At 41.7% G+C, this 60948-nt stretch overlaps 1 protein-coding gene across 3 annotated transcripts; it reads left to right on the top strand.

Annotated features, from left to right (window-relative positions):
- The first annotated feature begins 35514 nt into the window (after positions 1 to 35514).
- map3k7 (mitogen-activated protein kinase kinase kinase 7) lies at positions 35515 to 53403 on the top strand. Of its 3 annotated transcripts, none has more exons than XM_069705839.1 (18): positions 35515 to 35686; positions 36171 to 36284; positions 36403 to 36513; positions 37777 to 37842; positions 37939 to 37984; positions 39880 to 40018; positions 42145 to 42273; positions 43782 to 43906; positions 44278 to 44408; positions 45191 to 45272; positions 45515 to 45645; positions 46003 to 46150; positions 46582 to 46662; positions 49939 to 50006; positions 50685 to 50784; positions 50968 to 51029; positions 51576 to 51691; positions 51799 to 53403. In XM_069705839.1, the coding sequence occupies exons 2-18, from the start codon at positions 36198 to 36200 to the stop codon at positions 51977 to 51979; spliced, it is 1803 nt and encodes a 600-aa protein (XP_069561940.1). In that variant the 5' UTR covers positions 35515 to 35686; positions 36171 to 36197; the 3' UTR covers positions 51980 to 53403. The 3 variants fall into 3 exon arrangements, with proteins under 3 accessions (XP_069561940.1, XP_069561939.1, XP_069561941.1); XM_069705838.1 differs by having other exon boundaries at positions 36174 to 36284; XM_069705840.1 differs by lacking the exon at positions 46582 to 46662 and having other exon boundaries at positions 36174 to 36284.
- The last annotated feature ends 7545 nt before the right edge of the window (positions 53404 to 60948 follow it).

Genomic DNA, 60948 nt, shown 5'->3' on the forward strand with positions numbered 1-60948 from the left:
ACACGTGAGCGTAGCCAGACGTGGATAATTAGACCTCATTTTACAATTTCACATCTTTTACAAATTGAAATATCCATAAAATACATCTTTACTGTCATGAACACATTTAGGGAAATGCACTAGTTCCATATGCATTGGAACAGGAACCGGTTGAAAATCGTCGGGTTATTTAACGTAACCCCTGGTTCTCTGATAACAGAGCGAGGTGTTTCACTGTGGGAATCGCTGTCTGTCACAGACAGACGTGGTGTCATTGGAGCTTCCGTAGTTGATCACACCGAGGTGATTCTACCACAAATGGTTTATTGGGGGCCAAAGGTTACAATAATTTGACTTGTGTTTTTTTTGGGGGGAGACATTTGTATTTCTTTTAAGATCAACATTCTGTTTTAAAAATTCGCTTAAATATTATTAATCCATCTTTCACTGCTTACCAAGGCTTTGTCTTTTAGTTGACAGTCTATATTATTGAGAATCATTATTAATTAATCTAATCTGGGTTCTAATGCTTCCCGTAGATTTATACAAGACAGAATCACTCTTCGAAAAACAAAATACGCTAAATGCAATAAATCGGACAATGACAAACCGAGTGAAACAAGTTCCGATGAATAGAGTGTGCTTCTTTATGTTCATCTTTAATGGAAGTGTCAGTTTTAGGCGTCGGTCACAAATGTGTTAATTGTCATGAGCAGCAGCTGAGCTCGGAGGCCTGTGAGATGAACACAGCCGCACTTTAGGCCTCTTAAACCATGTTTCCTTTTTGCTGATGTCTGCAGCAGTTCAACAGGTTCTTTCCAGCCTGTGATGAGTGACTGTTTCATTCCTAGCAGGCAGCGAGAATAAATCTCCCCAACTCCGCAGGTGGGGAGAGAAAAAGTGTTTTCTTTAATTTCACTGCAAAAGCTTAACACGTGACATTTAGTCTTGTTTTACTAAAGCTGAGTGTTGTTAATCACTCGCTCTGTGCAAAGGAAACATTCCTATTATATCCTCAACTTGCCTGTTAAAACTTAACTGCCATCGGTGACGATTTCACAAGTCACCTTCAGTGTGTTGTCTCAAAACAAAATATTTCAGATGATAACAGATGGCTGTTTTTGAAAAGTTGGGCTGACGTCTCTTTTCCAGCATTAATCAGTGGAGGGAAACCTGCAAAGGAGAATACCAAATAATGTTGCCATCAACCTGAAAGAGCAGTTAGTTGTGTTGTGATCTCTGATGCATCTTCTGTTGGAGCACATTACGGTCCATATATAAAGGTATGTGAGACATGCGGGGTGCTTATGGCACCTTTATTGGAGGCAACTCCTTAATGGCTGCCTGTTTCTAACAAGAATCTGAAAACTCTCCCAGTCATCAGGTGATGCCTTCCCCCCAACATATCAGGCCTCCAAAGAATGAATAAGCTCCGTAGCCAGACAGAAGCCATCCTTTATGCAGGGAAATGGAAAACGAAGTGCCAGTACTTCCTTTATTCACACGATGACGTGTGAATTATCTGGTGTCAGCAAAAGTATTTCATTCTGACTTTCTACAGTCAATAAAAGGTACAAGGGAATATTGCTGATGTTAATAACATGGATTTTATTTATTCAAGGGGAAAACATTTCACTTATAAGAGAAACAAGACAAGGCCATAACAGAAGTACCAAGCTGAAGCATGTAGGAAATGCCAGAGGGCTTTTAATTTGAAACAGATACAGGAAGTTGCAGCATTCGGCCATCCAGTATAGCTGCTATGATTGGTTTGAAAGTGTACTCTGATGTGATTGGTCCATTACCCCATCACGAACCTTAATCCTCCCACAGCAACAACAACCAACCACAGACAGAGCCTCCTTCCCGTTGACCCAGTCTAACAGAGAACTGGCAGCTTGTGAAAAGTTCTGGTAGAAAAAGCCAAAGTACTCTAAAGAGTCAAATGTAAAAGCACTGGTACTGCATACTGTTAAGTACCAGCCTATTTCAAGCCCTTCCAATACAGATGTAAAGAGTTGTAATAAAACATAGTTAAATGATAACAACACAGCAGCAAAAACACAATCATCAAATTAAAGAGTTTGTAAAGTTTTACAGTTGTGCTGAAGTTTCCTGAGGGGGCTGTTCAATAACCTCTCAACAAACACAGTGAGAAACAATGATTATCTAACACTGCACTGCAAATAGGTAAAACACTGCACAGCGGAATCTGGGTCACTCTTGATTTAATGACACACTCAGCTTACTATATATAGTCAAAAGTTTTAGTTTCAGGTGAGACCGAAGTGGGAAAAGAAAGAGCAGAGTAAATAATAATTGGTTGGATAATGGTTCATCTTCAGGTCAGAGGCGGGGTGACACTCATCATATTTAACAGTACAAAAACTTACTGTGACAATAAAATAAAAACATACGTTAAAAGACAACTATTTAGTGTGTATTGCCTTTCCGTGTTTTCCAGCAGAGGGCAGCATAAATCTAATATCAGCTGGTGCCAGTGCTGCCTTCCAGCTGTGACTGGCTTGTGATGTGTTTTAATTTAGGCATTGACAAGACTTAAGGCTCTCGTTTCAATAAAACGGTAAAAGCTCCCTCACACTTTTTAAATGGATGATTTGACTGTGCTTTGGATTCAGCACCTGCAGGTCTACGCTGCTCTCTGCTGGAGGTTGAACTATAACGCACCTCTTCACTTTGTTTTCGGTTATTTTAATAGGTTGTGGAAGTATAATGGAATTTCAAATCTCCCGTAGAATTAACATATGACTTTTTTTTTATTACTTACAAACCACAATTTTCTCCAACTTTAACCACATCATGAGCAAGAATTGGACTTTAAATTCCTTTTAAGGAGTGCAAGTGCGCAGACGTAGCAGTAGCAGTAGCAGTAGCTGTTTGAATCACAGCACGTACTGAATACATTGGAAACAAACGTCTTGTAACAGATGTTATTTCCAATCTAATTTTTTTTTTTTTTTTGGTACATAACTTTTGTATTATTATTATTTCAAAGCAAAACAACACAACAATTTTTTCCAAAAACTTAGCACATAACTCTTAAACAGCCTGCAACTACGTCTCCTTTCTTCTGTCTTACAGCTCTGCATATTTTTCACAGTTCCTTTATGACCAGAATCAGTCTAAATTATACCTGGTTGACAGGAACGACTTTTCCTTCTGTTTGTCGAACTACAGCTCTAATAAATGAGTGAGCCTCTGAGCAGAGTGTTAACATCGATGATGGCAAACCAAAAACAGTCTCATGGATGTTTTTCAGTTCTCTACGCAGCAGTGATGCTGCATGTGATGTATTTGGGAGGACTGTGAGGTACCGTGGCAACACCATAAACCTCGTTAAGCGTCTGATAAGTAATAATGTTACAGAATTTGATGAGTTTATGCAGCGGCAGTCTGAAGAGGACAGGAAAAGGGCTGCAAGGAGGAGACAGACTTCAGTCACTGAATCCTGTCAGAGGCAGGAAACATCCAGGGACACAGACTGAAAGGGAGAGGAGGAGTTGCTATGGCAACAATTATAACGTTTTAAACAATAGGAGTTCCCGGTATTCTGAAGCCACGGGATGTCGTTTCATTCAAATTGATACAAATAAATAAATAAACGTCATCATAAGGCAAGCGATGAAATAAGTAAATGTTGCAATAAATAGTTACATAAAGATTAAGAAAGTATTTCTCAGTGTATTATAATCTATATACTAGATTATAGTATATGAGATCCATTTGATTTCCTCTTTGAGCAACAAACTGACAGATTAAATCAAAATGGAAGTAGTAAACCTTTTAAATATTTATTATGGCATTTCATTATAACAGAATTTGATATAAAACCAGAAGCCTCAGTAATGTATCACTACTTCTCCTCTACAGTTGCTTTAGTCTATTTTAAGAGGCTGCAAACATAGCTTTTTATATTGTGTATTATATCGTGTCGGTGACACCAGTCCAAGTTTTGCTTATTATATATTGGATCAGACATCACTACTGAATGTTTGGAGACAAATAAACCTCCTAGCTCCTGGGTTTTTGCAGAAACATCCAGTATTAGTGTTGCTGTCTTGCAGAGACCTGACCCAGCCTGATTGGACTGAATATACTGTAATTCTGACCTTTGACCCTCCTGCTTTGAATCGTGTTCACCAGGAACCGAGTGGAGCCTTTGGAGACATCTGCTCTCATTATACGACACGACACGACACAATCCAAAGCGGGTGAAGCCTCCTGCACACAGCATGACGTAAACTGAAGTTGTTAAACCTGACAGAATCCTTGTAGAAGCCATTGTGGCATTAACTGGGCCAGTGTTGCTGTTATTGAGTCTGATTTGATAAGGGAATTGCGATGGTGATTGAGGTCATTTCCCCGTCTGCCTCCTTTTGAAAGTCCACCATCTGAGCTCCTGAGACGGTGTGCACCACCACTCACTGCTGCTGACATCTTAATTTGCTTCTGCCAGGCAGGTTTACTCCTCTGCAATCCTCTCCGAGAGGATTATACACCATGCCTATTTTATTCAGCACCAATTCAAATAGACATATTTTAGCTGCCGGCAAAAAAGAGAAATCTTATTTGATTCAGTTTACTCGCCACATACGGCTGTGTGCTCATCCAGGAAAATGGAGAGCACTCGCAGGTGAAACCTGCTTGATAATTTCTATTTTTTGACATTCATTTTCTTCTTCCATATTTACACACAGACCACAGGAAGGAGAAAAGCCTCCACAATTGAAGTCATTACATTGGGGTCACAGCCACTGACTTCCCACCATGACAGGAACTCTATCTCATCATTCCTTTTATACAGCTGCATGCCATTCAGGCTTCCCGCAGACGCATTCAGGCGGCAAGTACCTGCTGCAGCCGTGCATTCATAAGGTGAAGTATCCGCCTGCTCTCCCAGGGACGAGCCACGACTGAGCAACTTTCCGAGTTCTCCAGAAACAACAGCACTCTGGCACGGGGAGCGTGGAGGGCTGGACTCTCCCTTCCTGTCGAACCGCACAGAGATGTTGCTCCGAAAGTGATGAGCGAGCATTCCTGGCTCATTATTTTTTCAGCCAGACACAGGTTGTCACTTTGGCTCTGCAGAGTCAAAAATAAAATCCCATACTTTTTCCCCCAGACTCTCAGTAGATATATCTTTATTACTCCATAATAGCCAGGTGCAGTGTTCCTGGTTTTGACAGCAGGAAGACGTCTTGGTTGCTTTGTGTGGATTTTAAAAACAAAAAGACACAAACCAGTAATCATGGCCTAAAGACATCACGATTTAAGAAGATAGATTAAATGTGAGCTACAGATGAATATATACTTTGTGGTAGGTTCTTGTGTCAGATCACTGATCACACAACATCCCCAATGTCATTGTACTAGATGTCTCAAATACTTGTGTTGTTTTTTTTATTTTTATAAAACTGTAGAGGAGTTTATTTGAAATAGACTCATGAAACTTTGACATTTATACCCTATTTATTTTTTTTCTTATAAACAACTCTTGTTTTTACTAATCCTGTCAGCACAATGATGTGTTGTCTGCAGTCCTGACTTTCTCTTCTCTAATGAAAATACTTAATTTCCTAATTTATTTAATTCACTTATACGCTATTTCAAAGTTAAGCTACCTACACTTCCTGCAGACATTTTAGGTCTTCAACACTCCAACGCGTATGAATCTGGAATTGCTTTCATTTGCATGAATAAACAGCAATGAGATTAAATGAGCACAAATCATGAGCCAAAACACAACACAAGTCATCTCAAGGTAGTTAATATAGTAAAGTCTTTCCACAGAAGCTTACAACAATTAAAACAATTCCTACATGAGTAATAGCTGGAAGCAAAAACTGTGCGAATGAGAAGCTCCTTTTAAACAGGAACAAAATAGTAGTTACTGGATGTAACTTCAGTTCTATGAGTATGTGCATAGCTCTCTAATGGGCTTTGCTGTTGGTTAATCCCCTCAAGGCTCCAACTTGGCTCCCTAAAACAGATCTTTTGTACTCACCGGCCACTCAGGAGGCAGCCCTCATACCAAACCCCAGAAACCCCATTATTTAGCTGTCTTTGGAACTAAGCAACCCTTTTGGTACCGTTATTAGCTGGGCTTGAAGTTGAATGGTTACATACATAGTCGTAGAAATGGAGAGACATCCAGTAACTACTATTCCTATATCGTACATGTTGCACCGTCTAAACAGGCTTCGCTATTGGATACCAGCATACTTCCAGCTGAGCCACAGTGACCTTGACCTTTAACCCCTTTAACTTCCTGAGATATCGTGTTTAGGAGCATGGACAGAGCAGATGGACGGACAACCCGAAAACATATTGCAATCGCCCGCGGCTGTCACTGGCATGGAGGTATAGAAAATCCCCTTTGATCAGCACAAAGTGTGCAAAGCTCTGTTCTTCTAAATAGCTCCTAAATGGGACTCTTTAATGTTTATCTGTTGGAATTAATGCCTTCTTCAGGTGAGCGAGCTCAGGGAGGATCGGCAGTGGGTCCCCTGACGGAAGAGAAATTTTAATTAGCATTGCTTGCAGTTTGGGTCACCAACATAGTAATCCATCTGAGACTGTTCAATATTTAATTAAATGGTTCTTGCTTTACACCTTTGTTCACCAACGAACACAATTCCCCGAAACACCTTTCATTCAGTATCCCAATTAATCAGCGCAAAACAGTTAATGAGAAACAGCTGTCAAAGCGAATACTCAATAAATCCCAAAAGCATCAGTTAGCTGTCGTCCTAACTGATAGTGTGTGGTGTTTCTCCAAGCTTAAAAGCAAAGGATTGCATATCATCGTTGTCAGAGAAATGCAGAAGTCTTGTGAAAAGCTAAAATATATTTTGCAGATAACAAAGACGAGGTGGACAAATACATTACTACCACCTACACCCATTGAAAATATTTGGCGCATCATGGAACAAACTGTACAACCAATTTTAAGAAACTGAAATTCTACATCAGGCAAGAATGGGACAACATTTCACTTTCAAAACTCCAGAAACTGGTCTCTTACGTTCCCAAACATTTACAGAGTGTTGTTAAAAGATGAGGTTACGTAACAAATATGCCTCTTTCCCAAATTTATTGATATTTTTCATGTCCTCTTTGGTCTATTTTCCAATACATGTGGTAAATGGTCTGAACTTGTATAGCGCTTTATCACCTTACGGTCTCAAAGCGCTTTTACACGCATTCAAACACACATTCACACATAAGACTGAGCTGCTATGCAAGGTATCAGCAGTACATTCAGCAACTTGGGGTTCAGCATCTTGCCCAAGGACACTTAGGCATATGAACAGGAGATTGAACCACCAACCTTCCGATTAGGGGGCAAACCACTCTACCATCTGAACCACAGCCTCCCCGAAATATGGCATTACATTATTCATAATAACAATGCCATTCTGTTTTTATTTACATTATACACAGCATCCCATCTGTTTTTGGAAACAGGGTTGTATTATAAATGCCTCTTTCCCTGCTATTATATAAAAAAAAAAAAAACAACAACGCTGCCCAGTGTGAAAAGCAGTTAAATTATTTAAAACGAAGAGCCAAACAACAACTTGTGGATTAAAAATCTACTCTGAGCTGAAAACCTGCAGAATACAGCAGCTTTTAGCAATACTTGCTGCTGGATAAGTTGCAAACACATGACAAACTTTGCACTGCGTAATAGTATGATGTTGTTACTTTTCATTATACTTTAAAGTGCTTTCATTATACTTTCAAATGTTAGGAAAGTTGAATCTACATTGTCAATATATAAGCTCTAGTTCTGATTCTCATAATTCCCACATAATGTGAAGACTGCATAATACATCAAAAGTCTTTTTCAGAGCAAACATGTATGTGGCGCTGCAAGGAGGCCAGCTGTATAATTCATATAATAATGCTTACTGGACAATTAAATTGGAGCACAACAATCATTAATGTAGTAACACCTGTGTTCTTCCTCCTGTGACAATTTTCTGCTGTGAAAAGGGGCGACTTGCCTCAGATTGTAAAGAAACACTAACTTTTTAAATAATAAATAAGTTTTGTGGATATATTCATATCTGTGGATTCCACCAGGCACAGGTCAATACTTATCAATACTGTTGGCTCTATATTTTTCTGCCCTCTGCACCGCTTCATATCCCTCTGGGTGTGTTTCAGATGCAAAGGGTTTTGTCCAAGCGTGTAACAAGGTAGCAAATGGCCCGGGTGCAGATCATGTTTTTTCGGCCGTACCCACGCCCCCAAAAAATGAAATTCACGTGTGTTCAAAAGTCGACAACTCAATCTGACCACGTAGAGGAACACGATGCAGCTCTCATTCTGCAGACCAACCTTTGATCAGATTCAGCCGCTGTCCGTGGTGCTGATCAAGGCTGATCAACAAAATTAGAAATTCATCGTATGGGCCTCATACTATTTAATACGTAAACAATAATATGTTATTATCTACTTAGAGTTTAATCCACTGAGTCTTTCTTGTCCCGTTCTGCTTCTTAAATAAGATTTTAGCAGCTTGAACTAACTTCTTGCTATAAGGTTGAACTGACATTGACGCAAGTTGTCACGAATGACAAGGAGTAAGGACACTGGACAGACCAATTGGCAGTTCCCAGCATGCCTTTTTAAATAAAATATGCGGAATTGGAACATTTTAAAAGACAAACACAAGACAAATATAGATACACTAAATAAATTATGACTGAAACCATAAGTGAATACTGTAGAAATGTGGTGTATTTCGTAATATTGATAACCGTACGGCACCACGAGGGTTGGAAGCACCCGGCGTGTAAACCACCGTGAAAGATAACAGGTTCCATCTGAGCTTCTTCCTGAGGCTTAACTCCACACCTCTTCTCAAATATCACCATTGCATTCATTACTGCACTGTTACAGGCATAGTACTTTAAAAAACATGTTGGTTTCATGCTAGTAGCACTGTTATAGCACTTTACACATACATACTTGTTGCTGTTACAGCACTATTATTCACAAACTTAACTACGTCTACACCGATTAGTAACATTGTATACATACAACCAAATTTACTGTGCATATACTGGCACTTATCTGTAAATAATAACTGCCTTTCTTTGGCGTTGAATCTGTACTCGACACAATGACAATAATCTGATCTAATCTTTTGTGCTTTAATTCATGACTGAAGACTTTTGTGTTTGCTGCCTTTCACTGAACCAGATTTGAGGATGTCTTAAACTGCATTGTAACTTTTATCAGTTTTTTTTTTTGCTTGCTTAATGTTTTAATCACTGTTCTTACTTTTAGAAGTCCTTTTCTTTTGCCTCATGTTTTAATAAATTTAATAGTTTTATATGAAGCACTTTGAATTGCCTTGTTGTTGGAATGTGCTCTACAAATAAACTTGCCTTGCTTTGAAGGACAAATATTTTTTCTTTGAATGCAACTTTCCAAACTCCCACATGAAGTAAACACAGTGAGAATAAAAAGAAGGTGAAGTTTGACAGTAAATGGATTTCTGTGCTGCAGCTGACTACCAGAGTCTGCTGACCTGTGTGGTTGGGATGCTGCACATTCATAGTGAGACTCAGTTGTGTCGCTTCACCACATGAATGAGACATAACGCAAAAAAATCTGAATCCTCTGAGAATGTCTTTCTACCGTCTTCACTCAGTTAGAAGTAGAAGTAGTAGAAGGCAGCACGTCGTACCTGCAGTTTGTTCAGTGTCCACAAACTGCAGCTCTCTTTTCTTAGATGCAGCTTTCTGCTGCGTGTTTGGTTGCGTTGCTCTTCATGCTGTCTTCACCATGAACCTGCTGCTGGGAGATGTTGTTCAGACCAGTTGGAAATGTTTCCTGACGCTTCTGAAGCCCAACTTCTACTGTTCTGCTGTGACATCATCAGATTCTCTTCTGTGACATCATCAGATCCTCTGTTGTGACCTCATCAGATTCTCTTCTGTGACATCATCAGATTATTTTCTGTGACATCATCAGATTCTCTTCTGTGACATCATCAGATCCTCTGTTATGACCTCATCAGATTCTCTTCTGTGACATCATCAGATTATTTTCTGTGACATCATCAGATTATTTTCTGTGGCATCATCACATTCTCTTCTGTGACATCGTCAGATTCTCTGTTGTGACCTCATCAGATTCTCTTCTGTGACATCATCAGATTCTCTTCCTTTAATCTCAGATCAACATTCTTCTACAGAATGCTTCAGAGGCTTGAAGAGTTTCTTCAATACTTCAATAACAACTGATTGTGTGTATTCCCTGTTGATTACAATATGTTTACATTGTGGTAACCATGGAGACAGGTGGAGACATACAACCGTTCATGCTCACATTCACAGGAACAGACCATTTAGAGTCTCCAGTGAATCCACCTTGCACGTGATTGGACAGTTGGGTGTCTGTGGCTCCGCCTCCATCTCCTCCTGTGGCTCCGCCTCCATCTCCTCCTGTCCACAACATGTCAAAGTTACCTTGTGTGAAACTCTGAACCTTAACAGAAGAGTAGACCTGACATGGTCGCTCCAGATTTCAACGTCTGAGTGTAAAAGTCCAACTGGATTTAATACAAACATTTGGAACACATTCACTCTTGATAAAGTTTTTCTTGTCAATCAACCTCATTTAGGTACCTAATTAAAATGCTGTGCAGTCCAACATAAAGTGGGACACCTGGTCACACTAACTTCAGCTAAATACCTCTAAATCATACACACTTGTCATTTAAAATAATGAGCTGGAAAAGATGTAGCGAGCTAAAAAAGGAAATACTATGAGTAAGTAGAGCTAACAGTAGGTGTAATATAATTGAATTTATTTGTGTTTATTACAGAAAAAAGAGACTCATCTCTTACATAAACACCTCATCACTGGTCAACATTTGTTCGCTTGTTACCAATTCTGACATAACACACACATTTACCCTTTTACGGTTGAAACTAGTTTCAAAAACCTCTGCAGACATCTGTAGTCATTAGATTTTTTTTTGTGTGTGTGTGTTTGTGCGCTTTGTTGTTGAGCGTGAATTAATCTGTCCTTTCTCCTGTTTGATCACTGGGATTATTTGGAGGTTGAGTCTTTTAAGTCCTGTTTGGTTTTGCCCATCTAGCTTGTTAGCATTTAAATTACTTTTTGTAATTGCCCAAGTGAATCTTGAAATGACTGGAGGAACACAAATGGCTTTTTTTCCCCTCCTCCTCCGCTCCCTCCTTGTTGTTAACCTCCTCATTCACTCTCAATAACAAACAGTAAAATCCTCCGTGTCCATGTCAGGAATTCGGTCCACTTCAAATGGTTCATGTTTGCTGCTGTTAGTCTGACTTTGATGACTGTCTTTGCAACACAGAACTCTTTGAGTTCTGCCGGCCCCCTACGTGGAGCAAATATTCACCAATTATCTGCACAAACTCTGGGAATGAACCATGAGAGGAACCGAAGTGTTTGCATTCTGTTGGTGAGCCCACAGTGTGTTTGTGAGGACAATATAAGGGTGCCTGAGATGTCCTGTGGTGAAAATCCTTATCTTGTACTTACACATTAGGATTTTGGGAAAGCCATGACTTCATATTTAATCTTTAAGCCTCCACTGCAGATGATTAAATCCAGAACAGGACCCTATAGAACATCCAGCAGCATTTAGCCCCACAGCTACAATAAACCTCAGACAACGTAGATACCAACATCTTGTACAACTATTACCATCAAATTACTTGAGCGTGTCCTCACATTTTGAATCTCCCAGTGATTCATTGTGTCTAAACTAAGATGTTGGCAGTCTGCAGTGTTGTCTGTGTCTCAAGCGTCTTTCTTTGTTCTCCCAGGCAGTTCACTCACCTCCCTGTGAATTAAATAGTTTCAGATGAAGAGCTGCCAACAACTATTCAGACTGAGTGCCTCCTCCTCCTCCTCCTCCTTCCATTTGCAGCATCTCTCACAGAACATAAAGGTGACCTCCGAGACATGTGTACAATTTGAATCTGAACGCAAAGAGCTGAAAGACACAAAAAGCTGTCAAGGACTTCCACAGATGTTTTAGTATTACGTGTTTGGCAAAAAAAGAAAGAACTTTCTATGTTTTTTTTACTTTTACTTTATAACTCTTTATGATCAGTACCAGTTTAAAATGTTCAGTATTTTAAAGTGCATTTATATAGGATTTTAAGCCATAAGGGTTTTTAGAGGCTGTTAATTACAAATACTGATACCAAAAAACTGACACGGATTCAAGCTTCAAAGGCACACAACACCGTTGTCTTTATGTTGGTTGATTATCACATATTATTATTGTTATTAGTAGGGTTCAGGCTCCGAAGGGGAAGAATCCTTTTGTTTTTTGCTTTGGTTTATTAGTAGTAGTAGTAGTAGTAGTAGTAGTAGTAGTAGTAGTAGTAGTATTGAAACATGAGACATGGCGCAGTAACTGGAAATGATTCACATGCTTTCAAAGAAACAACCCTTAAATTGGTTGGATGGTGGTTCTGTAACTAAGAGCCAAATAATTTGATTTGGGGGGGGGGGGGGGGGGGGGGGGGGGGGGGGGGGGGGGGGGGGGGGGGGGGGGGGGGGGGGGGGGGGGGGGGGGGGGGGGGGGGGGGGGGGGGGGGGGGGGGGGGGGGGGGGGGGGGGAAATATTCAAAAGAGGCTTTACAGTTTCAAATGATCAAAAGAGCACAATAAAGTGTAAATTACACATTAGTCGCAAAATAAAAGCAGTCAATGAGAGTAAAGAGCAGCTCTGAAAAGGTGGGTTTGGAGTAGGGATTTGAATGTGGACAGGTTGGTGCAGTGTTGGATGTGTGTGGGGCAGAAGCTCCAGCGGGCTGTGGAGAAGCCTCGTTCACCGCAGGTTTACTACCTGCATCTGAAACGTGTTTTACTTGTTGAAAAGAAAGTTCCTTAGCAGAGTGAAACTTTTGTCTTTCTTCACGATTTGATTAGACAGTTTTCATAAAAGAAAAAAAATGTTTGGGAACATTTAAGCTTTCATTGCCTCTCGGTTGATAACCGTTTTTAGAGACAGTATTTTGTTGTCTCTTAAATTTAGCAGCAAAACTCATTCTGAGACTGGTCATTGCTAAATTACATTTGCAGTTCACTGATGTGCAAAAAAAAAAAAAAAATTAATCTTGTGATAAGAACATGCAAAGAAAAACAATAAATTATTTCCAACAGCTATGGATGCATTTGACAAGTGACATGACCAAAATATTTGGTCTATTTTTGGAGCTTTCAATAACCCAAAATAATGCATCTCTGTGGGGTGAACCACACATCTGGAATTCGATGTGATAAATGTTATCTGTGATTTTACCTAAAGGTACTGCACGGCTTTTGTAGATCATCTTTTAAAAAGCATTGCCATCGGAAGTCAGACATTGTAGCTGCAGTCACTGGATTGTGCTTTAACAATGAACATTTCACTGTCCAGGGTCTCCTAATTTTTGTTGCTTGCAGTATTGTCCAAGCAAAACACTAAAGATTGTAGAGCTGAGCTAATGAACAGAACGACGTAGGAACACCAAGCTACCTTGTTATTGAAACCAAATCTTTCTCAGCTGATTGCATGAATTGTCTTTGTCTCAAGGGTCTTTAAGAGGGTCACTGGTTACATCTTGTGTCAAACCTTTGTCTGTCCATTTGCTCAATGTTATTGACATATTTGATACAATGTGATCTAGTTCCAACACATATTGCGCACCATATAAGTATGAGTGTTTAGGGAAAGACACTCATGTGTCTGAGTTTTTGTTAAGTATTTACATTAAGTTATTTTTTTCTTTTTCATTGTGAAAACCAGGCGCTCCTTTAGGAAATCGGACTGGAAAAGTTCATTTGTAGAATCTGACAATAGTTTAATTGGCGATTTTTCTTCAACTGGGACAATAAATAGGATTGCATCAAAATCCTGATAGCTATCTCCTCACTTAAATCCATTGGTTATAAACGAGAAGACCTTCAACTTCTTCATTCTCAGTTTCATGCAATGTCAAAGTAAAAATGCAAAAGGCCGTCTCTGAAACAAGTGTTTGGTTTGTTCAATCGTGACTGCTGAGATTAAATAATAATAACTTGAAAATGGAATATTTGACTGTAAATACCAGTATCTCTGCCTGTCCCTGTTTGTCGTTCCCTGTTTCCCCGATCACCCTTTTCCTCATGTTTCCTATCTTCTCCCCTGTTTGTTTTTGTCTGTCATGTGTTCTATGTTTGGTCTTGTGTCTGGGAGGTGTGGATTCATCCACTGCCCACTTCCAGACTCCTCCCACTACCACACCTCTTTCAGAGAGAATTACTGGGATCCCCTCACCTGCCCACACGGGGCTCCTTGACTCTCTCCCCTTCCGGACTATATCTGTGCAGATGAACGTTCAGTTTTATTTTCCCCTTGCCTCTCTGGAAAATAAACTTCCTGTTTTCAAGCTACCTGTTGTGTGTTTGCTTTTGGGTCCGTTATAACACCACCACATAACAGTAGTGTATGTGTGTTCAACTGGGAAATGCAAGATGAAACATTAGCCCAAAATCTCATTTTGAATTGAATAGAAAAATAAATATTAACACACTGTAAACACATTTATTAGTTACTCATGGTAAATGTTCTTCTTCCAAAAATCCAAACATAAGTCTATAGCCTAGCAGTTTACTTGTTGGTGAAGCAGCTGGTCATACAGCAGGACAGAGCCCCTTTCGCTCTCTTCTCCACAATAATGCCCTCCGATACTTGCAGTAGGAGCCCTCCAGACTGAGCTGGATGGTGCAAGGTGAGGCGATAAGAAGTGACAGCGACAAAGAGACGAGTGCTATCGCCTCGTCCTCAATCACTGTAAACTCATTTCGGGAATATTGTGGAAGTCTAATCAGTCCTGCAGGATCCCTCGTGGATCCTGGTTTATTCACAACAGTGGCATCTGCTCCAGCTGCATGAAGCATGGAGCTCTCTACAGCATCTCTCCCCGCTCTAACGGCAGAACGAGAACTGTCTGTGACCCTTTTTTCCTCTTGTGTACCGTCAAAACTTTATACAGTTATGTTGAAAGTTTCAATTTCATATAAGAGGTCCATGTTTTCTGCTCTTCAAGTCCTAGCTGCTCTGCTAATGCCTCGTCAACTCATGAAATACCAACATAAAAAATCCCTTTCTTGGTGAAGTACAAAAGACTAAACCTTTGAGAACAGTTGAATGTTGCAGGCTAAGAACATTTTCAGTCTCTAATGTCAATTGCATTTTCTGCACAGACAGTTTAGGAAGAAAAAGATTCACTACTTTAATCAAACAACAGCAGTAGCCAGAGGCATCATGTTTGTAGGTCGTTCGTCAGTCTGTACATACGTAGCTCCATCCGTCCTGTGTTCATGAAGGCAACATCACAAGATTTCTTTGGGGAAATTTGTTCAAACTTGGCACAAACGTTCACTTAGACTCAAAGATACACTGAACAGATTTTTGAAAATATTAAAAGAATCTAGCAGAACAAAGTTGCGATTCTACAAAATGTCAGCAAGTTGCTAAATTTGTCTGCTCGTTGTCATTGGAGGTAGTTCACCTTGAATTTATTAAAGCTGTGTTTATTTTAAAAACAGCTCTCGTCTGGACACATTGGTGATACGAGCTATGAGAGTGAACTGAAACTGTAAAGAACCGTGCTGTAAAAGAAAAACAAAGAGCTAAAACAACATCAGTGTTTCTGGATCATGTTTCTATCTGGTTTCTTCTTTGTAGAGTTTTAACCTGCATTTGTGAATGCAGCAATGAACCGTGTTCACAGACGATGGTTTTCACAAGTGTTCCTGAGCCCATGCAGTGATTTCCACTCCAGAATAGTGTCTGTTTTTAATACAGTGCTGCCTGAGGGCCCGAAGATCACCACCATCCAATATTGGTTTCCAGCCTTGTCCCTTGTGTTCAGAGATTTCTCCAGATTCTCTCAATCTTTTAATGATATTATGAACCGTAGACAATGAAATCCACTAATTCTTTGTAATTATTTTCCCATACAGTGTTTCACAGAGTGGTGAACCTCTCCCCATCTTCACTGCTGAGACTCTACCTCTCTGAAATCATCTTTTTATACCCAATTATGTTACTGATCTGTTACCATGGTAACCTCGTGAGATGTTCCACCAGGTGTTTCTTTTACATTACACAACTCTTCAAGTCTGTTGGTGCCCCGTCCCAACTTTTTAGAAACATGTTGTTGGCATCAAATCATAAATTAGCATATATTTTTCATAAACCAATAAAATTTCTCAGTTTCAACACTTGATATCTCGTCTTTGGTCTATTTTCAATTATATATGAGATTACATGATTTGCAAATCATCGCTTTTATTTTTTTTTATTTTTTTTACATTTTAAACTGCGTGCCAACTTTTATGGAATTGGAGTTGTAATATTCAGATAAAATGAGTCCAAATTGCATTTATTAATTTAAAGAAAAAACAGCCTAGATTTGAGCCCCTTGCTTATGGTTTCTGTGCAGCAGTTACTTAGCCTTGCACACATCATTTTAATGAATTTTTTACCACGTTTTACCACTATTTTGAAATAGATAGGTTGAAATGTACTTATTGTAAGTCGCTTTGGAAAAAAGTGTCAGCTAAATTAAATGTATTGTAATGTAATGTAAAGTATTTGTTTTCAGCATCGTAGCTAAAATGAAGGTCTTTTCACATGTGTGCTGAAAAATGAATGTGGGGAGAAACTTTGCCTGCCACCAACCCCCATGGCTGGGTGAGTCCATTTCCACCAGAAAAGAGGGCAATCATTGTGTGTGTGCCCATGTTATTTTTCACAGATATACTGTTCTGATACCCCGGGGGTAGGAAATGGTGTTATTTACTCCCAAATTGCCTCACTTGATCCACATTGGGTGAACTGGCAAACTGAGATTAAACAGGTCTTCTCCTCTGTGTCTCACATACTCTACAGAAGCTCCACTTTCTGTAGTGCTTACGGAGTGAACCAGCTCTCCATTAGATGGCGGTGTCAAAGGGCTCGATGGGAATACTTAACAACAGCAGGGTCCAAACAACATGTCTCATCAAATGAGTTCTTCAGGGTGAGCTGGATTGTGTTGCTTTGAAGCCTCTTATGACTGACCACCAATGAGGAGAAAAAGCACAAATCTGTCAACTTTGAAACTTGGACTCTTCTTTTTGAAAATGTCATCCCTTAGTGAAAAATAAACAACTGGTATATGGTTTATGTTCTGATTGCTGTTTTCTCCAAACTTTTCATCAGCTCTGGCACCAATAGGATTCTGCACCTGCGTCTAGTGTGGGCAAAAAGTGTGAAAATGAAGCAGTCAGAAAACAGGTAGTAGATGGGCCATGGTGGTTTGTAAAAGCTTTGAGGGAAGATAAATTAATACATCACACATTTGCTGAAATACATACTCGGGCATGTGCAGCAGTTTGGATGAAAGATCAAATACAGAAAAATCCTATAAACAACTTCTGGTGAGTGCAGGTGTCCCACTTTATGTTGGACTGCACAGCAGTTTTATGCTTCATCCCACATCCCACATATTGAGACAATGTCACTCATTTTGATTGGCTGTAGTTACTGATGAAACTGAGAACTTATGTTTTATACATCACCTAACTGACACAGAGGGAAATGAGAAAAGGACATTACTAAAAAGATGTTCAACCTATAGGTATACCAATTAAAGTACAAATAAACAATTCAAAAAAGAATTCAAACTATTTATATTATTTGATCAAAAATGTACCAAAAAGAGGTTGATTGGAAAGAAAAAGTGTATTAAGGCTGAATGTGTTCCAAATGTTTGTATTAAATCCAGTTAGACTTTCACACTCAGACGTTGATATCTGGAGCGACCTTGTCAGGCATTCGTCTACTCTTCTGTTCTGTTGGCAGCTGCGGCATGATATTTGTGTTATATTTTAGTTTGCTCTCCGTTTGTTTCACTCAAGGAAACTTTGACATGTTGTGGACGGAAGGAGATGGAGGCGGAGCCACAGGAGGAGATGGAGGCGGAGCCACAGGTGGAAATGGAGGCGGAGCCACAGGTGGAGATGGAGGCGGAGTCACAGGAGGAGATGGAGGCAGACCCACAGGGGTAGATATAGGCGGAACCGGAGGTGGATAGAGGCAGAGCCACAGACACCCAACTGTCCAATCACGTGCAGGGTGGATTCACTGGACACTCTAAACTGTCTGTAGGTCTGAATGTGAGCATGAAGGGTTGTATGTCTCCATCTGTCTCTCTGGTTACCACAATGTAAACACAGTGAAGTCAAACAATCAGTTGTTATTGAAGTATTGAAGAAACTCTGGAACTCTGAAGTGCATCTGAAGCATTCTGTAGTAGAATGTTGATCTGAGATTAAAGGAAGAGAATCTGATGATGTCATAGAAGAGAATCTGATGATGTCACAGAAGAGAATCTGATGATGTCACAGAAGAGAATCTGATGATGTCATAGAAGAGAATCTGATGATGTCACAGAAGAGAATCTGATGATGTCACAGAAAACAATCTGATGATGTCACAGAAGAGAATCTGATGATGTCACAGCAGAACAGTAGAAGTTGGGCTTCAGAAGTGTCAGGAAACATTTCCAACTGGTCTGAACAACATCTCCCAGCAGCAGGTTCATGGTGAAGACAGCATGAAGAGCAACGCAACCAAACACGCAGCAGAAAGCTGCATCTAAGAAAAGAGAGCTGCAGTTTGTGGACACTGAACAAACTGCAGGTACGACGTGCTGCCTTCTACTACTTCTACTTCTAACTGAGTGAAGACGGTAGAAAGACATTCTCAGAGGATTCAGATTTTTTTTTTTGCAGTTATGTCTCAAATTCTCATGGTGAAGCGACACAATGCAACTGATTCTCACTATGAATGGCTTCCGCATCGGAAAGCTGCGTCAGCAGCCCGGCTATGCGTACATTGTTATCACGGCAACCCATGCATATATGTTGGTGATGTGCTAGCAGACAAGTTATTTGGCGTCTGTCCACACAATGTTGTTCTTGTTCTCCAAAGCGACAAAATCTACTCTCTGATAGCGTTATGCTAGCGGTAGCAACGATTCTGTTCATGGTCACTCTGTCACTCTGAAAATGAAGTCGTTACGTGTGTTGGGATGCGTGTTTAATCAGATTTGAGCCACCAGAGCGGCCAGACAGAAACATCTGTAGAAATCCAACTGGAATCACATTTCAAACAAACACCAAACGAGGTTTGGATTCGATTTCCAAAAGTCACATCCCATGTGGTTTTCTGTTGTCCAGATTTACAATAGTTAATCTGGGAACCATCTGGAAATGACAAAAAACTGATTTGGGCTGTCAGTCTGAACAAGTCCGAACAACCACAGTCATGCTGAGTGCTTCTATAACAGCTGAGTCAACCCAGGTTTCCCAATCTAGCCACGAGCATGTTCACATGAAGGGAGAGGTGTTCGCTGCAATCACCAACGTGGACGTTCACGACACAAACGTGGCAGCAAAGCAGCATATTGTACAAACGGAAAGCAAACTAAAATATAACACAAATATCATGCTGCAGCTGCCAAAGTCAGAAGGGAAGGCTGGTAAAAAAAAAAAAAACGAAATAAATAAATAACAAAAATCTCAGACTGGGTGAATGCACTAGTTAATATTATTATGACATCACTTCATGATGAAAGAAGTCAAAATGGAGTTCAAAGTTTTCAGTCAGGTTTGATATTCAACAGCAGATCTCCACTGGTGCTTTACATTCTGCAGTGAAGGAATCACAATTTATGTTTATCATTGTCATACACAGCAGAGATACAAATGGCTCAGAGGCCCGTTAAGATCCTGTCATTTTGATATATAAATTGCGTGTCAGTGTGCACATGATAGAAGAGAACTACCATTGTAACGCTGAAAATAGCCCTCCACCTGCACTTAGACCTGTGCTGTGTTCCAGATGTTCTACTTGTGTTCCAGATGTTCTACTTGTGTACTAACTCTCTCTATTCTGAGTGCATCAGTGTGTTCTCACTGTCAGTACAGAAACATCAGTTCACTACCAGTACCAGGATGAAGCACTCAGAATGGTCCTGAAAAAGAAGTGTGAAACTCTGGACACTTTCCACCCTACACGGTCGCCATCTTGGCTCCGTAGAGGAAGGGGCGGGGCCACCGGCCACCGAAGTAAAGGATTTTCAAATGAAAGGCGTCTGAGGAAGCTGCAGCTGTTCCTGAACACAAAGTGTTTCTTTTCCACTGCTGCTGCTGGACAGAAGAATTAGTGTGTTTATTGAGTGTTAAACAGAGGACACAAAAACATGTTGATTTCTGGGTAAAATAATTAAAGCTGCAGATATGTTGGAGGGTGATGTGTTCACATGATGAGGTAATTTCCTGTCAGTGCAGAACAGCAGTGTGAGATTTGAAACAACATGATTCTTTAAAGTACTACAGTAGGAGTCCTAACATGGAAGAAGACTATTTTTAGTGCACTACGGGAAGTATGTCATCTGGAACACAGCACTGGTTTTAGGTGGCGCGGGTGCGATTTCACCTAAAAACTGCACGGGGCATCTTTATCAACACACTCCTTGATGCACCATTCAGCCCGTCTCAGCACGGCCGGGTTCATGTTGAGCCACCAACATTGCAAGTCAGGGAAAGTGCAGAAAAAAACAACTCGCGCTGCACTGAAAGTCGGGTCCTGTTGGTTTGATTTAGAAGACTGCAAAGTGGTGTGGCAGTGGACCCACACCATGCTGGCTGTGCTGAGGGGGGACTTCCCATGATGCACTGAGCTCCTCTCCATTTATTTATTTGCCACCATTACATCTCATTAACTGCAGGCCTTTTCTCTCCCATATTTTTATTCATCATTTTCTCTATGCAATTCTCCTTGCTCGTGTACTTTAAGCTTTTCCTGGCCTTGGAGCTGCTCTATAATGCTGTAAGGTTCTGTGTACAGACTTTCCCAGGCTACGTGCCTTGAAACACCTTGTAGTGTTATTCATCTATATAATTAAAATTGAACTGCATCTCCATAAAACATCATCCATCATTAAAGAATTTAATATCACTGACAATGGGAACTGATAAGGACTAAATTTGATATTATTCAGGAGGATTTGCTTCCCTGTCATATTGTTTGTGCTTCTCTTTTATTAATAAAAAAAAAAAAAACGAAATCTCTTGACTGCTCTCTACAACACACCCGAGACATGACAATGAAACGTAGAGTTCTAGGACGGTTTCCTTCAAGCTGTCACTCATTGATATTCTCATTAAAATAAAAATGGGTTTGGAGCACGCCATCGTATGCAGGTCGCATCTTAGGGCCGCTTCAAGTGTCTGAGGTCATGTTTGTGCTGCTTTCATGTCCTGACACCAAAGGAGTGGATAGGACACTCCGCCGCTCTCCTTTCAGCTGCCTTTGTAGCTGCATAATGAAAAGTCTCTTCACACTATGAAATTTGAAATGTTACAAACAAAGTGGCCCCGTCTCCTTTCCTGGGCCGGTTTCAGCCTGCTGAAAGGCTACAGAGAGCATGTATTACCTTTTTTTTTACAAAAGTTTAAACAGCGGTGATCTCAGTTATTTTTGGAGTGTCCATCTCAGACACAAGAAAGTGATCCTTTTCATACAAACAGGAAGATGCTCCCGATCTTATCTCGCCTCCAGCTAATGGATTTTTGTTTTTTCCCCTTCAAAGCAGATCAGGGTTGTTAGCTCCTGATGGAGTATCAAAGGTGGTTAAATAATATTTAATAGCAGCGTATGTCATCTAACCATCACTGCGACTGCTTACATATTCAACATGAGTGTTTTCAATGACTTATTTTCTAGATATTTGATGTTAGCTGTAGTCATACCAACCACCAGTGACGTTCCCCGTTGGTTTGTGAACGTTATGAATCCTCCATTTCACATCTTGCTATTTCGGAGCAGGAAGTGACCATATTTGGATGAGCTGGGGGAGGAGCCAGCGGTGGATCTGACTGATCTGATTGGAAACCTGACGATACTACGTCCCGCCCACGGATAGCTGTAACCTGATTGCACCACAGGCCTGTCAATCAAACAGAGGAGGCTTTTTGGAGCCGACCTCTAGTGGCACTCGGTGGTATTGTATCTTAAGACACTTCTGCATCGGCCTCATTTTTCAGACTCGGAAGCTACAAACACTTTTATATCCAGTCTGTGAGTCAAACACACCAGAGATGTGACTGATTATGGATATAGCATGTTCATTTAGAGATAATCACTTGTTGGCTCATCAAGTTATCAGGTGAACGCACACACCAACTTTATATGCTAACTTCCATTCTCAGCTTTGGTGACAGACGGCCCACTGAGACCCATTTATTCATTTTAATATAAAAAAGGAAATCCCTCCGTGCACAGAGAAATCAGAGGCAGCGAGGCAGCTACATGCCAGCGTACACATGGCATTCAGAAAACACTGATTTATGTGCTCCTGATTCATCGACACAAACCCAGGAAGAATTGGATGAAATATTTCCGGTGCACCGTGCGTCTCCCACACAATGACAGAGAAGGAGTCGTTAAAAACTCAAGTGGCTTGAAAGGGTGCCGTTCACCTGCTCCACCCTGTAAATGAACACACAGCAGGGAGTAATTGGGACCAGCTGGCTGCGAACTCAGCAGACTGTGTGCATATGTGATGAACTTTGTGTGAATGGTCATTGATTCATATACTATGTGTCTCGGGCCTCTAAATAAATAATGTACAGTGTGTTGTGCTCCAGTAGATATGGTTTACAATATATTGACCTGCTGCAGGGGATTGGTGCTGCTGGGCTGCTCCTACCTCTGTAATTGGTAGATAAAAGGAAATAATCTTGGAAGGATTACTGAACAGATCTACTGAGCAAGGTCAAAACCTGTTATAGGTTATAGGTGACATGTACAATGTTTTGTTGGAAAGTTAAAGGACTGCAAAGAAACACAGAAGAATGCTTACTATTGGATGCAAAATTCCCCAAAAAACAACCCCAAACAAACAGAAAATCTCAAAGAGACACAAAGTCACCATCAACACAATGTGAATGAAAAGAGAAGTTAAAAGACCACAAGGAAGTGCAAAACCAAAAGATTATTGTTCTGCTGACAAGAGCATTTATTTTTTTAGAATTTTCTTTTATTGTATTTGTATTGTATTTTTATTTTTGTTCTGGTTTTCTTCGGTGCTCACAGTTTGTTTTGGTGATGAGAGGAGAAGGAGCAGAGACTTGCTGATAATAAATAACATGTTATTTTTGTTATTAAAGTGAGTTTTGTTTGGAAAGGCTACTTTGTCGTAATACTTTCAGCACAGCTTCTGGTGACGTGGGAATTTTTCAAAATTGCAAGCTACTGCAAATACTGCATAGACGGCTTGAATTTGCATTAATTATTGTGATCGCAAGGCTGCGATTTCCTAGAGGGACTGTCAAAAATAACTACTGTGATGCAGCAAAGATATTGTACAATTATGAGTTTACATTAAAGGGGAAGGGTTTGCAACACCTGACCAATCACAAACATGGACAAGTGTGCCACCAGCAGAGTAGCTTATTTTACAAACGATAATGGAATAGAAACGCATCACCATTTATCTGTCTGGCAACCTTAAACCTGATGATCAAACTCCAGGAAGCTGCTGTACTCAAACATTATTGGTAAAAAAAAAATACTTCAACAAAAACTATAATTTATTGTTGTTTTTTTGTTTTTGGACAAAACAAATAAGCTGTAATTACTGTACAAACTTTACATGGTGAAATATTGTGAAGTACAAAAGCTTAAGAAGTTACAACATCTTAAAGGGAAAATGTAATCAATACTTGCAGCCAGAGATCAGTTCAGTTGCAGTTCAACATTGAATTCTAGTGAGAAACAGCATCTTTTAGCTTTCATAACAAGGAGATGTTTAATAGATGTCCTGTGAACAATCACAGCGATGAAGCATCTCTTTCATTAAACTCTACAGCAGCAGCCTCTGACAAACTCAGGTAAAAGTGCTGCTCTATTGCTTTTGGATAGTAGTAGATGTTCTGAATCTGGCCACAGAGAATACTCCATCCTGTTGGGGCTGAAAAATAAGCACTTTTCTACTTGGCTTGGGGCCTCCTCCATAGGAAGTGTGGATATATGTGACCTCTGCTTGACAGTTTTGCTGATGTGCCTGCTGAGGCCGGCATGTATAAATGAATCTCAATTTCCTTTATTAATTTCAAACGTCACTGTAAATTTGCCTCAAGTGGACCTGACCCAAGGTTTCAGCTTACCACCACACAAGAAGAGGTGACTCACATACACACACAGATACACACACACACACACACACACACACACACACACACACACACACACACACACACACACACACACACACACACACACACACACACACACACACACACACACACACACACACACACACACACACACACACACACACACACACACTCACATGCACACTAATAATCAATGGAACATTAATAATAAATGGAAATAACATTAAAAGTATGGACATTGCCTTTGACAAGGGGCGTCCGAGTGTAACCCAGTACCACGTTAAAGCATGAAATAGACACGCGAGAGTCCACGAGAGAAAAACTTGAGATCGCTACACTTGGCGATGTCTAGGCCTGACAGTTGTGCTGTAGTCGTGTCTGTTACAGCCATTGTAGGCGTGAAACTTACAGGCATGTAAATGTCACATGACAAAGGATCATGTGATTAAGGTCTTGAGACCAAGTACAACGGCCATTTTCTTTTCATGCTAGGAGGTAGAAGGATTTGATTGGTGTCATTAATCACAGAGTGTAATGTGGGACGATGGGGTTTGAATCCAAGATGTGACAGAGTTGTTCTTTAGTTGTTTATTTCTTTCTAACCTTGTGTTTCTTTCTCACCTTGAACCATGTTTTTTTTTGCCAATGGTTTTGTTTTCCTATAAGTCACATAGTTGAAACCATGCAGTAGATTTAATTTTTCTGGAAATCGCTACAGGCCAAAGTGTGTAAAAGACACGTGTGTCCACTACAAAAAAAAGATGAAACTGTCACGCCTAGACAGAGTCAAGCATAGTTATCTCATGTTTTGATGGAGTAGACGGGCGTGTCAACTTTACACTGTGCCGTGTTACAGGGTTGCATAGTGAGATGTTTAGTGGATCTAAATTATCAGAGCCCTGGATAATTAACATTAGAAGAGCCCTCACAAACCCTAGAAATAACATATTGTTTTATCTGCATATTTGTTAAAGTAGTGTTACTCCTGCTCTGAAAGGTGCTGATGGTTTATGCAGGACTTATAGTCGACACAAGTTAATCGGATCGGGTCCAGTGTACATCGAGGACATGGTCCAACCTTACATCCCAGCCCGCTCCCTCCGCTCTGCATCGGCCAATCAGCTTGTTGCTCCTCACTGAGCTAAACACTCTACTAAATCAAGACTGTTTGCTGTCCTGGCTCCTAAATGGTGGAATGAGCTCCCCACCGACATCAGGACAGCAGAAACTCTGTACATCTTCCACCGCAAACTAAAAACACACCTCTTCAGACTTTACCTTGAATAGGAAGCACTTTAGTAGCACTTAAAATGGCACTTACTGATAGACCTTTGTAGTTTGGCTTTCTTGAAGAAAATTGTACTTTCTTGATTGCTGTTGTTCTGAATTTTTACCCTCATGGTTGAAATGCACTTGTTGTAAGTCGCTTTGGATGAAAGCATCAGCTAAATGAAATGGGGAAAAAAAGGGAAAAAAAAGAATGGAGAGCATCTCCCATAACAGTAAAGTTGCTTGATAGTACGTTTTCTACAGATGAATATATTAATGATGGATTAATCAGAAAACATTTAATGTGACTGAATCACCCTTAAACTTCTGGGAAATGTGGTCTTTTGAAAGAGGTCCAAGTACGACTTCAGCCAAGACTGAATTCTGTTGTCGTCTAAATGAACAGTCTGGCAGTGGAACTCGCTCTAGCCTCGTCCATTCACAGGCAGACAGCCAAAGTATGAGGACAGATTGCGTATTTTCTATGAAGCTGTACGCGTACAGCCACATTTTCACATAAGTATGGCCAAGATATCTGCTCCCCCCCCTCCACTCCACTCCACCACACCCTCAGAAAAACAAACAGAAATTATCTCAGAATAATCCAGCTCATGATAGCCGGCGGCGCATGGAGCTTGCCAGGCCTGGTATGTCCCCAGCAGAGCAGGGGAATAACTTTATCGGAAATATGATGGCATCTGTCTCTCAAGCAGCAGACTCCTCATTACAGCCACTTTCTCTGACTGGTTGTTCAGACATCAGCTGTCACAGTTCATCAGCCATGTTAAGGTGGGGCAAAATAAGCAGCTGCCACGAGTCTCCTCGGCCGAAAAGGAGCCATCTGTAGATAAACGCTGAGCCACAGAGTTCTGGACTCATTCCAGAACCTCCGTCACTCCGACGTCTCTGCAGCGAAACCCTACGTTTCATCTGAATTCATGTCAGCAAATGAAATGTTAATAGATTTTGAGGAAGCTAAAAGCAGTGATGCGCAGAAAGTATTTGGTGTTAATGAACTGTTCTTACATGACAAACTAAAGATGTAAGTTTCTACAATGTCAAACATCTTATATGTGGAAATTTTCAATACAAACAGTCTGCAAGAAACCTGTGAAATTACTGTTTATTAAGGGTGTAAGGTTTCATGTGTTTTTCCTCAAACCATTTGGTATAGGATCTTTGATTTGGTATGAGACCTTCGTGCAACCCTGTTTCCAAAAAATGGTGGAGAAAGAAAAAGTAACTTCATTGTTTTATCAAAATATATGCTCATTTTGAATTTGATGGCAGCGACACCTTTCAAAAGTCATTTGCAGCATCTCTCTTTGCAAAGAAAGACAGTACCACAGTAAGAGGCTGAAGACTGGTACATAATAGACTTTACTCCGAGCGTCACGTCACAACCACGTAACTGAACCCCTGGAGTTCCCAGATGTATCATCCAATGAGGTACCAGGGCTTTAGTCAAGCCAAAACTTTGCACGAAGGTGAAGAGTCCAAAGCCTACCTTTTGTTCTCCCATGTGACAAGTCCGAACAACACAGTCTTGCACCTTTGACAATTTATCAAAGATCTAGTTAAAGAATAGAAATGCTCCAAACATTGTTTGTGCAGAAAATAACTGGGACTGTTACGTCCAGAACCATGGATGCCCAGAATTATTACTTTACCTTCACAACCCTGTAGGTATGGATTGATTTCAAATTTTCAATTAAAACACCCTGAGCAGAACTTTCTGTAAAAACTTTCTGCATTGCCATAAAAGTCAAATTCTACAAATTGGAATAGAAACTGACTTTGTGGTCAAATAATGATGCAACTTGGTATCACACCAAAGCATGTAATACTGGTCCACTATAGCACACTGTTTCAGTGTAACACCTGTGTATTGTCTGAACATGAAAAACCACATGGGTAAGTTCAGGGGGGAAAAAAATGCATTTCAGGGTAAAAAAATAAAAAATAAAACACTTGGTAAAGGTGAGGAAAAGATTTCTTTAAACTTTCTTATTAACTTATACCTTATTCTCCTGGTTGAAAGTCCAGTGTTTTATGAATCCAACCACCCCCTTCCTGTCTCTTTAAGTGACATTTAGCACTTTTGTACTTCATCACGACTTTTTTCACATGACCTGCATCATGCTACATGCAACTACCTTTAATGCCGAGGCAAGGCCAACTGTCACACTGACTGGATGAGCCTGGATAACCTACATGAATCATGTAACCTTCATACATGAGTCAAACAAACGGTGTGCTCGATTGATTTGGTTGGAACCCCAGCATTTGTCAGGTATCAATGTCGTTTCTGCATGAATGAACCACTCCATGGTTCTCCATAGTGTACAGAGAGCACGCTGTGGGAGTGCTGCACAGATGCCTCTGAGTGAAAGTCTGTGGTCCGGTAGACGGGATAGTGCTGAGGGGTGGCCATAATCCCCCAAATCTCTAAAAGGTTGAACACCTGACCCAATGGCACTGAAAAGAAATGAGTTCCTCATACTGTAATGATTTTTTATGGGGGATCTGAGTTGGGAGGAAGCGGCTTTAAAACTCTCTCCTTTTTCTTGCTGTTTCTTATCACTTTCAAAAGCAGTCCTGCAGATACTCAGAGGAATAATCACAAATAACAAGAACGCCCTTGATCTGTGTCTGACCCCGCCTCTGGAGACAGCCACACTCTGCTCCTCTGTGTTCTCCTCTTGATGCTGTCCACCTGCTCAAGGGTACACAGACATTACCTTATCCCGCTCCTCCAGGCGGTTTGATGCTCGACACTGATGTGCCGCTTCACCGGGCCACTTTTTTGGCCAAAGGCTCGGCCTTTATCGCAGCTACAGACTCTTGACTGGGTGATTACGGTCAGAGTATCGAAGGAGAAAGCGCCAGGAATAACTGATTAATTTGCCTCTGATGTGGCAAGTCTGCAAACCATAAAAAAAAATTTTTTTTTAAAGAAATCTTATCTTTCAACGCTCTTGGATGCACTGCTGAGGACACATCCTGGTAAAAAAAAAAAAAAAGGGTTGACAGATGAGTATTTATCAGGAACTTTATTTCAAGACTTGGCTAGCAGACATTGTTGGAGATGATGTCGTGTATCTGAGCTCTGTGATAATCTCTTGTGTTTCCAATAAAAACACCAAGCTCTTAAATGAGAGTAAAACCACTTCTGCTCTGAGCCACTGTGTGCCAGTGATTTGTTTCCACAATCATACACTCCAAACCAACAACCGACAGGCCTGTGAAGCCGGTGGCTCTGGATGAAATGTAGTGTTTTCCAAGATGGATCCCGCGGGAGCTCTTTGGAGAACTAATCTACAACTCTTGATGCTATCCAACAGTTAGTTTAAATATGATTGATTCCCCTGGAAAACATGCACTGGTGCACTCTGCTGAATGCAAAGAACATACAAGAGAAGAACCAACAAACAAAGCCCTTCATTGGGGAATTGGCTGAAAGTGGTTATACTCAGAGTAGACACTGTTGACACAGCTTGAGACATACAGTATGAATTTAAATACATCACATTTGAGCTTAGTTTGACCAGCCTTAGATGTTCTAATGTAAAGCTTCTTTAAGTTATCCACAGTAGGCTGTAGTATATTAGACACATTGAGGGAGCCTGGGATCAGTAAATACATTTTTCAGCTGTAACTGAAAAGGGACGTTAAAAGCACTATTGTTAATATTATTTACCAGCTGGGAGAAGCACAACAAACTGTAAACACAGCAAATGTATTAGAAAGAGATTTATTTTCATGCAAAGAGCAGCATTAGCATTGGGAGTCGTGAAGGCCTTTTCAGTTCTGTTTTTGTTTTGTATTACCACTCTACTCTAGTAGTGGTTATTTATGTGATTGAGTTCAACCATCTCACATTCTAATGTTGACATCGTACTTTTCCATTGGAAAAGGGTCTGATCATTTTAGCAATCAGCCTCTTACGATCATGTGACCCGACATGAAGACACTATTTTCTACCAACGTTAGTTGTTTGTTTCAGTAATGTCAGAAAAAATGTTGCTCTTTGTGCTATAACTGGTAGTGGGCGGGGCTAACTAATAATGTATACTCCCATGTACTAATCAGGATTCAGTAACAATGTAATCAGAGGATTTGTTCATTTGTTGTGATGTTTAGTCAAAAATAGTTCTGATGACACAGAGCTGCTGAATTTTTTTTTTACTGTTAAACCGTTAAATAAATAATTTAATAGTAATGGTAAATAATAATCAAAGATTATTAAATTAATTGAATTTGTAATTAAAAATGTATTTTACAGGTGTAATATAGTAATAGTATAGTTTATAGGTAAATTCACTGTGTATAAGCCTGTATTTGACCTGTCACTAGACTCTTCAAGTCATACTGAACAGATAACCGTGACACCACCTTGGATGCAACACAAAATATTTTAAGAAATTACGGCTGTTTGGTGCCTTTGAAAAATGCAACAAGATTACGGTGATGTTTCCCCAACAAAAATAAAAAGTCACTTGCAGCTGGTCAATCATGTTGGCTTGAGGGTGTTGAATGACGTCAAATCACTGATATTATCATCTGTCCTGGGTGATCCCATTAGAAGTGGCTCGCTGTTAGGTCACGAGTGCACACCTGGAATTATCATGCGTCTCCGTATCCATCGACCACTTGTGATCAGATCTCACTTTCCTGCTCTATAACCCAGTGAAGTGCATCACATACGCACGTAAATACAGTAAACACGTGTTTGTACAGAAACTCAGGTGGCGCAACAAATATTTAACCAAATGAGACAACTTTGCTCAGTGGAGCCTCATTTATATGTGCCGTCTAATTGAAAATGTGGACATATTTCACGTTTGTAAATGTCTGAACACAGTTCAATGAGTTTGTAATTCACAACCTGAACCGTCATGACCTGATCGGTTCCAGTTAATCTCTTCTGGTAAATTTCTCCTACTGTCTGTACGGTTTAGCTACGTTCATCAGAATCACACTGAATTATTTGGTTTTGTAACAAAATAAATTAAAGGAAATGTGACTGTTACATGGAAGCAGTGAGTCACATTTGAACACCAGCATTCATTTTTGCTGTTGTTTATTCAGATGAGGTCGTTTTTTTTTTTTTTTTTTCTTTTAATTTAAATGGTGGTCCAATAATGTGGCCCAGGACACATTTGCCTTCCCACTACAAACAAAATGTGGTCACATGCATCCCAGACCACCTCAGAATGTGTTCTGAGTAGTTTAGATCTCAATGCATCCTGCACATCTGTACTTTTATTCGATTTCCATTATGGATATGCCCGATGTGACGAGAGTAAATGTTTTCTTTCCAGCATCTCAACATATTCCAAATAGAATACATTACCTTTGCAAACAAAAGTGGACAGATAAGCCTCCTTATTTAAATTTTGACTCTGCTTAGCAGGAAAATCATTCAAATGATATTTGAGCTCCTTAAAGTGTCCCAGTAACACATGATAATGAGCCAGCATGTACAACAGCTGGACCTCCCCAAGTTGAATGGAGCTATCATTAATAAACCAGTTTGACGTGTCAAAATATCTGTGGTGAAAATGGCTTATTAAAAATGGGATATTTCTGAGTATTCGCTTTTTATTTCTCCCTGTATGTTGTATGTAATTGTATAATATATAGTCAATTTTGGCTATTTATTGGTGATAAACTGGAATGTATTCAGCTTGGTTTTTGATAGCATTAATTTATCTCTTTACCTGGAGTCAGACATCTTTACTTTTCTTAATGGAAATAACTCAAGCATTATTGTGTTATTTTTGACATTTGTAAGTGTGTGATATTATCAAGTTTATTCTAATCCGAACAAAACTATTACTCTAATGCTTGAAAAACATTAAATAGCTCCATAGTCTCTAAAGGGAATAAATCCAGCCGCAGCCTGTCTTAAAGTACTTCAGTGCAGTGAAGCATTAATAAAAACACACTAAATATTCCTCCACCGATGTCTGTGACATAAAAATGTACATAATTTTCCTGAGGACATTTAACATTTTTAATAAAAGCAAATCCCCTAGAAAGTATTGAAAACTGAGGGCAGCTAAGTGCGATATTTTACCCTCAATAAACAAAAATAAAATGTGAATCAGCCAGGCTGTCAGGGGATAATCCAGCAGGCAGGTGTCTCGTCCCCCTCACCAACTCGTGCCCTGAAACTCACCCAAAAGGAAGCATTACCGATCAACATGAAAAGGTCAGCCACTCCCCTCAGACGAGTCTGAGCGGGTACATTATCCCACATGAGGAATAACAGAGGGCTCGTCACACAGGCCTTTGGAGAGGAGGGCTGCGTGTAAAGGCACCGTCGCCCCCTGAGCTTCTCCTCTCTGGGACACTTATCAAGTCTGATGAATCGGAACAATGCAGAAAGGTCACTCTCAGCTGGTCGTCGGCAGTCGTACAGCCACCACTAACTGTGCAGGGCTGGAGCTGCTTCATCACCTGGTCGACGTGGTGGTGGGGGTGGCGGACAGATAGAAAGATGCTATTTTAGCCACATTTCTTCAGTCTTCACAGAAACTTATATTAGACTGAAGCTGTTCTTTCAGGTGCAGCTCTTCGATTCACACTGTGACACTCTCGGGGACTCAGCCATGTGCATGCTGCAGAAACAGCTGCTCGTACTAATACTAATTAGCCTATAAGATCATTCTGCAGGTGATGTATTTTCTCTGTCGGATGAATTCAGCGTACAGTGAACAAAGCATTTAGATAAAGTTAAAACAATTTTGCAGCAGTCCCCAGGTGGATATTTATAAAAAAGTGATCTTGTTTCCTTCCACTCCAGCTAAACAATATAAGTCTTATCATTGACAGAGATATCTATAATGCCAACATGGAGCACTTGTGGAACTTAAAAGCCATAAACACAAGACGAATGTTCATCAGCTGCACAAGTGAACCAGAATCAATCATAGGACTTAGCGGAGGAAACAAATTATTTCCTGTGAATGAGAGTGCTGATGCCGACATAAGAATATAAATGCATGCGTTCTAAATGTGAGGAATTTCTGCGCGTGGTGGCGCACAAACAGAAGACACACACACACGGGCCTTTTGTAAGTGGAGAGAAAGAGGGAAGTGTGACTGATCACTATCAGGCTGATCTGAAGGAGAGACCAGCTGTGGGAAGTACAACAGCAACACTCTGTGGCAGTGAGGACACATAACACACTGATTACTACTGTGCATGAGGCATCACTTTATAGAGCAGACATCCTACAGTGCTTCCAACTCAATACATGCATAACATACCCAACAGTAAAATAGGTGAAAAATAACCCCAAAGAAACCAACAATGGGCCTAAGATTTGTTTCTTACCAAGGCTGGCTGGGGCCTAAATATGAAATGATGTCTGTACAAAATTATCCAAATTTGAACTCTGAACAGATAATTGAATGTCACCTGAATAAAGATACCTTTAAAACTACTTATTATCTGTAAAAGGAGATGCAGATACGAGACAAACAGAATGAGCATCCAGGACGGGACCTTAAATAAGGAGGCATAGTTATGGACTGTGACTGGAAACATTCCGTCACAGACGTGGGACGTGACCCAACGCCAGTCTGGTTCCAGAGGAAGTGCTCGTTGGAAAGTCAAACACTATCTCATTTCAATTTCTGTAACTTTTCCAAACAGGCAGCCACACCAACCTCCTGCAATCGAAGTCAGTTCCCACGGAGGTTGGTCAGTTGTGTGTTTTTCAACTTAAAGAAATATTTATGTTTCTTTTTGTATATCGGCGGGCGCAACACTAGAAACGTCTTCATGGTGAGAGGGAAAGTGTAGGTTATCCACATTTGTCGGTTTCTTTGCGTCTGCCCTGTAACCACGGTGACAGGACTGCCTTTTGCACTCATGTTTTTGACAACCCATGCTATAAACTACATTTGGCCTAATATGAGCTTATAAATACAGTATATGGTGCATAGGTCACAAATTGGCCTAAACAGCCCAGTGTTGTAGTGTTGAAATCAGTGTTGTAGTGTTGAAATCAGATTAGAGAGGTCTAAACTTTCAAAAGCATCACTGAGACAAAAAATAAATCTAAAGATTTGTCCTCCATCAGAACGAGCTCTCTGTGAAGCACAGAAACAAGACAGAAACTTAGATTAAAAGTAATGTGTGTATCTAAGGCAACTGTAGGCTGCTTCACAACCACTTCTAAGACTTTTATCTTAAAGGCAACTTGGAAATGTGCTTATGAGTCTAATCCTTTACATTCGATGTCAGGACCTCCTGAATGGCCCTGATGACAGTTATAATTTTCCTTCCAAAGATCACATAAAGTTCATGTTCATGTTGAGTATTGCAATGATAAAACGCACTTCCATCACGCTGCCATTTGATTGTGCGATGTGGCTTCAGGGAAGCAGAGTTACCTGTCCAGAAGGAGGACAGTTCATCAGCTCTGACTCTTGAAAAGATTTTAGGCAGCTGAGAGAGCAAACACACACACACACAACTTCCTCTTGACCGCAGGTCCCAAACCATATGCCAGAGCAGGTAGTCCCAGAAAAAAAATGCCAGGTAAGAGAATTTTAATCACCTTTGAAATGAGCAATTAGAATAATTATTTCAGGGGAGAGGGATGGCTCCTGCTATTAACAACCCTCTGTTCAATATCACAACAAATTAGTTCATGCTCATTAGTATGAGTTGTGCTTGCTTAGTGGTTTGGAAAGCCTCCATTGGGAACTTGCTTTATTACTCCCTGTGTGTGGAGCATGTAATTAGCATTCATCAAGTGCTGTGTTTATATAACATCCCTCCTCACAAATGTAATTTTTACATTACGTAAGTGTTACTCGCCTGATCAAGGAGGGTTTGCTTGCAAAGCTTAATTGTTACATCAAAGGTCAGCGGAACTTTATGTGAACTCAGAGGCCTGCAGAGAAAAACTGGCAAAGCCACTTCAAACCAGAAAGTTATATAGAACACAAAGACAAGTCAATATGGAAATTCAAACTTAGCATCCAGCATGTTTATACGCCTACTGAGACATTTATTTGCATCATTTAATAGAATAACAAAATATAAGAACAGAATTAGAACAAACTATCTGCAAAGAAGTTTTGGGATCTCTTGGTGAAAGCGCTGCACTCCATTTTTATACAGATGGTTAAGAAAAAAAATACTAAAAGAAATAAAAACTAATAACAGATACTGGGGGATTAACATGAAAGCAGCATTTAAAGTCTTTGAGATAGAGCTTATTTTAATTCAGCTACTTTATTCTATAAGAATATTCATATTGCATATGTTGGTCACTGGTTTTATATTAAAATGTTTGTCATTATTGAGTAAAATTAGGAAAAGTTGAAGTTGAAGATGAAATGGACATACTTAAAATAAGTTTGACAAAGTATTAACTCTAAGTTTACTAATCAGCCTTTTTAGAATAGAAAGTGATGTAATTTTCTCAGATAAAAGATTGATCAAACTCTTGTCAAACTTTTATCCTATTTTTAGCTTGCTTAATGTTTTAATCACTGTTTGTTGAAATGTACTCTACAAATAAACTTGCCTTGCCTTGTCTGAGCAAACTCCATCCATTTAAGAAGTCTGACAGGTGCAGTGAAAAGTTCTGATTGAAAAAAATAAACCTTATTCAAAATGGTGACAAGAAAAGAAAGGAAATTTAAAAAAAAAAAAAAAAAAATAGGAACAGAAAAGAAATGAATAGTCTATTCAAAAATAATAGTTGTCCAGAGTTTACATTTTCATATGAAGGGAGCAACCAGAATTTCCTGACTGAGTTAAAGTTGCATTGACATTAACAGAATGTAGTTTGACAACGTTGGAAAAAATTAATATTTCCTTTTTATGTGGAAAAGGGCCTTTTTTTTTTTTTTTTTTTTTTTTTTTTTTTAAAGGCTGGAAACACATTTCCTCCTCACTGTTCACGGGGACTGAATTCCAGTGCGCACACACTTCCTGATGGAGAATAAAAATGCACTCCTGCCAGCTGGACCGGTTGAGAAAAAGTTATGAAATAGAAAACACTGTTTCCAAACATGGACGTTATTCCTCGCCTTTCCGTGCATGAGTAGTGGAGCCCATCCCCATGTCTACAGAGCCGGGGGGCTGGTGACAAGTCAACTGCGAACGGTTGGATGTGAATCTTGAAAAAAAAGTCCCCGTAGCTAGCGCTTAGCAGCCGGGCTAGCCGGGTTTGTCAACACACCGCAGGCCGTAGCGAGCACCGTTATGATGTGGCAACGTTAAACGGCGGACGACACCGAGTATTTAAGCGCATGTAACTTGGTTGTATGTAAGCAACAAACAAAAAAGCTCACTATGAACACTCACGACTTGTGTGACAGTTTTTCTGACAGCTACAGCTAGATCTGCTCGCTAAGCTAAGCTAAGCATGTAGCCGGCTGGTTGACTGACAGAAGACAAACATGAAGCCGCTCTGTGTTGTGACAGCTCGCGACACGACGTGCAGCTCATCGTGCTGCTGTTTATGAAGTAGCTGGTGTATTTATTACGTTAGTTAGTGACGTCCTGCAGTACTGACGTGTTTTAGTTGCACAGGATTAGACGTCTTGATGAATTACACGTTGATATTGACGTTGTTTCTGTTTTCCAGTAGATTCCTAGCTGACGTCAGCCAGTAATGTCTCTAACATCCGCCGACATGCTTGAAACACCACCTGGATATCCGTTTGAAGAGATCAACTATGAGGACATTGAGGTGGAGGAGGTGGGTGGTGTGTTTTTACAGTTTTTTTTGGTTGTTTTTTTTACTTCCATGATGTGGTCCCATGAAGATTTTCACCCTCTTGTTTGTCGTAACTCCGTTGTTACCCGTCCGTCTGCAGGTGGTGGGCCGGGGAGCCTTCGGGGTTGTCTGCAAAGCCAAATGGAAAGGAAAAGATGTCGCGATCAAGACCATCGAGAGCGAATCGGAGAGGAAAGCCTTCATCGTTGAGGTACCGTTTATCATCCTCACTGGAGTTTCTCTACCTGAACTACATCAAATCAATTAAGATTTAATGTCACAGTTTAATTTGTAGGATTTCAAGTCTCTACAGACTTGGATACATTTGTTGGTAACCTGAAGAGCTCATTGAAATAATGAATTAATTATGTGCTGTTTAGTAGTGAATCCGAAAGCAATTGTCTCGCGTATACCTGCACGCCTTTGGTACCTAAAACACTGAAAATGTGAAAAGATATAAATTCTTATACAAAGATGCTGGAAAGTTTTCTTGGTACGCTCAGAAAAGATTATAAAAACTTTGATCATTTTCAAACTAACTGCTTTTTTTTAAATTATAATTATCATCACGTGTCTTCCATCTTAATAAATCTGTCAGTTGTCGTATTTAAATAGAGAAGTGGTCACTTGTTCACTGTGGTACACATGATGACACCAAACAGGAGGGGGAAAAAAAAAAGCAAATCAAAGAAATGTGACGAGATCAGAAAGAAAATCATAGACAGGCTTGTTAAAGGTAAAGACTGTAAGAGCATATTCAAGCAGCTGTGTGTTCCTGTGACTACAGCTGCAAATAGTAGTAAGAAGTTTGAGGGTCCATGAGGCGAGTCAACCTCCCTGGAGAGGAAATAAACAAAACTCCCGAGATACAAGGTGAGCGCCGAGGTTAAAGTACATCAGTATTTGATCGCAGCATCTCCGTGGAAGAACAGCTACGAGGACTTAAATGTGAAAACGTGAAAAATCTAAACTTTTGAACAAATGCAATGTGCACAAAAAAGCTGAAACATGCAGTCTGAAGCGAGCAACCTTTTCAAACCTGAGACAGCCGGAGCAGTTTGCTGAGGACGAGCCGACGAAGCTGACGGCTGCAGAAGTCTCACCAGGAACTCCAGAGATCACTTGTTTGCTGTGATTGTCTCTGAAGGTGTTGCAACAAAATATTAGGTCCACTCCGGTCACGGCATTTTCATTTTGTTTTATTTAGAATATTGTTGACTCAAAGACAAAGTAAGATTATAATTGAAAATAAATAATGGAAAAAGCAAAGGTGGATGCACAAATAGTGTTTCAATCTATTTCAGAGAAAAGTGTGTTGTTGTTTTGTTGTTTTATCGTAGAAGGGTACCGACAGGTTCAACCATGTCTGCACGTTTTATCTGAATAAAACTGGGCTTTCGTGTTGTTGAGGAAGATGTTCAACCTCTTACCCGAGTGCCAGACTTTTAACCTTTGTTCTGTGGTTTGCCTGCAGCTCCGACAGCTCTCCCGCGTGAATCACCCCAACATCGTGAAGCTGTACGGCTCCTGCAACAGTCCGGTGAGTGAACTGCACATCGTGCACGATGTCACGCTCCTATCGTCTTTACGTCCGCGTGGTTTTGATGAGTTTTTCGTGGCCTTCTTTGCCTCTCAGGTGTGTCTCGTGATGGAATATGCCGAAGGTGGATCCTTGTACAACGGTGAGTCGACATGATGTAGAGCAGTGCTGCTGATTTACATTTGTTCCACTGTGTTGGTGTTGAAATGAGCACAGCCCTGCACAGACATGAGAAGCAGCCCCGTTGAGTCAACCCTCCCACTGTTTGCATGTCCAGCCACGTGTCTTGATTCCCCGAACTCATCTTTGCACAGTGACATGCGGTACTGCCGTGTTTCTCCCTGCAGCAGATGTTCAAATGGAGCTGGGAGGTATGAATGTAACATACCAGGGTTTCAGCAGCCGGCTGTAGGGATGGGCACAAATACAACTTTATTATATTCTTGCTCTTATTAATCCAGCTCTTTATCAATAGTTTTGTTGTTTTGTTTTTTTTCTTAGAAAATATATTTTGTAAAAGTTCAGAACAGGATTTAATCCGTCTATATTTTTGAATATGACGGTAATGTTTACAACAGCAAAGTCTCTATAAACTTAATAAGACATCACAGGGAATACATCTTAAAAGTGTCCATCAAAGAAAAGTTCCTCACATCATAATACTGAGTGAGTTTAGACAGACTGAAGAACATCAGCCACCATACCTGAACCACAGGTGTGTCTCCCTCGACCCCAAATAGAACCTACGCGTTCAGACAAGGGGTTTTATTTTTTTATTTGAATTCATTCAGCTGAGGTGCAGTGAAAAAGCAGCACCTAAATTTGTAAAGGAAGAGAAAACCTTTCAAGCTCCAGTTTATTTAAGACGCAGGAGAACTTCAACATTATCCGTCAAACTGTTCATTTTAAACAGACTTCCCACTTCAGCTTTGACCTGTCAATCATTCATAGTTGCTTGCGCACAGTTTTTCTGCACAACATGAGGGTTGGTGGTCAAATCGTGGTTTGTTTACCATCAAATGAAGTGGCCGAGCTGTTGGCTTGTTTTCAACCTGCCTGTCTGACAGCTCGTGTTTCCCTCCATGTCAGAGTCAGGTGGGTTTCTGGAAGGTGTAGGCGCTGTGGGAGGCAGTTATTTGAATACAAAACATGCATTTAATATGTATGCGATGTTTATGTAAAATGCACTGTCTGCCAGAAAAATAATGACCACCAAACATTGGTGAAGCAAAGCCAGTAGTGAAGCTATAGTGGCTGAAAAACCTCTTTGGTGTTATAACGGTACAGAAAGCCCTGGCAATGCTGCTATAATCTCAGCAAGTCCTTTGGAAAAATTTAACTGTCCCAGATTTTGTAATCTGGGTTATTATTATTATTATTATTATGATTATAGTTAATAAATAAGACCCCAGATGTAATAAACTGGAGTTTTAATTTCATTTATATGTCATTTTTTAATGCGCATCAGTTTTCCCAAAACATCAGAGGTTGGCATTTATTCCCATCTGGTTCCAATTAGAGAGTTTTACTTGAACAAAAAGTGAACTATGCCGTTCTTCACACTTCACACAAACTCTCTGTAGTTACTGAATCTTCTCAAGTTTCTCCTGGGAGCTACACGGCAGTACCACAACTCTGATGTCACTCTGTTGAAAGCTGATTGTAAGCTTAAGACGTAGTAATGAACTTGTTAAAGAAGCTATAGGAAGAAGACAGTCCGCCGTGTGTGTGTGTGTGTGTGTGTGTGTGTGTGTGTGTGTGTGTGTGTGTGTGTGTGTGTGTGTGTGTGTGTGTGTGTGTGTGTGTGTGTGTGTGTGTGTGTGTGTGTGTGTCTCTCTCTCTGTGTGTGTGTGTGTGTGTGTGTGTGTGTGTGTGTGTGTGTGTGTGTGTGTGTGTGTGTGTGTGTGTGTGTGTGTGTGTGTGTGTGTGTGTGTGTGTGTGTGTGTGTGTGTGTGTGTCCACCACAGGGCCCGTCTCTGCTCGGTTCCTCTGAGGTTTTCTGTGCTGGTGTTTGTGACTGTGTTCTCTTGTCCACAGTGCTGCATGGTGCAGAGCCCCTCCCCTATTACACTGCTTCCCATGCCATGAGCTGGTGCTTTCAGTGCTCCCAGGGTGTGGCCTATCTCCATGGCATGAAACCAAAGGCTCTCATTCACAGGGACCTCAAGCCACCCAAGTATGCTCCTCCTCACCTCACACAGTCCTGTTTCCTGTTGCACTGCTTCAGTCAGCAGAGCGCCTCTTCTTTCAAACTACTTTTATACTGTTGTAATTCTGATGCTATCAGGCAGACGTGCACAGGTTTCTCAGCACAGCATCACAACACACTTTATGGAACAACCTGCATCCTGACAGGACTGATCAGGGCCCTGAGCTATGAAGCAGGTTCAACATATCCAGGATATTTCTTTGTTATGTGGCTTAACTAAATCTGAATAAGGTGGTCATCATCTCGCTCAATCCAGCGGTGAGTGCATGCACATAAAAAGAGCAGCTACTGACCAATCACAAACATCGACAAGTCCATATTTTACCAACAAAGACCAAACTAATAGTAAAACCTATACAAAGAAGTTAAATATATAATCAGGGCTAAAAGCAAATAAACGGCCAACTTAAGGAAGGACAGCTGGCAGAAAAAAATGTGTAAGTCTTAGGTAGGTAGGTAGGTATTTACTTTATTAATCCCCGAGGGAATTTTTTTTTTTTTTTTTTTTTTAGATATCATGGTCTCATAATATCACTGACCCTGAGGCCACGAGGACATCTGACTCAAATTACATTTGCTTAATTGCTTAAATCAGGGTTCCCACAGGTTAGGGAACCTGTGACTAACTCTTAGTCCAGACAGGTACAGTCCTCTGGCCAAGTCCTGTAATATCAGGGGATTTAGTTTGCATGTTTAAAGTTTAAATATTTTCCATGTATGTAATGTATGTAGCTGTAATGTTAGTTAGCTGGTTGTCTGTGTGTGTGTGTGTGTGTGTGTGTGTGTGTGTGTGTGTGTGTGTGTGTGTGTGTGTGTGTGTGTGTGTGTGTGTGTGTTTGTGTTTGGTCGCATTAGTGCTCACTGACACAAATTAAACATGTATCTTATTAGCTTGTGAGCTAATTACAGTCCAAAAACACACCAAACTGTCAGGTGGTGCTAAAATAGGTCTGCCGGTCTCTGAACGCTCTTTCACTCCTGAAAGGCGCTCCGAGCTCTGCGGGATCTTCTGGGGTTGGTGATGCCACATTCCCAGAGAATTATACGGTCATTAGGTGGTCATTTTATACATTTTGATCTGTCATCTTGATCATAACTTGTTCCGGAGAAGGTTAGATGTGCACCATAAGTTAACAGTAAGAAGTGAATACGTTTTACAACCCTGAAAACTCAAGAGTTGAACCTGAATCATCTGGCAAAATGCAAATCCGATGTCAGAGTAACATCATTGTGTTTGCTATAACTTTTTACAATTATTTTCATTTATTTATTTATTTACTTGCCACATATAAATGTTAGATAACTTTTAAAGATGATCAGGACTAATGACGTGTTTAACGTTTCCCTTGTCGTCGGGCAGACCAGACTGTTATCCAGCCCCTGTTTGTGTCTCTTATCTAAAACACTCCTGCTGCCATTATGCAGTAAACTGTTGGCGAGTAGTGATTGGCTGGTAGAAGTCAGTCTTTCCATTTCTCTGTGATGTTTATATCAACACAGTTTTTCAGACCAACACACCTCCTCCATTAGTTTCAGTGAGATCACGGCATTACAACAATGGCAAAGAACGTACATGCAAGTAGTTCATGGGGGATTACTGGGAAGGAAGGTTGTTATAATCTCAGAATGATAAAGTCCTTCCTCACAGGCTCAGAAACTGATATGAAAAGTGTTCTTTCGTCTAGATTGTCGTCCACAATCTTAAATCACAAAGCGTCAGCGAGGGATGTTGTGATCTCTGAAGTAGTTAACATTGGTGTAGTGGAGAGAAACCCCTGGCAGGATTCGGTGGGAATGAACAGCTGCTCTGTTTCCTAGAGGAGCGTTGTGGTGTTTCTAGGAATCTCACAGTCACGCTGTGACAGACTTAACAACTCTCCATTGTTGGACAGGAATTTATTTCATTCCTGTGCTTTAGAGTTTATCGTTTAGCTTTCTATGTTGTCAGTCTCAAACAAACTCAAGACAAAGGTGACATAAGTCAAACACGAGCAGATCTGAAAGCCTTTCATTGTTTTATTGATAATGAAGTTTGAGTTCCTGTTGGTTTCATGGTTGTTTTGTGTTTTGTTTTTTTGCCCTGGTTGTTTCAGTCTGCTTCTAGTGGCAGGTGGCACCGTACTGAAGATATGTGACTTTGGAACAGCATGTGACATTCAGACTCACATGACCAACAACAAAGGAAGTGCAGCCTGGATGGCTCCAGAGGTATTTGAAGGCAAGTATGAGTGGTATTCTAGCTGTTTGAAGATCTTTGCATCTGTTGCTTTTGAACTAAAACACACTGATGCTTATTTCTATAACAGAATCACTACAAACCGGTTCACCTGTTTATATGGACTGTTTCTTGCACTAAACTTTTGCTTTGTCACCTTTCACCCTTATTTTAGCTTAGTTCTCTCCACATGGATGCATTATTTCTTGATTCATCATCAGCTACTTTACTCTTCTGCTTTATTGGTGGCAGTCACCAGAGTACGCTGAGGAAATAGAAAAAGATGGAGTGATGCTTGTGGCTTTGTTTTCTTGGGGAAACTGCAGTGTAGAATTTGTGTTCTCATACAGCCGGCAGTCTGATGTATCTTCACATGATGAAACCACATGCAGAAGTGTCTTCAGCTGCAATACCACCGAGTGCCACTAGAGGTCGGCTCCAAAAAGCCTCCGGCTCCATAGACTCCCATTCAACTTCTCTCATCAAATCCAAAGTCAATCAAATGTGTCCATCAGTTATCTCAGTGTTGTTAGCTAAAGTCACTCCTTCTTATTAGTTTTCTGGAGGTCCATCTGAAAATAATCCCTCATTCATTAGAAAACAAGATTCAAAAAGACCTGTTTTGGGGGGTGTGTCTGTTTGATTGACAGGCCTGTGGTGCAGTCAGGTTACAGCTATCGGTGGGCGGGACGTAGTATCGTCAGGTTTCCAATTAGATCGGTCAGATCCACCGCTGGCTCCTCCTCCAGCTCGTCCAAATATGGTCACTTCCTGCTCCAAACCGCTCCGAACTAGCGAAGATGGTGACGGACAGAATCTGAACTGGAGGCTTCATAATGTTAACAAACCAATGATGAAGTCACTGATGGCTGCTGCTTAGATAAAACATGTTCTTAGTGTGGGGGTCAGGAGTTCAGATAGATTAATGTTGAGTCATTACTTAGTTTCTTCAGGCGAGTGTTATGACTAGCTGGAAAGCAGCAACATAAAAAGGGACTGAGTTAGATGCAAAAAGAAAGGTTACATTTATTAACAAAAGACATAAAATGTGAAATTTAAGACAAGCTGAAGACCAGGATCTGGTGCTGGGAAGTGAGAGAGACTCCAGTACAATTAAACATCACAGGTTTGCCCTCTGAATGAACTCTGCAGCTAATTTCCATCAGTGGGAAATGTTATTGGAGCACCTCCGCACAGCCACTTTAAAATAGGTGTGTAATGTGCACTTTAATTCTGCCATGACAGGCGCGGTGATTAAGAAACACCAGCGCTGCTCCTCTGTTAAAAGTGCTGCTTTATTTTTCCTCCTCCTCCCCTCTGAAGGCAGAGATTAAAAAAAAACTGCTGTGCTTTTTCCGTGTTCGTCCCTCGCTCTCATCTCAAATGTGCCACAGAGAGTTCCCTTCATCAGTCAGTCAGCGATGTCAGACTGATTCTTTTTTTTCTTTTTTCTTTTTTTTTCCTGTTTGAAAAGGACCTAAGTGTTGCCGTGGTTTCCTCTGTACTTTCAGGGAGCAATTACAGCGAGAAGTGTGATGTGTTCAGCTGGGGGATCATTCTGTGGGAGGTGATCACTCGCAGGAAGCCCTTTGATGAAATTGGAGGACCGGCTTTTCGCATCATGTGGGCTGTGCACAACGGTGAGTCACTGTGTGTGTGTGTGTGTGTGTGTGTGTGTGTGTGTGTGTGTGTGTGTGTGTGTGTGTGTGTGTGTGTGTGTGTGTGTGTGTGTGTGTGTGTGCGTGCGTGCGTGCGTGCGTGCGTGCGTGCGCGTGCAGAGAGTGTGTCCAGCTGTCGGCTGCTGTGAGCCCTCCGACGTGCTCGCTCAGACTGTCAAAGTAAAAGCGTCTGGCAGAGGAGGAGTGCTAAAAGACGTGTTGCCTCCCTGCAGTTTACTCCGATCCACAGATGGATGGAGGAGAATGCTCATGGGACAATAATAAGTTTGGTATATTTCACTTTTGATTGTGCATGAGAAACTCATTCATTTCTCTTTTTTTTTTCCATTCAGGCACGAGGCCACCTTTAATCAAGAATTTGCCGAAACCCATTGAGAGCCTGATGACTCGCTGCTGGTCTAAAGACCCGTCTCAGCGGCCTTCCATGGAGGAGATAGTGAAGATCATGACCCACCTCATGAAGGTAATCTGTCCTCTCACAGCGAGGCCATCGACATGCCTCCTGGTGAGATTGGATCACAAGATCCCGCCTGGCATTTCATGCAGCTCCGATGAGCCTCGCGTCACCACTTCAGATCTCACTTCCCCGCTCTGTATGCACACGTTTTACGCTACGGAAGTCTACAAGTAAATAACCACGAGAGCAGATACACGAGAAGTTTCAGCAGCAGACATTTAACAGATCAGACGTCTTTATTCACTCGTTTTAATGCTCCGTCTGTCACAAATATATGAAGTATTTCACATTTGTGAATGTCTGAAAAGTTTGTAAACCTAATGTTCAGTCTGAAACGTGAGGACCTGATTGGCTCGTGTCAGATTTATGAATTGTTCCAGCGCGTCTCAGCTGCTGTGGATAAATGAACTGAGTGGGTGAAACAGCTTCGGGTCTGATGTGTGTCACATTAGTAGAAACCTCCCAGCTGTAAAAACAAAACCCTATTTTTTTGTTTGCACACACACACGCTTCATCCCCGCTGCCACAACCCGCTGGAGGGGAAACACCGGCTGGACTTAAAGCTGCCCGTTTCTTATCTGATCAGCCAGGAAGCATTTCAATGCCAGGTGGAAACAGGATCCTCCCAACAAACCCATTCAAGCCAACCACTAATGTCATTTTCAGATCACTTTCTGTCCAGCAGGTGCCAACAGACTCTCCTGAACTCCATTTAGTAGCTTGATTCTGTGTATTATCACTACGTTGAGCTCAGGTTGTTAATTCATTCATTTGATTTATTTCCGCAGTACTTCCCGGGATCTGATGAACCCCTGCAATATCCATACCAGTATTCAGATGAGGGACAGAGCAACTCTGCCACCAGTACAGGTACCGTACAGCCGCCATCTTTAAACCTCAAACAGGACGTTCATCGTAGAGTGACTGATTATCAACACGCAAAAATACTAAACTCCCTGTGAACGGGATAAAACCTGAAACAGAACCAGGCTCAGAGGTGGGCGGCCGTCCGCTTGGGCTGAGGCTCCATTTGGAGCAGGGAGGAGAACAAAGTGGAAAACATGTCTGAAGTTTATAAAAACCCGTCTCCTGTCTTGTGATCTCGTGATCAGGTTCGTATGTGGACTACACCGGCACCAGCACAAGCAACAGGAGTGACGCCAACATGGAGCATAGTGACTCTCAAGGGAGCAACGACACCATCAAGATCACTCCTCAGTTTGCACCTCATTTCAAGCCAAAGGTAAAAGAGTTCCTGACGCGTCGTTACAGCGATTGTTGTTGTTGATTCAGGAGAATTTCCCAACAAAACACACGGAAATGCTGCTGTTCTACTCAAAATCAGCTTCGAGCGTCTGTTTGAGTTGACTTTGGTTTCGCCAGATTCACTGACCCCCGTAACCACGGCGACGACTCGTGAGGTCTGCTGCTCTCAGTATGTTGTACGAAAGCAGCGTTTAGAAATCTGAATACGATATAAACACACCGGATGCTTTAAAAACCTGACAATTGCCAGGATACTCGTGTGAACACACTTATTGACTCGTTAACGGTCTCTCCATGACCCTCATTGCCGTTGTTTTTTGTTTTTTTTCTTCAGTGTGACCCGTTGAGGACTCTGCCTCTGTCCCGAGGGGGCAGCGTGGAGAGTCTGCCGGCACGAACGCAGTGCCTGCCATCTTCTGACAGCAAAAGGATGAGTGCCGACCTGTCGGAGCTGGAGCCCAAGATGGCGTTTACCCCTGCAGGTAAGACCAGATGGTACACGGCAACACGGGAACACAGCAGAGCAGGAAGACCAGCTGCTCAGGCGTATCGGCAGGATCTTAGGATATTTGTTTTTGTTTTTGTTTTTTGTTTAATTGGAGATTTTTTTTGTTTTTGTTTTTTTTTACATACTTTCTGTTCCTGTGATCCGTCGTTAACTCCCTCTGTCCTCAGACTGCCTGGTTGAACTTTCTAGCGAGACATGCAGCTCAGTGGCTGCCGGCCTTACATGCAGTACAGCTCCTGGGGGGGATGGGCTGCATGTGTCCCTTGCACGTACACCGTATGCTCTGCATGTGTGTCAGCCACATGTGCAGTCCAGCTGTGTCCCCCCCGCCCCCCGCCCCAGTTGTGTCTCAGTCTGCATGCTTGTTGTGTACGCAGCTGTATGTGTGTATGTGTGTTTTCGCAGCACGCCCCCAGTTTAAACGAGGCCACCGTAAAACCGCATCATTCGGAACCATTCTGGATGTCCCCAAGATCGTCGTCACAGGTATCACCGGACCCCCGGGCCGCCTGGTGACCGGGTGGAGCTGGCTCGGCTGACCCGCTGTCCTCCCCAGGTGTCTCTCCTGTGTGTTACTCCATATGACGCTCCTCAGCAGGATGTTATTAATTTGGCTCTGTGTTTTAAATAGGATGTACAGGGTTCCCACCGGTCAGGGAATCTCAGGGAATTTAATATTCATATGTCGGCCTGTTTTTTTTTTTTATCAGAAATGTGTCCGTATCTTTTCGGCTCGGCACAACAGCAGCATGTTTTTCTGTTTATTATAAGTCATTTGAGTTTCAGCTTTTTAGTCAGAAAGTCACGGAAAAGTCAGGAAATTTGCCATTTGACTCCCAAGTGGGAACCCTGGATGAAACAGCAGGAGGTCCTGGAGTAGCACACACGAGAGTCGTCTCATGTTTTGTGATTTTTATAGATTATAAGAGGAGAACATGAGTTAACACAGAAGCTTTCTCATCTGTTGTCACCTTGTTGACCCATTATTTATAATCTAGTTCATTTTCCTTTCTACCACCTAACAGGAAATAACAGCAGATGAGATAACTTCCCTAACTCATGGCCCCGCCCCTCTCTGTCCTCTCCCTGGCTTGGCTGCAGCAGATCACGGGTATCAGGATTTAATCAGCGCACTTTAACCTCCCTGTCCTCTGTGTCTTTCATGCACGGAGGACAGAGAAAGCATGGCTAATTGTTGTCCCCTCTCTCCCATCTACTTTCCATCCATTAACTTTGAAAAAGTAATGTTGATTCATTCCCTGAGGGTCAGAGCTGTTATTACAAGCAGAGATGCGGATGAAAGGAAACAGGAACAGCTCTGCATGTCGGGAAAGACTTTGATTTAGAAACTGAGTGAGACACATTAAACAAGAAGTTCATTTAACCCGGTGATTAAAGATGTTGAAGGTAAAACACACATCAGTGCAGGTGCATACCTGACACGTGAATCTCTGCTGGCCATGACGAGCAGTGGAACGGTTTGCTGTGTTGCAAATTTTCAGCGTGTACATTTCTTTATATTTAATAAATTAAATAGATAGTCTTTGTGAAAGTAGAATTAATAGAAAAGCTGTTTCATGGATTCCACCAGGCTTCGCTCGATGTTTTGTTTTGTCCCCCACCGTCTGGATATCCTGGATATCCTGTTTACTTTCTGATTTCATTTATTATTTGTATGCGTCTCGCAGGGTAACATCAGGGAAATTTAAAAACTCTTTTCGAGACAGAGAAAGTCAGTGGATTTGATCTTTTTTGGGGGGGGCCAAGTCCTGGAACATCTCATCAAAATCTAGTATTTTTCATGTATTTGTTTTTTAGCACGTTATTTTCATGGTTTTGTTTTTTTAATTTTTGCTTTTTGTCAGTGAAAAGTCAAAGAATTCAACATTTTCTGTGGAAATGTTTCCCCGAATGTATAACGTTAATACAGTTAAGGTCATTTATGAATGACATGAATCAAATATTTGTGGAGCTGCTTCGTTATTAATATTTTGTGTCTGCTGTTTCTGTCAGTGCCAGTTAGCAGTTAGAGGAAAACGCATTTCTCGTCCTACTTGAAAGATGAAGGGGGGTGGTGGGGTAGATCTTGATGCAGTGAGGTGCTTTATAATCGGGAGTCCGCACAGACGGTTTAATTTTTCTGCTGAGTCGTGTCTGGTGGAATCCAGCTTTTAGCTGTCAGACAAACACAAATGCATATAATCAACTCATTTAACCATATGAAGAATATCAAGAAAAGAATCTAAAAATAGAAAGTTCACAAACGTTGAGCAGTTCAAATACACGAGGATTGATGGCCAGTCTGTAGATGACCAACAATTTCCAACTTAATAAAGGGACATTATGTCAAAACGTTGTCAAAGTACAAGTGGATTCATCAATTTATACATAATCATCTGCTCCATCATTCGTTGGCCGGTCGAGTCACCGACTTTAGGAGTCTGTGCTGGTGTGTACACATACACGTGTGTGTGTGTGTGTGTGTGTGTGTGTGTGTGTGTGTGTGTGTGTGTGTGTGTGTGTGTGTGTGTGTGTGTGTGCGCGCGCAAGCCTGTGTGTGTGCGTGTGTTGCCTCATTTTTAAAACGTGAGAGCTGTGAAACCACCAGCCTGATCGACTCCAGGTCACCTGTTTTTAAAACGACGGTAACCAGAATAAGCACGACGTCTCCCTCTTGCTTGCTTTGCGAAGCTCGGTTGTGGTAATTTGACTGATTGTTTTTATTTTTTTTATATTTATTATTGGGCCGTAGTTGAACAGTCCCACGCTGTAGGTTGAAAACGATGCACCGTCAAATTGAAAACTCATTACGGTAAAAACAGGCTTCACTAATGGTGAAATCTGATATTTCCCACGTAGCAGCTTTCACTTTGTGTTCGGATGAAATCTAGATTGACACACTGCTGCAGTGAGCGTTCTTTCTAATAAAGACACCCCCCTCTCCTCTCCCCCCGCACCCCTCCCCTTTACTTGCTGTGACTTCTTTCTGCCCCACACCCCCCCCCCCTCCCCTCACACACACACACACACACACACACACCGCTCTATGCACAATACTTACTTGAACGGTCTCCAAACTTGATCGCGCCTCGTACCTCACTTTGAAAATTCGAGGTGGAGTTATCGTGAGCTCAAATCTTAAAAGCTGCCATTCACTACGCGCGTTTTGTCGACATCAGCTCCTTCGGCTGCACTTCGTGTTCGCCCTCATTCAATCTATAAAAACAAACCGCCGGGCTGTAACTGGACTTGACTGTAAAGCCTCCACTTCCTGTTTTCCTAAAGCCAAGAAGCTGGTTAATATGTTCCGACTGCAGCCTTCAGACCGTCGACAATGGCGTCGACGTGAGCAGCAGATGGATGAGGGACCCGTCACGTCCCACAGGCCTCGTCTCAACTTTCTGGTTTCGGTTCGGGTCACACTAACCCAAACCAGGAAGTTGGTGCCCGCCAGTCCTGTGAGCGGCCCGGCAGCTGATGTACATAGATGTGTGTGTGTGTGTGTGTGTGTGTGTGTGTGTGTGTGTGTGTGTGTGTGTGTGTGTGTGTGTGTGTGTGTGTGTGTGTGTGCATGTTTGTTGTGCGTTATCAGTGTTGGGTTCAATCAGTCCATGGCACGCGTTGAGCGTCCAGGACGTAGAGGCTTCTGTAAATCTGGATTTCCACTCACGCCACAAGCAAACTCCCAAATCAAACTCCTTCTTCCTCCTCCACCGGATCTCACTCTTGTCTCTCCTGTCTGTCCCTCCGTCCTCTCCACAGCCACGTGCGAGTCTCAGAGACGGCGGTCCGTTCAGGATCTGCCGGGCGTCGGCACCGAGTCCAGTCAGGTGAGACGAGTCGGACACGGGAAGTGAGCGGCGGAGGGTCTGTGGAGTCTCAGCTGGGTGATCAAAGTCACGACACACAATTCAAATACAGAAGATCTAACTTCAATTGTTTTTTTGTAATCTAATGGAGATTAGTTGATTTTCATAGTTTTGGCTTAATATCTACTAAACAAAGAAGAATCGACAATGTTTTAAACGAAAAGTTGAACTCCAGCAGAACCCTGTCAGGTTTATTTCTGCTTTGACATGCTCCCATCGACCTTTTCCTCCTCTGGAGCCTGGATGTCACTGATGTCGTCTCTCAATCATGCATTCTGTGTGAAGCAGGAGACGTCCTCGGGGGACTGTAAATGAACTGTAAAAGTTCATTTACAGTTCCTCAGAAATACTTTGTACAAAAATACTGCTGTGCACGGTGTGCAAAAATAAAAGATAAAACAAGAAAAGTATAAATATGTAACAAAACAGACAACAACCACAGTGATGCTTGACTGCAGTATAAATATATATATGTATAAGTACAATGTAGTGCAAATACAGGTCCACAGGGCCAAAGTTCAGACTTCATAGGGAGAGTTGAGCATCCCGACGCTGGTTCAGGTCACACATTCCCGGTCTGACGTCCAGCAGCTCTGTGGACGTCCCAGAGGACTGACGGAGTTTTGTGTGGTGTTTCAGGGGAGCAGAAGCAGCAGCCGCTCCTCCAGTCCCAGCGTCAGGATGATGCCGGCAGATAAGACCAGCAGCAGAGGGTACTTCTCCCCCGACGACCCCTCAGGTACCCAGACCCAAGTCTTACAGCGCTGTGGATGAGAAGGTCACAGCTGCACCTGAAAGGGGAACGTTCTATCGTGTGTGTGTGCGTGTGTGTAATAAGTCAGGACAGATGTTGATGAGAAAGAGAAAGTCTCCCTCACACACCTGTAGCAACGCTTCACGTCTCCTTCTGCTCTCCTCTCAGACACCAACGGCTCAGACAACTCCATTCCCATGGCTTATCTCACACTGGATCACCAGCTGCAGGTACACAAACTCTGCGTGACGCCTGTTTGTTTACAGGGAACTTAGTTCCCTCACATCTGACCTTCAAAACTAAAAGATCACACTCTGCTGTCACGTTTTATTACAGATGTAACGTATGATAACTGTCATTATTTAACGTCAGCAGAAGGCGAAGTGGTGACGTCACCTCGAGCCTGCAGCCACTAACAAAATTGCCCAAAATAACTGGTTTTTACTCGCATGCAAATATTCAGCATTTCCTGGAGCTGCTTCACAATAAAAGCCTCCGCCGGTTCAACAGTGGAAAACAGGGTCCGCCTCTATAAACCGTCTCCGACTGAGCGATAAAAGTCCCAGCGAACAGACGTCACCACTGCTGGGCCCAATGCCACGACTTCCTCTATCCATTTCAGATTAAAAGCACTTGTTTCAAATTAAAAGCTCTCCAGTTATACTTTCGGTTTTGGCTCAGCGACCTGCAGACAGCTCACCTCTTCCCTCTAGACTGTATCACCTCCATCATGACTCACGAACTCCGTTAAGGTCATTATGTGTGTTGGTTTGCAGCCCCTCGCTCCCTGTCCCAACTCCAAAGAGTCCATGGCTGTGTTTGAGCAACACTGCAAGATGGCCCAAGAATACCTGAAAGTACAAACGGAGATCGCGCTGCTGATCCAGAGGAAGTAAGTGAGACGTGTCTGCAGAGGGTTTCACTGGATTCAGTCCCCGTCTGTAAACACAGCGACCGGAACCAGGATGTTAAACGTGTCCTCACTTCCTGTCTGTGCAGGAAGGAGCTCATCGCTGAACTGGACCAAGACGAGAAGGACCAGCAGAACACGTCCCGTCTGGTTCAGGAGCACAAGAAACTGCTGGAGGAGAACAAGAGTCTGTCCACGTACTACCAGAAGTGCAAGAAGCAGCTGGAGCTGATCCGAGTGCAGCAACAGAAGAGACAGGGCACGTCCTGATGAGACATGATGAGACACATGAACTGCCCCCACCCCCACCCGACACTATAACACTACCCCGCCCCTCTCCCCACACACACACACACACACACACACTCACTCTGTTCCCTCTGTAAAGAGACCTGCACTCTACTGTGTCCTGCATGCTGCACTGTAGACCCAGCAGGAAGTCCTCTGTCCTCTGTACAGACATTTGCACATGTTCACAGCTTCTTCTGTGACAGCAGACCAAACAATCACCCCCCCTCCACTCCCCCCGTCCTGACGAGCCCGAAACCGGGCGCCGCGCTGCAGGACGGACCGGGACGGGCGGCGTCCTCTTTGAGTGACGGCAGGCCCGGCGGTCGTGTGTGTGTGTGTGTGTGTGTGTGTGTGTGTGTGTGTGTGTGTGTGTGTGTGTGTGTGTGTGTGTGTGTGTGTGTGTGTGTGTGTGTGTGTGTGTGTGTGTGTGTGTGTGTGTGTGTGTGTGTGTGTCTTGTCTGCTCTCAGGGTCTCTGCGCTGTGTTTGCTCTGACGGTCGCGCCGTCACACTCAGAATGTGAAAACCGAGGGCGGCAGAGATGAAAGCAGAGTCCTGAAAAGTTACGAGGATGTGTGTGTGTGTGTGTGTGTGTGTGCAAAACACACCCGCCCCCTATCCCCCCCTTTAAATATGCGATTTGAATCTCTAAACCCCCTTTCGAACCCCCGGTCCGACGCCCCGGCGGGAGACCATCTCCAGCTTTGTGTTACTGATCGGCTCCTCCAGCTTTTCCAAACCACTTCCAGAGCAAACACAAGCAGCCGCCGCTTCCCTTTTTATTTGACTTCAGTATTGTTTTTGCGTGTCTGTGTTTTTATCTTTTCTATTCAGTAGTTCACTGTGTACGATAGCGCCTGTGTCATCCTTGCATTAGGCCACATTTGATCTGGGGAGAGACAGACTAGAGGAGCCTGCTGCAGCGCCCCCTACATTATCTAGTTGGTTTTTAGTTCACATGTTGCCTTAGACATTGCCTGCATTTTAAGTGCTTGTTTTATGTGACGTTTAGTGGGGACAAAAGCTAAAACGCAAAAAAACAAAAAAAAGATATTTTTAATGTACTCGACATGAATGAAAGTGTTTCTGGAGAGCTGGGAGGAGGATGTGTTGCAGTCAGCTGATCACGGTGTCACATTGCTGTCTCATGTCCAACAAGTATTTTTGCACAATCTCTTTGTTTATTCTGGTCATGTAGAAATGTAATTTCTCATTGAAGCAATTCTGTTTTTAGAAGTGGAAGAAAAGTTTTACTTTGAATACTTTCTCTCTCACACACACACACAAACACACACACACACACACACCGCCCTGTTTAGAAATGTTTCCTCGGTTACAGGAATAGGAGGTACAGTATATAACAGTGAGCAAGGCATTATGAAATAAACTGAATGGTGACAAGCTGTATGACTGTTGTGTCACATGCATGACGCTCATGACTGACTTTTCAAATTAAAAGAAGATAATGACTTTCATCCTACTTACAAATGGGACATATATATATATATATTTAATGCGTATTTGTGGAGGGACAAATATGCAGCATGAACCAAAGAAAGCACAGCGGACTAATGTACCTGTAAAACAACACTGATGCCCCGTTTCCACCTGGTTATTAACAGGTGATCCGGATCCAGATGCTGACATCAGCTCCACAGCTCTTTCTGGTCGTAAAGTATGAAGGTATTTTTGTGTATTTATTATGCAGGGAAAAAAAAAAAGTTTTGAGAGCAAATTTCTTGCACTGCAATCAAAAATCAAGTTTGTAAGTAAAAAAAATATATGAACTGGGAATAAAATTATTTGCATTGCAAACACATTTGCTCAGTTTTGTTAGTTTTGGTCAGAATTCAGTATTTTGCTTATGAAACTGAACTTTTTGGTTGCAACTCCGAAACCTTTTGTTTGCACCTTCATATGAAGCATCTTGATTGTACCCACAGTTCGATCTGATCTCAGATGGGTTGCATGAAGCTTCGTTGACTTGTTAAAAAAAAACAAAAAAAAAACAGTGCGTCCCAAATGAAGTGAAGCATTTCACTTTTTTAGTTTTAATAAACATGCAAAAATATCTTAATGTGTCTTCACTTTGTCGTGTAGATTTAAAATAAACTCTACGACACAAAAAAATAGTGAGCGAAGACGTAGCAAATCCAAACACTTGTCAGGATCACGCGTTGACACCAGGTGGAAACAGATCTGACGGGTCGTCACGGTAACCAAACCACCGCTGCGCTCTGAATCACGTACTGCTTATTTTTGACGTTCAGTACGTACTGCAGCAAACCTTCCAAAGTACGTACTGTCACATGTAGTACGTGTACAACTTGGGACACACTACTACATCATAAAAATTAACCTTGATTAGTGGGCGGAGCCTCAGCAACACCATCTCTCTTGGGGGCTCAGTCGATGTGAAGCATCTTCCTCTGCAGAGGATTGTGGGTCAGAACATCCAGAGTAAGTCAGTTCATAGGCAGCTGTAATGTTGCCATGGTCACCCTGTTTGTTCAGCCTGTCGACATGAGGTCAGAACGGCCGAGGAGGCTGTTGGATAGATGAAATTCTGACCTGATGATGTGGTGAGCTCGAGGAACCGAGGAGAACTGGAGGACACCTGCAGTGAGTGATGCATGTGAGAGACTGTCATACAGGATGTGTGATTTACAGTCACGGTACATAATCCCGTTAAAGAAAGCAAAAGGACATGATGAGTAGGAAGCGTGTCGGTTTCTCTGAGGGTCGTTTTATGCTCCCAGTTCTGCATTGATGTGCTGAAACTGGAAAAAAAAAATTGTATGTTGGGAAACAGGCTTTATTTTTGTGACTTAAATGTTAAAATATATTAAAACATATATACAATCGATCAAATATTAAAAGTTGAATAAGAAGTGATGAACTGAACAACAGAAAAGGCCTCAGGTGTGACCTTCTGAACCGTTCTGTAATGTAATTTACTCGTTTAGATGTATTTACATATATGACTGGGACTTATTTACGCTCACGACAAATAAAACAAGCCCCTAAAAATAACAGTCCAACTTTAAAACCGGGGAAAAGAGTCAAAGATTGCAGCTCGTGTTGTTTCGAGCAATAAACTGTTGAATTTAAAGATGCTTTAAATGGGATCATCTCACTCGTCTGGTTTCATCTCAGTGGATCTGTTTCAGCGTGTGTGTGTGTGTGTGTGTGTGTGTGTGTGTGTGTGTCTGTCTGTCTGTTTGTCTGTCCAGGTACCTCCTCCTCTCAGCTGATTGGCTGCACCTGAATCTAATATCCCACCAGGTGCCGAGTATAAAAGCCCAGAGGAGCATTCACTGGTTGTCAGTCAGTTGTGTTGCTGCAGCAGCAGTAGCAACAGCTTGTTTTCATCAGTGTGCAGGATGTGTTCTCTACTGAGTCCAAGTTTCCTGTGGTTGGTAGTCAAGCTGAACAGTTTCCCTTTTTGTTCTGTGTGCTTCTTTTTATTCTGTGTTGCATCTCCTTGGACCGACTCAGAATGATTCTTAAATAAGATATTGGTGCTTTCTGGAGTTTCCTTTTATTTGTTTGGAGTAAAAAAAAAAAAATTAAATTTAAAAAAAAAAGCAACAGTGATTTATTAACAGTTTCCACAGTCTTGTGTGCTGTGGGTTGGAGGGTCTCAGGTGAATCAGCTGCACCTGAGAAGTGGGTGTGGCTTCATCTACCCCTTCTCTTTGGTTTTCCACGTTCCTACACTCATCCAACATTGCTTTTACACAACTGATGCCTGATGTTCCACAATAACTTTTAGAATTTATAACAAACTAAGTTTTGCGTGTGTTTACTCCTTCATTGACAAAAGACTCAGCCAAGTTTGTGACTTTAAATAAATCAACCAAACATTCACTGATTCTGGCTTCTAAAATCAGGTTTAGTTTAACTTGAAGGCAACTCAGATTTCTGTGGGTCGTGTGACCGATTTCCTTTTATTACTGATTTCCATTAAATGTAATTAAATAGGTTAAAGACATTCTTTGATACTGACATACTGTCTACTCCACCCTCTCCCTCAGAGAGCACAACAAAGGAAGAGTGTAAACATGCTGCAGTGCCTCTGTTCAGCCAGCGGGTGGTGCTGAACATCTAGTCATCGTCATGGAGCTGCTCCTCCACAGACAAAGAAACAAATATGTTCAGTGTGTCGATGGCCTGGATCAGAGAGAATCCTTCTTCAAGGCTGCATCGACTTTCTGCATCGATCTCTGAACAGCTGATTTATCAGATACACAAACAGGTTCATATCCATGACGACCCTGACTGATAGTGACCCTGACAGATGGTGACCCTGACTGTGATGGTGACCCTGACTGATTGTGACCCTGACTGTGATTGTGACCCTGACTGATAGTGGCCCTGACTGTGATGGTGACCCTGACTGTGACACCTAAATGTATTAAACAGCTCAGACTGTCATCTTTAAACTCTGAACATTCTGCTGACAAAGACTTCTTTTATTTTTTTTTACCTTCTGTTTGAATTTTAAACAGAGAAAAATGAGTCATTTCATTGTGCAGAAATGATGTCATCTTCTTTCTCCCGCCAGGTAGTGTGTGTGTGTGTGTGTGTGTGTGTGTGTGTGTGTGTGTGTGTGCGTGTGTGCGTGCGTGCGTGCGTGCGTGCGTGCGTGTGTGTGTGTTAAATGTTGTCGAAACACCAAAAGCTCTACAAGAACTTTGTCTCAGTAAAGTATAAACCTGCTCAAATGTTGAATTAAATCTGGAACTACGTGATCAAAGATTACAAATCTGACAAAGCATGCATTGCTCTGAAAAACCTGTTTTATATGAGGTTGAATTCGTAGCATCTCCACAGTTAACACGACTGTGTATTTCTAGAAATCCCTGCGTGTCAAATCAGATTACGAATCTGAGATTTCTGTGACTTTTTATACGTGACAGTTTTTCCTTCTCTGTATCCAAACAACAGTCTGCTGTGACATCACTGATCGACCGCACTGCTTTTTGAGGTCTAATATCTAATCAGTTATGGAATCATTTTCAAAGGGACCACCATAAAACCAACCACAGAAAGTGAATGACAGCAGAATGACCGGTGGAAAAATTCTATGATAGAAGTTCACCGGGAGTCGATGGAGTCTGAAGCTGCGAGCATTTATCACAGCTTGTTTCATGTGTTTCCTGCTCTGGATCTTGTACGTGAAGAGATGAGTCATCCTTCAAATCTTTTCGATACTCCTGTTTCAGTGCCAAAGAGGAAGCCAACATTTCTAAATATTAACACAAGCCAAGCACTTTGCCTGAATATATTCCAGGCTAACATAGGCCATACTGATCTGATATAAATATTTGATCAAAGAATATGTAACAGTGATTCTGACAAAGCATTCATGGTTAGTATTTGGCTGCAGAAGCATCGGTGACCTGCAGACACGGAGTATATGTGGTTTACGTGGATGCCCTTCAGTAACACTGGAACTTGTGACCATCTGCTTTTCTCACTTTTTCTATTTATAAAAATAGAAGGAGCCCAGAGTAACTTCCCGTTTGAGAATCCGTGCAGATGATGATGTAATGAGCAATCCTGACTCTCCTTTGTTAAAGTGCGTTTGATGAGTGTGAGGCAGTAACGTCGCGTCTCCTCCCTCTCTGCTGGGGAAAAGTTGATGTTGCGCCTGTGTGTGTGTGTGTGTGTGTGTGTGTGTGTGTGTGTGTGTGTGTGTGTGTGTGTGTGTGTGTGTGTGTGTGTGTGTGTGTGTGTGTGTGTGTGCGTGCGTGTGTGTGTGCGCGCGCGCGCTTTAGATTTTATCTATGGCACAGTCGCCATGGAAACTGGATGACATAAATAGGTTAGCAGTGGCAGAGAGAGATGTTGCAGTTTTTAATAATGGACAGAAATTGGGTCATCACATCTTGCATGTTGGATCTATAAATTGCATCGTGTGCCACTTAGGATCCCATTAATCTGCCCGAGTCCCCGGTCGGTCCTCAGACCGGCTGCAGGCGTTTACCAAGAACTCGGTGAGGTTTCATTGGAGACGTTAGAGCAGGAAACACTCACATTCTCACACCAAACTCTGAGTTTACTTCACTCTGTGCATTATGTAACGGCATATTGCAGTGGAGCTACTGTACTAGTGTAATTATGCTAATTGGGATCGTGTATTAATTTGCTGCTTGGAACAGCTCTCAGTTCTCCATTCACAATTTCAGTTCTGTTTAGAGGAGCACTAATGAAGCGGGGCGGGGGGGGCTGTAATCAGTTGCTACTCCTCTCGTGTTTTGATACGTTTTTAGATTTTCTCTTTCATTTTTATTGACCTGGAGTATCTGTGCACCTGTTTGAAACCACATCATGAGATACACGTCTACATCACAGCAGCACACTGGGAGAACAACCCAACATCTGCAACATCTGGAGGAAGATTATGTCTGAAGATGCTCTTTAAGCACGGAGAAGCTGAAGTGATGGTTGAAATTCAAAAGCTAAAATCAGTTGAAGTGAAAACACTGAAAGGAGTTGAAGTGTCCGTCAAAAAGCCTCTGGCTCCATAGACTCCCATTCAACTTCTCTCATCAAATGTAAAGTGAATAAAATGTGTCCATCAGTTATCTCGGTGTTGTTAGCTAAAGTCACTCCTTCTTATTAGTTTTCTGGAGGTCCATCTGAAAATAATCCCTCATTCATTAGAAAAGAAGATTCAAAAAGACCTGGTTTGGGGGGCGTGTCTGTTTGATTGACAGACCTGCGGTGCAGTCAGGTTACAGCTATCGGTGGGCGGGACGTAGTATCGTCAGGTTTCCAATCAGATCGGTCAGATCCACCGCTGGCTCTTCCCCCAGCTTGTCCAAATATGGTCACTTCCTGCTCCAAACCGCTATGAACTAACAAGATGGTGACGGACAGAATCTGAACTGGAGGCTTCATAACGTTCACAAACCAACGGGTGAAATCACTGATGGATGATGACATCACTGATGGTTGGTGACATCACTGATGGTGCTTGTTTGGTCCTCATCTATAAAATCCTCTGCACTGGGATGCCATTTAACTAGTTTTACTACAAGCGAAGATGACGAGGTTTTGTAGAGCGCCTCCTGATAAATTAACCTGTAGTAATCAAATGATGTCACTGAAGCTGGAAGAACCACATTTATTCTGCTGCTGCTTCCAAGAGAAAACAATAATTTATTCAGGAATTTGTTGCTTTAATTTTGCTTTTTTACATGTGGCGGATTTTCCTTTCAATGTAAAGGAAACCTGATATCAACGTCTGTGTGTGTGTGTGTGTGTGTGTGTGTGTGTGTGTGTGTGTGTGTGTGTGTGTGTGTGTGTGTGTGTGTGTGTGTGTGTGTGTGTGTGTGTGTGTGTGTGTGTGTGTGTGTGTGTGTGTGTGTGTGTGTGTGTGTTGAGTGCTGGCAGGCTGAGCTGCAGAGTGGGACAGTGTGACAGACTGTTATTAAAGGCCATGTGACTGACAGTGTGTGGGCGAAGAGGTAATTGCTGAAGTATGCCTGTGGTGACGAGGGCCTTCAGGGGAGCGGATGTCGAGCAGACTGAGGCACGCAGCGCACGCACACACACACACACACACACACACACACACACACACACACACACACACACACACACACACACACACACACACACACACACACACACACACACACACACACACACACAGAGAAGTGATGACTCATCCCTCACACACCCCATTCACTCCTGTTTGTTTACTCCACTAGCTGAGCCGCGGCGCTGACAGACGCGGCGCTGTCACCCACTGATTGGACCATCTTAAAGGATTTCACCTGTTTAGACTTCAGGATAAGCAGCTTAGTGAGATCCAGGTTCACTTCCATGTAAACAGGCTCCAGAGCTTCTGTTTACCGGTTTATGAAGGAGAGTTAGACACAGTCTCAATCTACTGACTACACTCACTCGTTACACTGCAACTCAGCCATTTTAGTCCTTTCGATGTGTATTGATCCATTCTGTATGTAGGTTTACAGAATGATGCAATATTTCCACTTGATAGACTGGTGCAGCATGAAAATGATCATATTGCATTTAAAAAGCTGGATATTAATGATATATTAAGAATTTTTTGTCTGACTTGAAAGAAACTGGAAAAAAGAAATCAAAAAGAAGAGCCAGAGGTTTAAAAGCTCACGGTTGGTTTAGACAGGTTACAGCATTTATTGACTGTGTAGTGTCGCTCCTCTTCAATGGCTGTTCAAAGGTGCAGGAGTTTGGCAGAAGTTGAAACATGCTATAGTGCACGACGATCCAGATCATCCCAAACATGCTCGATGGGTGACATGTCTGCTGAGTCGGCAGGAACTGGGATGTTTTCAGCTTCCAGGAGTTTTGTACAAATGCTTGTTATCATGCTGTAACAAGAGGCTCATTGCAATATCATTCATACTGCCATCAAAAAAATGATCTGGTCACAATAATAAACGATGAGCTCACAAATTTGTGGACAGACTTTAAGAGAAATCAACCTTTTGTCTTCATAACCACTGTGGACAAGTCATCATGGCATCCCTCTGCAAAGCTGTGGAACACAACTCTTATCTATTATCTGTTCATACGCATTTCATTTATTTTCTATATTATTTATGTGTTCCATTATATCTGTTTTCAAGTGAAAACCTGCACGTTGTTTTCTTGCTGTAAAGCACTTTGAGCTGCATTTCTTGCATGAAAGGTCCTGTACAAATAAAGTTTATTATTATTATTGTTATTATTATCACAGGGCCAGTACATAAATTAAAATAAAAGTTCTGGAACGTACTTTTTTTTTTTTAATGAAATCCTCAAATTTTTTTCCATATTTCTATTTTTATATTAGATTAAATCCTTTTTTTTTTAAAGTATTTATTATCTGTTTCAGAGGAACATTAACCAAAGAATGAACACAAACACACTCCTGAAAACGCTAAACCAACATTGTATCACCTTGTAA

Source organism: Brachyistius frenatus, unplaced genomic scaffold (assembly GCF_029030835.1).
Source record: "Brachyistius frenatus isolate BFR_SWC_R1_liver_20210118 unplaced genomic scaffold, ASM2903083v1 Contig_59, whole genome shotgun sequence".
Classification (NCBI taxonomy): domain Eukaryota; kingdom Metazoa; phylum Chordata; class Actinopteri; family Embiotocidae; genus Brachyistius; species Brachyistius frenatus.

Bases quoted from the DNA above. Each gene is read 5' to 3' on its own strand.
- map3k7 (XM_069705839.1), top strand. From the start codon at position 36,198: ATGTCTCTAACATCCGCCGACATGCTTGAAACACCACCTGGATATCCG. The intron at 37,985-39,879 runs GTGAGTCGACAT...TCTTGTCCACAG, and splicing joins AGGTGGATCCTTGTACAACG to TGCTGCATGGTGCAGAGCCC. The intron at 40,019-42,144 runs GTATGCTCCTCC...TGGTTGTTTCAG, and splicing joins AGGGACCTCAAGCCACCCAA to TCTGCTTCTAGTGGCAGGTG.